The sequence below is a fragment of the Microtus pennsylvanicus genome, chromosome 3, assembly GCF_037038515.1.
Source record: "Microtus pennsylvanicus isolate mMicPen1 chromosome 3, mMicPen1.hap1, whole genome shotgun sequence".
NCBI classification, from domain to species: domain Eukaryota; kingdom Metazoa; phylum Chordata; class Mammalia; order Rodentia; family Cricetidae; genus Microtus; species Microtus pennsylvanicus.
Window position 1 is genome coordinate 32,899,320 of NC_134581.1, and position 72,089 is coordinate 32,971,408.

General features: G+C 42.3%; 1 protein-coding gene across 3 annotated transcripts; it reads left to right on the top strand.

Moving 5' to 3' along the window:
• The first annotated feature begins 3,752 nt into the window (after window positions 1–3,752).
• Minar1 (membrane integral NOTCH2 associated receptor 1) lies at window positions 3,753–38,248 on the top strand. 3 transcript variants are annotated; one of them, XR_012909970.1, is made up of 5 exons: window positions 3,800–4,701; window positions 22,010–24,358; window positions 29,060–29,314; window positions 29,669–29,734; window positions 34,022–34,150. XR_012909970.1 is itself a non-coding variant. In XM_075965027.1 (5 exons), exons 2-5 carry the CDS (start codon window positions 22,058–22,060, stop codon window positions 34,920–34,922), a joined length of 2,676 nt encoding a protein of 891 aa, XP_075821142.1. In that variant the 5' UTR covers window positions 3,800–4,701; window positions 22,010–22,057; the 3' UTR covers window positions 34,923–38,248. The 3 variants fall into 3 exon arrangements, 2 of the variants coding, with proteins under 2 accessions (XP_075821141.1, XP_075821142.1); XM_075965027.1 differs by lacking the exon at window positions 29,669–29,734 and adding an exon at window positions 34,914–38,248 and having other exon boundaries at window positions 34,022–34,132; XM_075965026.1 differs by lacking the exon at window positions 29,669–29,734 and having other exon boundaries at window positions 3,753–4,701; window positions 34,022–38,248.
• Window positions 38,249–72,089: the final 33,841 nt, after the last annotated feature.

The following is a 72,089-nucleotide window of genomic DNA, read 5'->3' on the forward strand; positions in this document are numbered from 1 at the left end:
AAGACAATAATATTTGGTGTGCTGAATTAAGATCTAATTCATTTTGAAGCGCAGCCTGTTGGAGAAAATGTCAGATCAGCGTTTGACAATCCCCCCTTTTCCAAACGACCTTGGCGAAGTCCTTTCAGTCTGTGTGACGACCCATCTGTCACGTCGTGATAAGGAAACAGACAGAACTTCTTTCTCTTCGGGGGCTTATTGTGAGGTTAATGCTAGGTTCCTGGGGATAGAATGCCATGGAAATACAGGGATGAGTCTGCAAACACCTGCAGAGACCCTCTTACACCTTGGGCCTTGTACTTTATTTTAGGGACTTACAAGTACATGAGATTTGTTTGAAAGAAGTTCTACAAGGGCATCTAAGTCATGAGGTAAATATTTACAGAGTGTCTATGCTTCAGGCACGGTTTTCTTGCTTTGTATATATTGACCTAATCCACACAAAGTTGTTGTTTTGGCTTCCCAAATCCCTTGGACATTCTTGAATATTTGGGTGCTGTTGAGAATAAATAGAAGAAACTCCTAGCTACTTCTTTCAAAGATTTAAGTTTCAACATAACAAAAACTTTATCTGTGACTGATATGCCAATGAAAGGAGGAACTGTGGTTTCCCCTTAGTGTGGTATATGGCTACGGTCCATTTGGGTGTGGCAAATTAACCGGTAATGAGAATGGCTTGCTCCCCAAAGTACATTACCTGAGTCTCCCCCATATATACTGTATCAGAACAGTAAATCTCTCTCTCCTTTCTCACATGATGAGATTAAGTAAGGCATGGGAATACCTTCTCCCTTTCCTGCTTCCCTCCCTCCTTTATCTCTCATCATGATAACTCATCAAGAGGCCTTACTTATTTGAATGTAAAATGCTAGAATTTGGGATGTTTGGGGACTCTCCTCTGTAAATCCCAGGATTCTTAAACCTCAGAGCATCATAGGTGTCTAGGAACATCTAGTGCCAACCTCTTCATGGAACAAGTGAAACAGAAGTCCAAAGACTGTAGCACCTGGCCCAAGGAGTCAGAGATAATAGAGCTGGGACTGGAAACCAAGCCTCCCGCCTCTCTACAGTGGTCCACACTGTGGTGCATGAGTCATCTGGCAGAGTTCTGTATCTGTGGAGAAGGAAGCAGTGGGCGCTGTTGTGGACCTATGAATACAGTTCCAACACTGCCTTCTATTACGTACAGCTCAGAGCCCCCATCTGGGAATTCCAGAGGATGAGTTTCCAAGTATGCAAAGCCAATCTTCCCTATACTAGGCAGTCAGGACTCTGAGTTACTACCAACAGACACTGGTTCTGCCTGCTTGGGCAACAAAGGAACTTACTGGAAGGAGTTAAAAGCCTGGTAGTCGGGCTTGAGAAGCAGCTTAAAAAATGCACAGAGACTGAGGAACCTGGAGGGAGAGGAAGGAGGGCTGAAATCCCATGCAATGCCATGCCACAAAAAGGGCCTGTTAAGACCCTGTCACTCCACAACTCCCCAGGTCACGGTTCCACACACACCACATGGGTGTAAATATCTAAACTTAGACAGTGTTGCTGGCTTCAAATCCACAACCTCAAGCAAGAGAATGAGAATGGCCAACCGAGGCCACCTGCCCACACTCTGGCTGCCAAGGTTCAGAAGTGCAAACATCAACACTCCGCAATATCAGCTTCTTCCAAAATAAGGTAACAACAAATCTGGACAGTCTTAAATAGCAAAAACAGTAATAATAAAAACGAATATCCCCTGTCCTTTCAAACATACTACCAGTCTCTAGTTGGATTTGGAGAAGCTGGACAGTGTGGAGGTGCCCTGGATGTGCACCCGAACTCAGTTGAGGAAATTCAGGGAGGAGTTCACTGTGAACCCCGTGTTGCCCTGGAAAGAACTCCGTTCTATTTTCAGACCTGCGGAGTCTGGTTCAGAAGTTTATAGCTCCTTCTGGGCTTCATTTGCATGATCAGCAATCTGCTAATACCAGTCTCTACCCACTGGACACACAGCCAAGGATACAGAGCTGGGAAGCCACTCTGTTCACTGAATCCAAGACTTATGTTTCATAAGACCTGATGCTGTTCATTCCCAACAGTGTCGAAGGTCCTCTGAAAACAGGCATTATAAACACGGTCAGCAGGAGGTTAAGTTACAGGGTAGAAGCTGCTTTTCTATTATTTGAAACCAGCATCTAAATCTCTGAGTTTTCTTTCTGCTTAATACGTATCCTTTCAAGTCCTTAGACATTCGACAAGACTAGTGAGGTTTCCTGGGATGGGAGCTAGAAAGCTCCAGGTAAGCACTGTACTGACGGGTGACAATCCTGGAGCTCATGGGAGCTTTGAGGACTCAGGATTCTTGGGCCGCCCAGAAGAGCAATAAAGGATGCTGTTGATCACTGACCTTTATGCTGAGCCCACCTTTTAAGTCAGCAAGGCAATATCTCTCAGGAGGCAGAAGGAAGCTACACTTTACTCTTGCAGCCTAGAGGAGGAAACCTTGTTCATTGGAACAGTCAAGCTTTTGCCTAGATCCCCAAGATACAAGGGCTTGTTTTCCTTCCTTCTCCAATCTCTACTTCTCGCTTGTGTCTCCAGTCCTTTCTCCGCCATTTTTCCTTTCTTTCCTTTTATTCCTTCCTCCCTCCCACCCCACCCTTTCTCATCCTCCCTCCCTCTCCTCTCTCTTCTGCCCTCACTTTCTCTTCCTTCCTTCGTCTCTCCTGCCACACACATTGACTGTCTGTGATGAAACTTACACATACGGGCTTTTTTGTCCCATCTTCTGAGCAATCCTATGAGACTTGTAGTTTCACTTCTATAGTTGGGGGAACCAAAGCTCAATAGAGATTAAGTCAGAAATAGTTTCAAGTACTTATATAGTTTTCAGGTAAGGAGAGAAAACATCTTTGCTTAATGATACTACAACCTTTCTAACTCTGAGATATGTTTTAGCGCACCCAAGGGAGATTTCATGATGGACAAAAAGTATCCATGTGTGAACTATGGTCTGTCCCTAAAGAGAATTCTGATCTTCCTCATTTTCTCCATCCTCATCTTTCCTCTGCAGTAAACAGAGAAAGTATGGATGGATGGATTATGTATGTGGTATATATAATATATGTATACACACACACACACACACACACACACACACACACACACACACACACACACTTTTAGCCTTGCCTGGCCCTGGAGGTAATAAGGGCAGAATTCTGGGAAAATCTGGATGGCAACTCATTACCCCATGAGGCTTATTTAAAGTATCCATGTATTAGCAGGTTCACTTTTAGAATGCAGTTGCTTCCAGTCATAGCAGGAAACTCACCAGGGAAGCTGCCATGGAGACTTGCATCCCGCCAGCCTCCACCAACTCCCAAGGCCAGAATAAGGACCAAAGCTCCCAAAACTAGCCAGGAGCCAGCATTTGACTGAACTTTTGGAAAAGCCGCCTACTGTGACCCTAGGAGATGGCGCTATCCCTAGCAATTTGTTTCCCCAATGCGTAGGGGTTTTCTTTTTCTATGAGTTTGAAACTGTGACTCTGATTTCGTGTTGTAAAGCGCCGTTGGTGTGACTTCCTCAGCTGAGGGAGAAGATCTCTTTAGATGGTATCACCACAGGCAGGCTGCCGGCGTTTCAGTCCCACTGCAGCGTATAGGGTGACTTGTGAGAGGCCTCCAGTCCTGAACGATGTAGATATATCCAATTGGACTTTGGGAAATCTATTCGGTTGTGTGTGTGTGCACGCGTGTTTGGGGAGGGCTGGTCACGTGGCCGCCAGGCTCTCCAATCTGGATACCAATAAAGCAGACACCGGCCAAGAGGGAAAAATCAATGAGCGAAGCGGCCGGCCACTTTGCCCTGGCCTCGCGGAGCACTGCAGTCTGAGGCTCCGGAAGGGCGAGCAGAGTGCCCGGGGAGAAAAGGAGAGCGGCGGACACCGTTAGCTTCTGCTTCGCCACTGGGGGCCGCAGTCACCTTCAGCATCAGGAACTAGGGAGAAACGAACCCCGAGGGTGGATCTGGCCGCTAGGCTCCCTCAAGCTCCAGTTTCTGCTTGCTTTTGCCCCGGCGCAGCAGGCACGACCCTGGGAAGAACAGGGGCCTTCTCAGGGTTCTGAGGGTGCGGGCACCCACTCTCTAGGCGACTGCAGCCTCTGGCAGGGCACGCCCTCGGTGGTATTGCCGCGCCCCTCCCGGGTCCGCCCCTCCCGCCCCAGGGAGCGCGCACTCGCTGCTGGAGAGTCCTGCCCGCCTCACCTTCCCAGGCGGGAGAAGATGGAGAAGACAAACTGGGTCTCCGGCCATTGGATTCCCGGCCCGAACTGCCCACGGTATCCATGCCCGTGAAGTGGTGGCACTGACCGAACCTCAGAAACCGAGATTGGGGCAGATCGGGACGCAGAGGCCGCATCCCCCAACCACTGAGAGTCCCAGCATCATGCATGAGGGTACTGCCTGCCGGCTGCCCAGGGAAGTCCGGGCGCGACCTTAGCCTGGGCTTCAGATCCCAACCCCGCGCTCTAAGGGCTGAAGTCGCCCTATCCAGGGGTGTCGCCCCAAGTGCAGAGCTTGGGCTGCTCTGGAGCCTAGGGCTTTTTTGGTTAGGGAACCTTCGAGAAGCACGCGTTGGAAGCTGTGTGGACCACTACCTTAGGGAGCCACGGAAGACGTGCGGAGGGCCAGGAGACCAGGGCCCGAGAAGCTTCAGAGGTAACTTCGGAGAGCTGGAGCCCCGACCGGTGGGGACCTGAGCGCACGTGTGTGCAAGTGTGTGTATGTGTGTGTGTGTGTGTGTGTGTGTACAAGGTGTAATCACTGTGTGCCGGCTGCTAGATTCACAGGAGCACTGTGTAAAGTCCTGAGCTGCTGGAGCTTTTCCCAGGCTCCACTGGGTTCCCGACTGCGAGCCACCTGGGAGCGGGGGTGGGGAGGAGTGGGCTTTTCGCTGATCTAGGTACTCTAGTGGGAAAGGGGTGTGCGTGTGCGCGCGCATGTGGTGTGTATGTGTACGCGTGAGTGTGTGGTATGCATGTGTGTGCGTGCCTGTGGCAGGCGCTAGGCTTGGCCATATCTGGTGGAGGGAAAAGAAGGAAGAGACACAAGGCCAAAGACTATGTAGTTTGGGGCAAGTTTTCCTGGTTGAGAATTTGTTTCCTGATTGAGAATTCGTTTCAGACAATGGTGCTTTGGGGGTTAAGTAGGTGAGCTGGCTGTGAAAAACCCCGACATATGAGAGGTGCAGAGTAAGGAAGAAAACTGAACAAATCCTAGAAAAACCGACCCGTGTATCCCATTCTTAAATTGAGATTTCCAGTCACGTTGATAGGGAAAAGGGGCTTCTTTCCTCCCAGAGATGGTCAGCTTTACCTGCCAGAAAGCACGAACGCCAGGCCTGGCTGGCAGCAGGGCTTCAGTTCATTCACACACTAGCTCACCGGTCTGCAGCCTTTCCCACCTGCTCTGTCGCCATCCCTGCCAAGTCCAGTACTCTCTGGGGCCACCGAACCAGCAAAGTAATCATTGGTCCTCTCTGCAGGAGTGCAGGGGGAAGGTATTTGAGTAGCTTGCTCAAACAGCGTTCAAGACAGCATTGTTTGTGTGAAGTAGTGGCTGTATTCAAAGGTTGTACACACGGCGGCGACGGGGGGGGGGGTGTTGTGGTCGGATTGTCTTTTCAGTGGGAAATAAGTAAATGTTTGCCAAGATCCAAAGGAGGAGAGATGTCATCTGTGCTATTAACGGGTCTGTTTTGTAGAACTTACATTTTCTTTTGTGCATGGGGTGATTTAGTTGGGAGCTGGTGGGACCATGGCAGCTGCCCTTGTGACTACGATTGGGGGTTTGACTATTTGGCTCTACTATGATGTTATGCAGCATGACCCAAAAGAATTTCCAGGAGTAGTCGAGAGGCAGTGCACTTGACTGGTCTGCCTCACCATCTCCCTGCAAACAAGCTTCCATTACCACTTCCCCTGATGAAGTCTTCCTGCAGGTAGAAGCTAGCCACTTGCTCTGGGTATAGGAGCCTTCTGAGATGAGTTTCAAGCTCATTGACAGCCTGGGGAGGGGGCCCTTTCAGAGACTGCTCAAAACAGTGGGAGAGAGTTGGGTGACTCATGTCCAACCCCTTTGGATAAGCTTTCCTTTTGTGTGTCAAAGGATAAGGTAGAATGGGAAAAGCCGACATGTCTGCGAATCAGCCAGTTTGAAGATTTTCCTAGGTACTGGAGCCTGCAGGGAAAGCCTTAAATGTCTGGCTCAGGAAAGCCTGGTTCTTATTGCATGGGTTAGTGATTTGTATAGATCTGCAACTATGTAAAAATAAATGTCACTTGCCAGGGAAAGAGCAGCTCAAACAGCTCATTTGCATTTCTGACGAATTTGGTGTGTGAAAGTGTTGCATAGCACTTAATAGTTGGAAGAGAGACAAAGGTTTCATTGTCAGTGCTGTAGTCCTTTGGAATTTTGGATATATAATGTCATTATTTTCTTGGCCAATACTAGAGGCAAAAATTAATATGTCTTTCCAACATTTAAAATGGCTAATGTTCCCTTTAAATGTTTGTGCCTTTGGCAAGTTGTCTGTTCTGTCTTTTTGCAAAGCACACAGAGTGAGTATGAGATTCTTTTCTTTGCTGTTTTCTCAAGCAAGCTCTTTGGAAACCTTGGACAACAGGATGCAAAAAGCAGGCCTGTGACCATGGCCTGTGCCTGGGGGTGGGGGATGTGTGATGGGAAGGCCAGGAGCAGGAAGGGGAAGGCCCTGCTTGCTGCACCAGTCAAGTGGCAATGCATGCCTTCTTAGTCTAGCTGGGAAAAGGTTCCAGATTCCTCCGTGAATATGGTGCTAATGCTCCCTGATTAGCTTTTCCCGCTGACATTCAAATGTTTGTTTTTGGAGCTTACCCTGCAGGCACAGTGTAAATTAAAAGGAAAAGAAAAAAAGAGGGATATTGAATGTAAGGCAAGCAGAGACAGCTGTATGCTTTTAATTCATTGTGTGATCTTGGTTAATGCTTAACTTTTTGCATGCTTTTGGGCATATATATATATATATATATATATATATATATATATATATATAATGTGTATATAGATAGAGTATCAAACCAGATTCTTGAACCATGTCTTTTTTTTTTATCTTTCTTAGAATAGAACCCTTTATGTTAAGCTTACAAAAAATTTAAGTGGATGAAACTGATTAAAAATCGGGGGAGGTCCACGGAAGCCTATTCATTCTCAGTGTGGTGTCTGGCTCCCTCTGGAGCACTGAAGGGCTCCTCGGAACTGGAAGGCTTCTCTCAGGAATGTGGCACACCATCTCCTGTGAGCTTTCCAAATGGAATGTTGTGGTCTTTAATTCAGGGTTGTCAGTGTGCCTGCCCTGAGTCGTCCTTAACCCAACGACAAGCACACACCTCGATGTGGTATTCATTCTCCACCCCTGGCTCCCGTGAAATCCTTTCTCATTAAGTATTATGGGAGTGGGATGAATTCATAGGGTGAATGGGCCATGCAATATAGCTATGGCAGAATGACCTTCAGAATAGACTGTGGGTTGCGTGTGTGTGTGTGTGTGTGTGTATGTGTGTGTGTGTGTGATTTGACACCATCATTTCAGCATGACTTATTGAACATGACCACTGTGTGGTTTTTCTGGTGCCCTGAGTATTATTCCATGGCCTCTATTATGAGAGCTTCCATAGCAGACTTTTCTATTGTCTTGGCAAGGCTTCGCCAGTGAGTGATGCACTGTGCTCTGACTCGAGAGTCTTCTCAGTGATGCCCATTCTCTGTAGCAGGGAAAAGAAACCAACACAAAAGGTCAACAAACTTAGAGGGACTGGAGAACTTCAGAATGTCATGGAAGTTTATGTGACCAGTAGCATGAGAGGCCACCATCAGAAATGAGGGAAAGGTTGTTGGAGGATTCGTCAGAGCTGTAGAAACTGAACTCTTTTGACTATGTGTGTGTGTGGGAGGGAGTATGGATAGGTAGGAGGGGTAGAGGAGTACCCCATGCATGTGTGAGCAGTGTGGGTCCAGAGTATGGGTAGGTAATGCCTAGGGGATGGGTAGACAGTGGGTCTGAGGGGATGGGTAGATGGTGTGTGGGTTGTTGGTAGGCAGTGAGTGTGGAGTGAAGGTGGAGGGTTGGGAGAAGTGTAGGGTATAGAATATGGGGAGGTTAGATGTGTAGGATGTGGGTAGGTAGTATTTGTTGTGTTTGTATAGGTAGTATGTTTGGGGGAGAAGTAGTAGTATGCATGAATTGTGGGATGTGTGTAGGTAGTGTGGGTGTGGAGTGTGGGTAGGTGGTATGTGTTCGTATGGTAAGTGGTATGTGTTGGGTATGCGTAGATGATGTGTATGAGGTGTGGGTAGATGGTAGTGTTTGGTTTTGGGCTGGTACTGTGTGCTGGATATGGGTAGTTGGTATATATGGGCTTTGAGTAGTAGTATATGTGCAGTGTGGGGCTATGGCTGGTGACCAAGTCTTCAACACAAGGTTATGTGGGGAAACCTACCTGAATTATATCAGGAGCTAAACACCTCACTTGGTGCTTTTCCACTTCAGAATGAAAATATTTTTAGGCTCCTTATGTTTATTAATAATAAAATGATCAAACTAATTGCTGCTCTTTTCTGCTTTATTTGTTATGATAACATATGTTTTCCCTTTGCCTTCCTTCCTTTGTAAACCGGCCATTTTTGTTTTGGGCTATTTATTCCTTATTAATTTTTAAGAGCTGTCAATAAGATACAAGAAGCTTCTGCTCCCTGTCTTTTCCAAATTTTATAATGTCTAGAGACATGGTGACCAAGCACTTTTCATTATCTAAATGAATCTGCCCTTTTCTCACGGATTTGAGCATTTGGGATCTTGTAGAATATCCTTCCAGAATCCCACATTACCTAACCCTTGACTCAGGCTTTTGTATTTTTGTTTCAGCTTTGATGTGCAGACCAGGAGTAAAGGTGAACTCATTTGTTTAACCAATAGTTTACTGACTATCCCAGTAATACTTAGCCAATTTATTTTTATTGAACAAACCACGGTCTTGGAATTGCCTTGAAATGCTGCCTCTGTCATATGCTGTATCCTGACCTATGCCTTCATCTACTTCATCCTGTTCCACTGATTTATTGAAGTTTTAATATATAGCCACCCAAACTGTTTTTTACTTTGGCCAGAATTCTTCTGTATTTATAGTTTACTTTTATTTGTGTGTTTTATCTGTGTGAATGGATGCAGCACACTCCAGGAGGCCAGAAGAGGATGTCAGAGCATCTGGACCTGGGATTACAGACAGACATGAGTCCTCAGCGTGGGTGCTGGGAAAGGAATCGGGTCCTCCTCTTAGCCAGTGAGCTTCCTCTCCAGCTCTACTGACCAGGATTCTGTTAATTAATCAATTAATTAGTTAGTTATTTTTAAAATGATGTTTTCTCATTTTCCATACCTATCCCAGTTCTCACCTTGTCCCTTCCTCCTGCTTCCCCTACCTTCCTCTCACTCCCCTCCCATCCACTCCTCAGAGAAGGTAAGGCTTCCCATGGGGAGTCAGCAATGTCTGACACATCACTTTGAGGCAGAACCAAGGCCCTCCCCCTTTATATCTAGGCTGAACAAAGTATCACTCCAAAATGAATGGGCTCCAAAAAGCCAGTTCAAGTACTAGGGATAAATCCTGGTCCCACTGCCAGTGTTCCTAGAGACTGCCCAATCCACACAACTGTCACCCACATTCAGAGGGCCTAGTTTGCTGACCAGGATTCTTAATTAGTTACCTTGAGCAAATCATTCTTTCCTGTTCCCTCTAACATAAAGAGTTTTCCTCATAAAATAAAGCTAGGAAACTAAACTGGCAAAGCACAAACGGTAGCAAACAAATAAACAATACTTGCGGTCGGTTTTCTTAGTGTATCTTGCCTTGGTCAAGCCATCTATGTAAATTAGCACCACGTTTAACATGTCTCAGCCAGAAGGGAGTACGTGGGAACTTATCCTTCTAGCGGTATATCTTATCTATCTATCTATCTATCTATCTATCTATCTATCTATCTATCTATCTATCTATTCATTTATTTATTTATTGGCAGGGGCATTATGTAAAGCAGGCTGTTCTGTAACTCACTTAAGCCCACATTGGCCTTGAACTCCTAACCATGTTGCTTTAGTGTCCCAAGTGCACCACCATGCCTGACTTTACTTTTTTTTAATTTGTACATATTTTCTAAAAATTAAGATGAGTACAGAAGGCAAGTGTAACAGATGCCCATGCGCAGCTGAGATTTCAAAGGTGGTAATGGTTGTCAGCTTTCCTTCAGCGCCTGGCTTTTGTTTGTTTAAGGAAAGGGCTCTTATAGTTTATTTCCTTTTTGTTGTAGTCACCTGCTATTCTTCCCCTTGGTGAGGGAAGAATGGCCATCCCAGATTAGCTGAATACGTGTCATGTGACCCTGGGACTGACCATCACCTACTAAGGAGCCTGGTTCAGGTTTATTCTCAAATTTATTAAAAATATATGGGTTTATATTTTGAGTAATCCCAAGCCAACCCCTCCACTGCACTAGTCTCTATTAAAAGAATATTTGGCAACAGTTTTATTTACTTGTGAGCCCATGTTAGTGCTTAAATTAAATAGATTATCTTAAAAGAAATACCTCTTGTTCTTTAGAGCCCTACTACAAAATGATTTATTTTAAATTAAGAGCTTTATTCTTAGGTTCAGAGTCTGTTTGTAACATCCTTCTTTTATTTTACTAAGAGTCTAATTTTCTTTCTTTAAGATCTCTCTCTCTCTCTCTCTCTCTCTCTCTCTCTCTCTCTCTCTCTCCACGTTTGTGTGTGTGAATGATAATAGAAGTCTCAAGATGAGATCGTGAGTTTGGCATATTTCCTATAATTTTGTAAATTTTACTGCATCAATTTATATGGTTATATTGTTCTGGTGAGTTGTTTCATAATTTTTTTGTAGCTTTCTGAATCCCAAATTCCTTTTCCAATTTAAAGTCTTCCCTTCTATGTTAATATAATAAAAATAGTTGTAGTGCCTACTTAATATTTGCCAAGTACTGCTACAAAAATAACTCAGTCATTTGAGGTAGGTGCTGTGTCACTCACATTGTTAAAGCTAAGGAGACATGTACAGGGAGACTTGTCAGAGTCACATAGCTAGAGGACAGAATAGCTTAGATGAGAACTTGGGCAGCTTTTTCTAGAGTCTGTGATATTTACCTGCAGTGAATATGAACCACATTTTGATACTTTTGGACTGATATATCTGATTTTCTTTATATTTTTACTATCTATGTGATTGCATTTATGGCTATATCTCTTTGGCTGCTTTATTTCACTTCTTACAAATACAACTTCAGTCACTGTCTTTTAACAGGTTCATACTCTTTACATTTGTTGTGATATGTATTTAGAAATAATTCTAGCTAGGCAATGGTGGAGAAGGTGCTCAAACTGGCACTGCCATTATTCAGATTGAAGATTATCTTAAATATCACCATAGAACCTATGTCCAGCAACAGATGGAAACAGAGGTAGAGACCCACATCAGAGCACTGGACTGAGCTCCCAGGTTTAGTTGAAGAGTAGAAAGAATGAGAATATGAGCAAAGAGGTCAAGACCATGAGGGGTTCATCCACTGAAGCAGTTTACCTGAGCTAATGGGAGCTCACCAACTCCAGCCAGACTGGGAAAGAACAAGCATAGGACCAAACTAATCCTTCTGAATTGTTGTATGGCCGGGGCAGACTGAGGGGCCACTGGCAGTGGCACTGGGATTTGTCTCATGTACTGGCTTTATGGGATCCTATTCTCTTTGGATGTATACCTTGCTTAGCCTAGATGTAGTGGGGAGGGTCTTGGACCTTCCACAGAGTAAGGGTGCCTTGCCTTCTTTTAGGATTGGAGTGGGGGCTGGGTAGGAGGGTGTACGGAGGGAATGGGAGGAGGGGAGAGAGTGGGAATTTGAATTGGTATTCTTTTTTAAAATCTAATAAAAAATAAATTAAAAGAAAGAAAGAAATAATTCTATCTTTGGTGACGACCCTAGTTATCATCATAGAACCTTCATCCAGATGGAAGCAGATGCAGAGATCCACAGCTAAGCACTGGGCCAAGCTCCGGAAGTCCAGTCGAAGAGAGGCAGGAGAGATTATATGAGCAAGTGGATTCAAGATCTTGACAGGGAAACCCACAGAGACAGCTGACCTGAGTTTTTGGGAGCTCATGAACTCTAGACAAACAGCTAGGGCCCCTGCATGGAGCTGACCTAGACCCTCTGCATGTGGGTCACAGTTGTGTAGCTTGCTCTTTTTGTGGGGCCCCTAGCAGTGGGACCAGGACCTGTTCCTGGCACATGAGATGGCTTTTTGGAACACATTCCCTATGCTGGGATGCCTTGCTCAGTCTTGATGCAAGAAAGAGGCGCTTGGTCCTGCTTCAACTTGATATGTCAGGCTTTGTTGACTCCCTGTAGGAGGCCTTACCCTTTCTGAGGGGTGGATGGTGGTGGGGGCAAGTGGGGTGGAGTAGTGTTAAGAAAGGAGGTAGCGGGGGGGGGGGCGGGGAGAGAAGAGGAGAGTAGAGAGGGGGAACTGTGGTTGGTATGTAAAATAAATTTAAAAATTAAAAAATAGAAATATTCATATGGGACAGAAAAAAAAGAAATAATTTTGTCATCTGGATCAGAAGCCCTATATTAAATAGTTTATTTCTGCTTTGTAAATGACTACCTGTAATGTTTTCTAATAGATTTTAGCTTATTATCCAGACTACCTTGGCTTATCTTTCCTACTCCGAATAACATAAAGAAAGTCCCAAGAAATTTAAACTCTCACCCAGCACTTTTCCATTTTGCCTGTAAAGTTAGCCATCCATTGTTTTGTACATTTGTACAGTATTACAATATGTTTGTTTTATTTATCTGAATTCAGTTTCTTTCTGAGGAATGTGAAGGATAAATTATGAGATTTTTAAAATTTTTCATTCCTAAATAATAGTTTCTTCTAATAGAATTATAAACATTTTAATTTTTATTTAGCATCTTAAGCATTTTATTTTAGCTTGTTGCTCTTTATTTTTATTCTTAAAAACTAAGAACTTTAGAATTCAATTTCTTAAGTTAAGGTTTTCTTTTTGTGTCTGACATACTTGAGTTTCAATATGATGTGTTTGGGTATCTAAGCATAAACACCTTTTGATGTCTTCTTCCCTCCTTGAAAGCTTGTGCTGTAAATTCTGGAACTTATCTAGACATTATAATTTTTCTGCTATTCTCTTACTTTTTTTCCTGGATTTTCTATTAGACCATCTGAAACTTCCCCTTCTCTGAGTAGGTCTTAAGCCCCAATTTCACACCTCTTATTTCTGTTTCTCCTTGTCCTGCCTCTGGTATATGCTCCTAGATCATTCAGGTCACTACTTTTCACTTCACTTAAGTGGCATTTTACTGAATTTGTTCATTGTTTTGTAAGGAGTGATTGTGTTTCTACATGTAGTATTGAGATAGTATAATGTTCTCAGTGTTGTAGTTAGACTACCTATTCTATATATGTATGTATAAATACACTGGTGGTGTATTTATATTTATACCTTTTAAAACTGTGCTTCCCCTTTGTGAAATTCTTGGACTTAAAATATTGCTAGCTGTTTTATGTCTTTTGACTCATTGTTGAACCCCCCTTTTCGTTTTGCTTTTTGAGACAGGGTTTTTTTTTTGTAGCTTTGAAGCCTGTCCTGGAACTAGCTATTGTAGACCAGGTCTTGAACTAACAGAGATCTGCCTACCCCTGCCTTCAAAGTGCTGGAATTAAAGGTGTGTGTCACCACCGCCTGGCCTAACCATTTTTTTCTTTTGTGTTTAATTTGTAAAATTATGACTCTTATTTCTTCTCTAAGACAGTGATCCTGCACACAAACCCATAACTGTCCAAGGCAGTCTTATACATGTTCCCACTACTATTAGGAAGACTGTCAACATAAAAAAGGTTTTGATTTCTTAGATTAAGAATTTTTGTACGCTGGAGCATCAACTTTAGATGTAAAAGTCTTTAAAATGTTTACATTGTTATATATACACACATATATAAAACATATATGTAAGGTATATACCACATATCTCTCTCTATATATATACATATATATTTTAGAAACATAAAACAAAGTCTACATCTTAAAGACTTTTGAGTCTGGCTACAGAACCTAGGCAGAGGGTGACAAATGTCTTTATTTCCTGTTTTGGCTAACAGATACCTTCACCCCCTTTCTTTCTGTAATTTGGGTTAGATAGAAAACAGTACAATGCATACTCCAAGTTCCTACTCTCTGCCCTCCACTTCTCCCAGTAAGACTTCCTTGCCCTCCAGGACAGCCTAAGTATTTCCCTGCCTCCTGTGATTTCCAGCTTTATCTCTGGTTTTCTGAGCATTTGTCTTGCCCTCTTGCAAGTTTAGCATTGCATGTTAAAATCAAAAGAGAATGCTTTCCAGAATCTCTAGGATATCAGATACCATGTTAAGAATGCACCTTCCCTTCAGATCTGGGGATAGGTTTATCACTTTGAATTCTAAACCAAGGGCTTGAAGCCTAGGCCAGGCTTCTCAGGGACACACTAGACCAATGGAACCACAGTTCCCTTCCCATTTCCTTAATACCCTCTTCATCATATCTGTATGGAAAAACCCAGGCTCTCTTTCCTTTGATTTGAAATTTAAATCAAGGGAAACATGAAGAATGAAGAAGCTCCAGATCACAAATTTTAGATCTCTAGACTGAGACTTTTCTTTTATAGTCCTGAGCCCACATTTTCATTAAATCACTAGAACAATGATCAACCTGGAAAAAAGAAAGAAACAAGCAAACAAGATGCCAGGATTTCCAGCAATGCTGCTGCTGAAGTCTCCCGAGGTGAGCTTTTTATGCCTGTGAGTGAAGTGAGAACATTGTGGCTAGTTCATTTTGTATTTTGAAAAGTATATGGGAGTGCTTTAATAGAAATACTTTACAGCTGACTTTTGCTAATCCAGTTCAAGGCTTATGCTAGCCACTCGTATCAGATTTCTGAGTTGCTAGTGACAGAGGGGTGATTAAGCCTTTAGGAGTGAGTCAGAATGATATATCCAGAGATCTCACACAGCACTCCCAAGACTGTTAGAGCAATCTCTCTTCTGCTCTATTTTGATTAAGATCCAATGTCAGCAGTGTGAACACTTATGTCTTGGGTGGAGAAGGGCAGACATTCTCTTTAGCTTTGTAGGCTTCACACTGGCCTTTATCACTGTTAGACTGCGGCTTGAGAAGTAACAAGACGCCACAGTGTAATGGAGGTGGGCTGGGAGAAAAGTCAGGCATCTTGTTCCTGCCCTTTCCAAAGTCACAGACTCTTCTATAGTGAGAATAGCCATGGATCAGGATTCAGAAGAGTCTGGAATTCTCCCCTTGTCCAGAAACATCAGAGCTCTGAACGTTAGAAAAGAATATACATCTGAGTATGTGGATCCCAATCTGGGCATCCCGTATGTGGGGTGGTCAGCTTCACCCCACTGCTGCCCCCACACCAACTACCTATGACCCCATTCCAACTCTTGTTTCCTGTGACCTCCTTCGCTGCAGTCAGTATTCTGCCTGTCTTAGGGAACTGTTCTCCTGTCACAGAGTACCTAAAACTGGGTAACTTAGAGAGAAAGTTAATTTATCATTTATGGCCCTGGAAGCTAGGTGGTCCATAGAAAGGCAGCAGCTTCTAATGTCTGGTGAACGCTTTCTTGCCACATCCTCAGCCTAGCAAAAGGTGGAAGAGCAAGCATGTGCCAGGCTGTATGAAATGTCTTTCTAAAGGACCCTAATCCAATGTATTAGGCATTGTATGACTTAATCATTTCTTAAAAGTCAAACTCTTGATTGTACCTGAATTTTGGAGGCATCTTTCCAAAGCACAGAGTACCCTAACTAATTCCCATCTGTTTGTCTGTTCCTCCCTTCTCTCCTCATCCTGACCAAACCTATAGACTCCACTCTGTTGTCCTGCACCTTTTGGCTATCTGACCTTTGCCTGGAGCACTTTTTGTCCCTTCCCCCCTAAACTCAAAACACTCATCTCTAGTTTTCACCCGAAATAATTACACGGAAACTGTATTCATTTAAACACTGCCTGGCCCATTAGTTCTAGCCTCTTATTGGCTAATTCTCACATCTTGATCAACCCATTTCTAATAATCTGTGTAGCACTTACCCGGAAAGATCCTAACCTACATCCATCTCAGGTCAGAGAATCATGACGTCTGCCTAACTCTGCTTTCTTCCTCTCAGAATTCTGTCCTGTCTATTCCACCCACCTGAGGGCTGGCCTATCAAAAGGCCAAGGCGGTTTCTTTATTAACCAATGAAAGTAACACATAGACAGATGACCCTCCTACACCATTTTAGGCCACTGGAGATAGTATCTCCTCTACAAAATTGTCTTCCCTTCACCCCCTTGGCTGTATTCCATCTTGCCACTGACTGAGACACCTTGATTAAGCTCCCCTGACCCTTGGCATTAACCACTGGCATGTTGTATGGAAAAATAGGATAGGTGTCAAGAGTATTGGCTATCAGGACCAGATTTCCCACTACTTCCACATGTGGCTTTGAACGGTTTAGCTCACCATCTGGGCTCCAAATTCCATATCTGTAAAATGAGGAACTTTGTTGGTGATCACTGTAGTCCCAACCAGCACTGATCCCAAAGACCATTTTCCTCATGGAGACCATGGGCACCAGAAAGAGATGGTGTTAGCTTTTCCACCTGATCCTTGCCTAGTGTTGTACACATGCTGGGCACTACAGAAATAGTTTTGTGGTTTTGTGTGTAATATACATTCATGTGGAGACCCAGGAGCTACAAAAATTGTCGACTGCTCTCTATCTTACTTTTTGAAATAGGGACTCTCAGTGAACTTGGAGCTCACATCTTTGGTGAGACAGACTGGCCAGCCCCAGGAATCTACTTGTCTCTGCTTCCTCAGCAGTGGGATGATGGACACATAACTCTGTGCCTGTCACTGAAAAACTGTGGGTTCTGGAGATTGAACCTGGCTCTGCATGTTTATGCTATAAGTGCTTTATCAATTGTGCCATTCTCCAGCCCCAGAAAAACGGACTATAGGGATGAATGATTGCAGATGAGAGACCGGTGCATGGGGTGGGTACAGAGTAGCAATGGTCAGGGAGAAGTCTGGCTTGGGAGTCACATGGCTTGAGAATTGAGAAGACATTTCCATTGACTCTGAGTGGAAACTTCACCTTTGGTTTTCAGAACTTCCCTAAGGAATGAGTTTATGATCTTCCTTCCTATTTAATAAGAGTTGAATAATGAGTCCCACAGCCAGCTTGTTATTTTCTCTCTGAGGAGAAGTGTAATCTAGGCAGAGGCAGTAACTCATGGGACTAATGAAGGCCCCTGGAAGTGTGTGATTGAGGATGTAGTTTTCTACAGTGGGAAATTAGAAGACTTTAAAGAACTTGGAAATGAAAAAAAAGAGAGGCCCAAATTGTGCTTCAGGCAAGCTGTCTTGCTCTTTATATAGAATGGAATCAATTTTCAAACTTGATGCCACATGCTAGCTACATCAGTCTACTCGGGAGAGTCCTCTTCTCTCTACTTCATTGCACATGGACATATTTGCTCCCTTTAATACAAGGTTGAGTCTGGCACAGTGGCAAAAGGCTTTGGGCCACTTGTTCAATATTGGACATCAGGCAACTTGGGTATTTTCTCTGGTTAGCATGAAACTTGTCAATCAGTTCCTTTGTTTCCTTCTCTGTAACTGAGGATGCTCTTCCTACTCTGTAGAGTTGTTTGTGTGGTACATAGCCTGTCTGAGGCTTCATAGTGCACATTGGCTCCTGTTATTACCCAAAGAGCCTGGGAGTTCATGGTCAGCACATTCCCACTTTACTCCTGTTGCTCTCTGGGTATCTGGGAGTTACGTAGCCAATCTTACAGCTTCTCTAATGTTGGATCACACCTAAATCTGTGCACCTGTTTCCATCCCTAGGCTTCTAGTGCCAGTTGTGTATGTATGTGTTCATGTGGGTACATGCACATGGGTTCTACTTTGCTTTCTGTTGCTGTGATAAAATATCACAACCAAAAGCAACTCAGTGAGGAAAAGCTTTATTTCCTCTTACAGCATAGTCCAGCATGAGAGGGAGTCAGGGAAGTAGTTTGAGGAGGGAACCTGGAGTTGGGAACTGAAGCAGAGGTCATGGAGGAATGTTGTTTACTGTCTTGCTTTCCATGGCTCACTCAACTTGCTTTTCCTACAACACAGAGCCACCTGCCTAGGGGTGACACCATCCACAGTGGCCTGAGCCCTCTCATATTAATCATTAACTAAGAAATGCCCCCAGAGACTTGGCTAAAGCCCAGTCCGATGGAGGCATTTTCTCAATGAATGTTCTCTCTTCCCAAATGACTCTAGTTTGTGTCAAGGTGACATAAAACTAACCACAAAAGACGTAGATACACATTGTTGGCATCGGGTGATCTCTATTATCTCTTCACCTTATTTTTTGAGACAGGGTCTCTCCCTGAACCTTGAGCTCATTGACTAGGCTAGGTTGGCTGGCTAATGAGCTCCGGGGATCTGTTCATCTCCTACTTTCTAACTCCAGTGCTTGGGATGCAGTTGTATACTACAGTACCTGACTTTTTTGTGTGGATGTTAGAGATCCAAACTCAGATGGTTATGTTTTCTCAGCAAACAGTTTACTACTGAGATATCTCCCTAGCCCACTCTGGTTTTAGTTCTAATGATAATAATGATAATGATAATAATATAATTAAAGGATGCAGCTTTATCCATAGCATTTATCCTTCCATCAGGAGACAATGAGTCTTAGTTTTGTAAACAGATTTTTGCAAATAGATATTTCAGGGATATATTTCCACCAAGTAAAGCAACAGTGAGGACTGAGAAGGCCTCTCTGGGTAGTCATATCTTGGGGCTTTCCTGGGAGGCACATGGTAGACATGGAGTAAGCTCAGCTCAGCAGTCCTGGATTTGGGTCTTATCGCTCTCAGTTGCCTTTAAGTTCCCTGGTCCCATTTCCTCATCTGTCAGAGAGCAATTGTGAAAGCAAAAGAGGTTTTTTAAGGTGGTTACAGGGATTAAAGTTAAAAATTGCTATGAATGTGATTTGTGCCACCAAATCCATAAAATACGACATGCATTTGCTGCACGCTATTCTCTAAATTACATTCATTTGTCCTAGGCTCTGATAGCTACACCCATTTATTTACTTCAAGACCAAGCGTGACAGGTTGTCCTCGCCTCTAGCAAGCTAGAACATCCTGACACAGAATGTTTTCATCCAAGGGAAGTGAGGGCTGGGGCAGGGCAGAGGCACTGTGTGGGCGAAGTCTGTCTCCTGGTGGCTTGTTCCTTCCCAGCAGGAACAGAACCTGCTAAACTTTATTTCCTTTTACTATGAGAAGTAAGGGCTAGCCACAAGTCTCCAGACATTTATGGCAGGGACCATACTAAGATTTAGAAAAGCCTATTAGGACCAGCTGCCCTCAGGATGGAAAAAGAGCCCACAGCCTTCCACTATTGAAATATTGTCGGAGGAAATTAATTGGTTTTGTGGAGAATGAGCTAGACCTTCCAGGACTGTGCCAATTTAAAAATCAATGGCAATTAAAATATGTCTAGTGTTCAGGAGACAGAGTTAGGCTGGACTGGAGCTCACTATGTAGACCAGGATGGCCTGGAAATAGCAACAATCCTCCTGCTTCTGCCTGGTGGGTGTTGCGATCACACAGGGCAGTAGGTGGTGTAGAAAGGGCTTCAGTGGGCCCCTTCTAAGCAGCATCTGCTCAGGAGAACACACAGTGGGTGTCACTGATGTATTTTAAATTTCAGAAGCGATGCCTACGCTAATCCATGCGAAGTTTTCTTATAGAAAACCTATTTGATTTTTAATTTTTTTTTATTTCAGTTTAGTTCCTGCTGGGATTCTCTTCCATATCGCCTCCCTCCCCAGTTGAATTTAGTGCAGTGATGGCAGGCATCCACGGGGTGGCTGCATCTGGTGAGGAGGATCTCCATCTGAGAGTGGACCCTTGGGTGGGAAGGCTGGAACTTTCTCTTCCCCTCTCGGGAAACCACTGATGTGGCCTATGGCTGGTGTGGGAAGCCCGGTTCGCTCAGGACCCACTCAAGGTCTCTACAGGGCAGCTATGAGGGTGGGGAGAAAAAAAGGGGACAGTCCACACTAATGCAACCATTACAAACACAGCAGAAACAACAGATAATAAGCAAAGAATATGCTCAACAAAATGGCAGCAAAGAATGCCTTGTCCTGCAAACTGTCTAGGATGGCCTCCCTGGCCTCCCTGGCCTCCCTGGCCTCCCTAGTAACTGACATCAGATGCTGAGGCTCAGGGGTGGCTTTTCCCTCAGGGGAAGTTTGCAGGCCATTTTTGCTTGGCATTCAGGGCTAGAGACAAGCTCCAGCGTGTGGCTGGCTGAAAGATGCTCTCCTCGCACAGCCTGCAGAGGGACTGCATCGGCTCCTGTCCAGGGAGTCCTCTGCAGGCTTGGCTGGCCAAAGCCAGATTTATTGTTATTATTGTTTGATGATTGCATAGTATTTGCTCATTGTAGGAACTTTGGAAAAGATGAAAAATTATTAAGAAAAATAAAAGTTGTCTATAAAATAAAAACAGTATTAGGGACTTTATAGGAGAAGTAAGGGGAAACATTCTAAATTTTTATATAGGCATTGGTTATATAGTTACATGGTTTATATAGACATTGGTTACTACATAGGCATACATATTTGCCAAAACCAGAGAAGGTACTGTTAATGTTTGTGTCCTTCATTGTATGTAAAGTTTATATAAAAATCAAAATCAAAATAACCATTGGACTTGCAAAAGTGATGTGCATTATAAATTACTTTAGGGGTAAGTGCATGGATTCCTGCAAGTTACTTTAAAGTGTATAAAAAATCAGGTGGCTTGATTATGGATAGATATGTTAGCAACCAAATATAGTAAACCATTAATGGTAAGATCCAGATGGTGGATACATGAGTGTTTGTGATAATATTCCTTCAACTTTGCTGTAGCTCTGAAAATTTGCATGAGAAGATATGGAGCTAAAGAGAGTACTGTTTCAGAGAGCAATCCATATTTAAAGCTCAAACTTAACTACTATTTACATTTGAGTACACATCATCTTCTTTCATTTTGGTTTTTAGGAATACATGATTGCACATCATGAAGGTCTTACTTTATGCAGATTTCATTTCACATTTTTTACTCAGTAGTGTATCTTACTTTTATCATAAAAGTTTCGGATAATTTTTAAGTTAGAGCATCCTTTATATGCAGTAAGATTCACACTTTCAAGTGTATAATTCCATGCACTTGATGGATGTATTTTGCAAACACAACTACCAAGATACAGACTATTGATCTAGATTATTTTCCCATGCTCCCCACTACTGGTCTATATTGTAGAGTGGAAATAAAATAGAATCATATAGAACAATGTATGGTCTTTTGGCTCTGCCTTCTTTTTCTCATGCTTTATTCGCATTGCATACCCTAGCAGTTTGATCTTTTTCTAAACTGATAAAGTTGCATTATAAGAATGTACATTTATGAAATTTTATGTCCAGAAAAGCTCATTGTGTATTATAACATGTTTTATTTATGTATTTCTTATGACTTCTTTGCTATTATGAATATCTTGTAGTGAAGATCGTTGTGTCTAATTTTCATTGGTTCTTTGAGGTAGAGTCCTAGAAAAGGAATTGCTAAATCAAATGTACGATTTTAAAGCCCTGAGACATTTTTAGTCATTAAAATATTTTTATTGTTTTTTTTAATTTTTGTTTGTTTGTTTGTTTTTGTTTTTTTAATGGCGCAGAAAAGTCTGGACTCAGAACTCTCCCACTGTTTCTAACTGTCTCTCCTGCTTTCTCTTCTGCTGTCGTTACTATAGAACTGACTGATATTCCAGTGTAGTCAGTGAGCTTGCAAATTCTAAATCATGGAGACCAATCAGGAAGTGTCTCTCTTTTTGGTGAAGATCTTAGAAGAACTGGACAGTAAGCAAAATACTGTTTCCTATCAAGACCTGTGCAAGTCACTATGTGCTCAGTTTGATCTGTCACAGCTTGCCAAACTGAGAAGCGTGCTTTTCTACACAGCGTGTCTCGACCCCAACTTTCCAGCCACCTTATTCAAAGACAAGATGAAATGTTCTGTAAACAATCAGCAGTCAAAGAAGATAATGGTGGCAGCAGATATTGTGACAATCTTCAACCTGATCCAAATGAATGGCGGCACCGCCAAGGAGAAGCTACCCACAAGTTGCCCCAAGGTACGCAAGAAGGAGGCATCCTTTGAATCTTGCAGATCGGACACCGAGGTGTGCAATCCGACAGTCTGTGAGCCTATGAACTGTGAGCTAGGTGAGAGGCCCTTCAGCCGAGGCTACCCCACCAGGCAATCGTCCAAATGCCGGAAGAGGGACTGTAAGGAATGTCCCCAGTTTGTCCCTGCCTCTGAGCCCAACTTCCTCTTGGGTGTCAGCAAAGAGGTGAAAACCCGGGCAGCATCTCTGGACAGGCTACAAGCCCTCTCCCCGTATTCTGTGGCCAGCCCCCAGCCCTGTGAGATGCAGAGGACCTATTTCCCCATGAATATCGAGAATGAGTCCATTTCAGATCAGGACTCACTGTCCATCAGCCAAGGTATCAAGGAGACCTTCATCTCCAGCGAGGAACCATTTGTGGTTCAGTCTTGTGTTCAGAAAAGGAACATCTTCAAAGAAGAATTCCACAATCTCATGACTGTATCCCCCAGTTTTGTGGGTCCCACTAACAAAGCTGAGGGGGACCGTGGGGAGACCCAGAGTCAGAAGGAGCTCCACAAGCCACCCTTCTTTAACCACAGCTTTGAGATGCCTTACCACAATCAGTACCTGAATCCAGTGTACTCCCCAATTCCTGACAAAAGGCGGGCAAAGCACGAAAGCTTAGATGACCTTCAAGCCTCTACCTATTTTGGACCCACCCCAGTAATGGGAACACAAGATGCTAGGCGCTGTCCAGGAAGGTCCAGTAAACAGACTCCATGGCCCGCCAAAAGCTGGAGCCTAAACACGGAGGAAGTGCCTGACTTTGAACGGTCCTTTTTCAATAGAAATCCCTCTGAGGAGAAGCTACGCTATCCAAATTCTGGCAGCCAGACCCCCAACTTCTCAGGCCCAGATAGGCATCCAACTTACCTGGTGCCAAAGGATCAACAGAAAGTTCTCCCTGCTGGCTATGCAGTGAAACCGAATGGACTCAAATCTAAAGAGATCTCATCCCCCGTTGACCTGGAAAAGCACGAAGCAGCCAAAAAGTTTAAAGAGAAGAGCATCAGCTGCACCAGTGGGCAGCACAGCTCAGACACCAGCAGTGTGGGTACCCAGACAGAGCAGCATGTGCTGGAGGCCCCAAAATGTAAGGACTTGTGTACTCTGGGCCAGGCCAAATACAGTGACAGACATGCCATGAAGCACTCGGATGACGACTCGGAAATTGTCAGCGACGACATCAGTGACATTTTCCGGTTTCTTGATGACATGAGCATCAATGGCTCCACAGGAGTGATACAGTCATCCTGCTACAATAGCACCGGCTCCTTGTCTCAGCTTCACAAATCAGACTGTGACAGTTCTCCAGAGCATAACCTCGCCAAAATCACCAATGGAGCCTCCAGCAGCAAGGGAGACAAGTGTAACCGGCCCGAAAATGTCCACCATTCTGAAGAAGAGTTGAAGACCAGCGTTTGCAAACTGGTTCTCAGGATCGGTGAGATCGAGCGGAAGCTGGAATCTCTGTCAGGGGTCCGTGAGGAAATCTCCCAGGTCCTTGGAAAGCTCAATAAACTGGATCAGAAAATACAGCAGCCGGAGAAAGTGAACGTGCAGATTGACTTGAATTCCTTGACCAGTGAGGCACCTTCTGATGACAGTGCCTCTCCGAGGGTCTTCCGTGCACACAGTGGCTCCCATGGGCCCAAACTGGAGAACAGCCCCGACTGGTGCTGCTCCGACGCCAGCGGAAGCAACAGTGAAAGCCTGCGAGTCAAGGCCTTAAAGAAAAGCCTCTTTACCAGGCCATCTTCCAGGTCCCTGACTGAGGAGAACAGTGCCACAGAGTCCAAAATTGCCAGCATCTCCAACTCTCCCAGAGACTGGCGAACCATCACTTATACCAACCGCATGAGCCTCAACGAAGAGGAGATCAAAGATGCGGGCCCGAGCGATAACAAAGACTGGCATCGGAAATCTAAGGAGGTAATGGAAATTTAAGTTCTCGTGATTGGTCTCAGCATTGCCACAGCCTCCGACATTCCATGCTGGTACCTGTGCATTGCTGGTTCCCCTTCCAGAATTGGCAGGCTCTGCGCACTAGAACAGAGAGGGCAACACGGTCAGGCTGTTTGTCCTGCCAAGGTGCCAGTCAGTTGGGTGGAGCTCACGCTGTGCTCCTGCCGACAGTAAACAGGGCGGTTGGGATCTTGGACAGGTGGTGTGAGAAGGATTTCACGAAAGGGGGAGTGCATCAAGGCAGGCAAACCTCCCCAAGGTTATCTTCCCGTCCTTGCTGAAGTAGTGGGATCTGCACCAGGCAAGCAAGGGAAGAGGCTTGCCAGTGTCCTTGTTGCTGGGTCTCTTGTATGAATTTGGTTGCATACATGATGCTACTTTTGAAAACATGAGTCTTTTCACTGTAAGATAAATAGTTGGCTACTAAGAATAAGGAAACAACATCATTGTTCCACCATGGAAAAACAGCCAATCAGAAAGTCTTTTTCTCCTCTTTAGTTGTCTCTTCTTCATATGTAATAGGTGTTCCACACTTCTCATGTGAGTGTTATTTTTGACCATTTGTCACAGTCCTCCCCCCACCAGCACTGGAATCCATGTAGGCATGTGTCCAAATGCTTCCCTTTTCTCTATTGCAGTGAAGGGACCTGTCCCAGGAGGCGTGCGTTTGATCCCTCACTCTAGATGGGTTCCAGTGTCTATGCCAGACTGAGGTACTCTCAGTCTGCAGCTTGTCTTCATGACATTCTCTGCTTCTTTGAGGCCATGACCTTCCCTCCCGGGGACTCTGAGGGCTGGACTTTCAGGGGAGGGAGTAGTAGGAAGGGCTTCAATGGTGCTGAGCCAAAGAAGAGGTGAGGTATAATTTTCCCAAGTGATGTCAAGAAAAACAAATTTGCAAAAAATGGCTTTGAATTCAAGATCCAGAATGAGAGGAAAGAAAATTGAAGAGACTTTTTTTTTCTAATCCCAAAAGAGCCCCTTGTGTCCCATGGTGCTCTTTTTCCTAAACTGCTTGCTATGGACACAAGGTTAAGGCTAGATTTCTGGAGCCCAGGGTCCTATATAACATTAAAAAAAATGATGACCATTAGAGGACTCACATGGTTAGGTCTTTTGTACTATTACCAAACCAAAGTGAACAGCCTGACCACCAATCTGTGAAGTGCCAATACTTTACCAAACCACCAGGACTAGCTGCAACCTTAGATACAATCTACTTGGAAAGCCCCACATTAAACTGCTACTGTTTGAAGTAAGCCCTCTGAACTGTGTGGCTATTTTCACTGTGACTTTTCTTCTTGGCATTTGTCACTTCTTGCTAATGATCCTTGTTGGGCTAACCAGCTTTGGTCACTGTTGCAGCTTTGGTCCAGTGTCAGAAATTGCTGAAAGCCAGATCCCCCAAATGTCTTGTCACCATGCCTAGGTCAAAATCCTCTTGTCTCAGATTAGATGTTCTATTCTTTTGTAGCTAGTGTTTCTTCTTTGTTACTGCTGTGGGGAATAGCCACCACCCCAGCAGTTTTCCCAGCTGATGAGCTCCCCAGGAGCTATGGCTATCACATGCCCAGTTTAGCTTCAGCTTCCACATATTTACTTTTTGTGATGTCTCTTTCATCTTTGCCTTGTTTGCCCTTTGGTATCCTTTATTCCAGGTTTCACATCCTACCTGGGACCTGGGGACCCACCCCTCCACTTCCTACCTTATCTCATGGGCTACTTCTGTGTTTGTTGCCCTAAAATTGCCATCTACAGGTGTGCAGTGTCTCTTGTTTCAAAATCCCCTGCAGATCTTCGCTTCAGCAAAAAGTCTCCAAGTTCTTACCCAGGCTTTTGTATTTTTTGCTTAGGTGTGTGTGTGTGTGTGTTCATGCACATGTGGAGGTCACAGGACAACATGTAAGAGTTGATTCTTTTTGTCTACCATGTTAGGTCCTAGGGATCGAACTTCGGACACCAGGCTTGGTTGGCAAATGCCTTTACCCACTGAGCCTGAATTTCACATACTTCTTTCTAATCAAACTTCTGTATTTTATCCCAAAGCCTGTTCTGCCTTGATGAGTACACTTGTATTTCCTCAAGAATCCTATGGTTATCCACTCAGTCACCTAATTAGCAAATACTTCAGTAATTCTTTCTTTCTTTATTTTTGATTTTTTGAGCTCTACATTTTTCTCTGCTACCTTCCCTGCTTCTCACCTTCCCTTCAACCCTTTCCCAAGGTCCCCATGCTCCCATGCTCAGGAGATCTTGTCTTTTTCTACTTCCCATGTAGATTAGATCTATGCCAGACCTTGTTATATGATCAAACATAATTCATTCATCAAGATTGTCCAACATGCTTTGTCTGTGCTTAGAATAAGGTGAGAATGACCGATGCTGGTCTGTGCATCCTCAGGCTTCTGGGTTCTGCACACCCCTCAAGGCCTCCTTGCTCACACCTCTCTTGACATGTCTACAGGGATTGTTACCCATTTCTTACCTCTAGCTTTCAGTTCTTTTTGTTCAGATGTACTGGGCAAAAACATTTACTGAAATATAGATTATGTATATACATACTGACCACTGTTGTCAGGGTTTCTGTCTTGCCCCGTTCTCGCAATCATTATGTCCCAAAGAAATCACCCGGAGGTATATATTAGTTATAAACCGATTGGTCCATTAGTTCAGGCTTCTTATTAACTCTCATAATTTATATTAGCCCATCATTCTTGTCTGTGTTAGCCACGTGGCTCGATACCTTATCTGGCAGGGCAGTCACATCTTGCTTCTTCTGTGGATGGTTCACAATGACTGTGGACCAAGCTTTCTTCTTCCCAGAATTCTCTGTTCTCATTGGTCCGCCTCTACTTCCTGTCTGGTTGTCCTGCCTATACTTCCTGCCTGGCTACTGGCCAATCAGCATTTATTTAAAATATAATTGACAGAATATAGATCATTGTCCCACACCAGACTACCATCTTAGAGTATAAACTCATCTGTAGTAAGAACAAGCCTGAGCCTCAATGCGATGTTCTTAGAAGTGTGAAATGGTTCAAACCCTAGGTCTGTGCAGCATATAGTCTCCCTCTTAGCCTCTCTCACCTGATCTTGTGCATCCACAGTGGGGAGAATTGTAGTTGTGATGCTGAAATGTTAATGAGAAGATGCTATGAAGTGCTGCAGCCTAGCACCAGGCAGAGAGGTGGGTAGATGGCCAGCCCAATGGCTACCACAAGGTTATCGTCATGGGGATTTCTGTCATCCCCAGCTTTGTGCAAAATCTGCTTACATTAGGATTGGGGAATGAGACATGAGCAGAATAGATAAAGCCAATGGAGCCTGTTAGAAAATCCGTGGCTTTGAAGAGTTAGAAAATAAGAAGGAAGCCCATGTTGCCTGGCTTACTGTTCCTCTGTCGGTAGCCCCCATGGTTTTGAATACATCACTTCTGGGCATGAGCCAGTGGATCGGGGCTGGTATGTGTTTTTAGCCCACATTCAGGTGTATGATACGCACACTCACAGCCACACACATGTGCTCATCATGTGTTCACTTGTCACATGACCTCCCCTCACGCTCTTCTTTTCCTTTTTCTGTTATTTCATATTGAATGCTTTGCTTTTTTTCTCATACCTTAGGGCCATATCATTGGTTTCTATCCTTTAGACAAATCCTGATGCAGTGTCCTATTTATTAGTACCATTTTTGCTGGGACCACAATTAAAGGACAAACAAACTATTCCCTGCCTTGGAGAAACTCAGTTCAGTGGAGAAGGCAGGCTGGCAGATAAGCAGTTACAGTTTGGTGTGGCGAGCTCTAGCCAAAGGGTCTGTATGCAACCCTCCGAGATCACAGAGATCCACCCCATCCCATCTGTGAGGGAGTACTAGCTGGAGGGTCATCCTTGTGAAAAACCGGTGGCCTACAGGTAGATGTTAGAAAGATCAGAGGCCCTGCTCTTACAGGCTCACTGGGAATAGAATAGCCTGTGATATGTCTCATGGCCTATGGACATAATTGACATCAGGCCCCTTCAGACACTCCCACCTCCACGCTGCTGCCCAAGCTGCTCCTTTATCTTTAGTGCTGTACTGATTCCTTTGAAAGGGCCGTGTGCCACCACGGACAGTCACTAGAGACTCTCTGTGTGGGATTTCCAGCTTGGCTTCTGTCTGTCAAGGCAGGCTCTCAGCAGAACTTTCAAGCAATTCCCTGCGGAATGGCCTGTGTCTTTCACTCATTGAGTCTCAGTATGAAGAGGGACAGAAAAGAAGGGTCAGTAACATACAAGAGCCAATCAAAGACTCGAAAACTAGTTGGTTAGGTTTAAAACCGTGCTTTGCTGTGTGCTCCCATACAAATAATTGAGTCTTTCTGAGCTCCATTATCTGACTGTACAAGAGGAGCCAATTGTGGTGAGGATGATGTAAGGACCAGGTCATAGGAACTTCTCTAGATGTGGGAGCATCTGCTCTTCCTAGCACTGTCAGGATCAGAAGCTCTCTTTAGAGAATCTCTCCCCAAACAGGCAGACTTTGTATGGGTTCACAAGTAAACTCATGTTCCTGTCTTGGGTGTCTACTAGGATCTCATTGATAAAAAGTTGACTGGCTGCTCAAAGGTACTGTGAGACCTCACGGCATCTCTGTGGCTTTTCTGGATGTTTCTGTGCTTCCCTACAGGCAGACCGGCAGTATGACATTCCCCCACAGCACCGACTGCCCAAGCAGCCCAAAGATGGCTTCCTGGTAGAGCAAGTATTCAGTCCACATCCTTATCCCACCTCCCTCAAGGCCCACATGAAGAGCAACCCCCTGTACACAGACATGCGGCTGACTGAGCTGGCTGAGGTTAAGCGGGGCCAGCCTTCTTGGACCATAGAGGAGTATGCTCGGAACTCTGGTGACAAGGGCAAGTTGACAGCCCTGGACCTGCAGGTGAGACTCATTGTTTCTGGGTGGGAGGAGCCCTGTCGTGGGCTGTGTGGATGACTTAAATCTGGCCGCTCCCTCAACTTTCAAACACTCCTTGGGTCCTTGCTGTAGCATTCTGAAAGTTAATAAATCAGAGAGGAGAGTGGTCTTTTTCGTTGTTGTTTTAAACAAGGGGGTTTACACCTTGCGGATTTGTTTCTAAGTATTTAACAATGAGGGTGCTTGCTTTATAGATATGTTGGCCATCTGATTTGCTAATGATGCATTTAAAATCAAGTGCAAATTCTAATCTTTGCTCACAAGACCTGAGCCAAACTGTTTAATGATACACAAGCTGATTTCTCCTTCCATATGTAGCACGTGGGATAAGCATGTTTGTGGGAGCCAAGCTATGGATTATGTTTCCATATGGAGCCACCCCAGGTAAGAGCCATTCCTGGAAGGTCTATGAATGCCGTTATGGCTAGAGGGCATGCTTTTTTGTTCACCCACCACAGGGCTGGGTTTTGGTTGCACTTTTATTTTGGTGGGCAGCTCAATTCCATTCACAGCACGTCTGTCTATGTTTCCACACCCTTGCAAAGGAATCCTTGTGGCCACCCGTGAGCTAAACTGTGTGGAGAAAGAGGCCATAGCACCAAAGGAATGTGCTGTCTCCAGACAGCCTGTGCACTTGAAGCATGGATGGTGAGAGCTGTCTGGAGGCCCATGATGGCAAAGCTCTTATGCCATGGCCTTTCTCTAAACAAGGGTGGTGTGGGAGGTACAGCATGCAACAGAGAAAAGGCAACGGGTTTGAACAGCACCAGGACTTAATCCAAAGCTTCTTAACAACACATTGTGACGTGGAGCACTTATTTCACCTGCTTTAGCTGCGATCCTCTCACCTGTGAAACGGGCATAAAAAAATCCACCTTAATATGGCATTGTTGTGAGAACTGAAAATAATATACATAAAGAACCTGGCACTGATTGGCGTTGAGAGGGTGGCACTCAGGAGCTGGTTGAGGATGCTGCAGTCAGGCAGTGTACATGGTACCTTTCACATCCATCTCTTAGTTCCAGGCACAGTTGCCTGTGAGACAGGCATTGCTCTGACCATCTCCAGTTTATAAACCAGGAAACAATAGAAGCAGGAAGCCCAGTGAGTTGGCCCAGGTCAGACAGGTCTGGATCTATACTGGACCATTGGACAATAAGTCTCCTCCTGTTCTTCCTCTTCTCTTTTCTATGTAGCATTTCCCTTTGCTATTGCTGGGAGTTTAACAGAACTTAATCTCAGACAAAAGGAATATAATCACACTTGTATATCTGGGAACTTAAATGGTAGCAATTCAAGCAAGTTCAGGAACACTCTAAACTCTCCCCAGCCCCTCCTACACTTGTAATAATATTCCCATGCATACCACATGCCACTTATCACTTTGGGCTTCTCTCTTCCCTGTCATCTTGCTGATGATAAGTAGGCTAGATCATGACTCGAGTCTCCCACAAGCAGACCTCTGTGCAACTTTGCTATACGTGGTCCCCCTTGATCAGCGTGCCTAGGTTATGATAACCTACCAGCCAGAAAACGCTCAGAATTAGAAACAGCTCAATAGGTTGTAATAATCAATATTTCACCATGCCCTGGAAGTGACCTTGAAAACAGATTTTGCAAGTTTAGGGAGAGACAGCATGTAGTTTGAATGTGCCAGGGTTTTAAAGAATATCCATAAGATTAGCATAAAATAGCAACAGACATTTGGGTTACAGAGCTTTGGGTAACTCTGCTTAACAACGGAAGGTCAGAGTATCCAACAGCACATACTGAAGGGATAGAGCTCACTGCCTGCTGATGCGTTGGCAGAACAGCAGGGCAGACACCGGGGCAGGTGGAGCAGAGTCGCCAGCTTATCTGTTTGCATTGCTTTGCAGAGATTGGAGTGCTGTTCCAGGTTAGCTTTGGAACAGGTTTCTTGGGGCCCGTTTTTGTTCATATATAAATGCATTAATGATACCCACCGAGGGGGTAGGCACTGGTGTAGGCCTGGCTTTATTTTCATCATTTGGCAGGCCTAATTACAAGTGAGTCTGTGTGCGGTGTCCCTGGGAATCTGGGTATTACCTCTTTGTGCTGTGGTGCCATTACAGCTTGACGTTATTGAAAACAAAACTAATTAAAATAGTTTATTTCTGAGGCAGACTCTTAGCCCATAACAAAGTGTAGATAGCTGTGAGAGGAGGCTGATTGCCTTGTTCTGAGATGGAGGGACCAAAGCCCCCAATCTCTGCTCCCTGTGTGTGTTGCTTCTCTCCTGCACCAGCCCTGGGAAATCGGGGGAAAGAGCAGCTTATTTTGGACATAATGACCAGAGTTTGTCTTCAAGGCTATAGGGCATGGAAGGCTGTTAGTTTTGCCTTCCACCCAAACCTAATCTTCGTGGGCACATCATTCACGTGACAGGTCAGTATTCCAGCAAAACAGGTCCATCTTTGGATCCCTCTCTTCCTTATTGAATGCGCATTCATCTGCAGAAGGATTTTCATGTCAGGGAGAGCAAGTGGGGCCCAACTGTGTCTATGGAGAGCAGAGCTCTCTCTCTCTCTCTCTGTGTGTGTGTGTGTGTGTATGTGTGTGTGTGTGTGCATGAGAGTCTGTGTGTGCATATGTGTTGATATATATACACTTGCATATGAATTGTGTGTGCATGTTGCACATATGCATGAATATCTGAAAGCCTGTGTTTGTACATGCGTGTATTTGCCTGCATGTGTGTGTGTGGGGGGGGGGGCTATAGTTCTAAGTAGTGGTGTTTAGATCAGTTCCAGGGAGAGGCTGCTCAACTCCAGCAGTAGACACTAGGTTCTAGGCGTTTCTTACAAGGATATTTACAGGCTTTCCCCACATCAAGAACATAAATATCTGGTTTATATTAGGGATAACATGGGTGGCCAGCACTGCCTTCTGCCCTTCTATACGGCTTGCAAACTTTATAAGCTGTGTTGAAGCCAGGCATGCTAAGTTCGTTTCTCCAGCCATTGCCCATTGTTGTCCATCCCGCCCCTCCTACCCACTGCAGCACCAGAGTGGCTCCAGATGATTTGTGAATGATTCTGCTAATCTTACTTTGGGCCATCAAAGTTAGCATTTCACACAGTCTTCACATGCCACCAAATATTGTCTTCATTTGATTTACTTAAATTATTTCAAGATAGAAAAATCATTCAGAATTGGAGAACTGTACAGATCCCGATGGCCAACCAGAACTGGCCTGCAGGCCACAGTCTGTCAACCCCTCCCTCAAATATAAGGTAGTTATCAACAGGAAGGATGAACTCTTGCTATTGAATGGCAGTGAGTTGTCAGCACTCTGCAGGAAGCAGATGGCATGCCCAAAGGGATGATGGGAAGAGCTGCTGGGAAAGAGGAGTGTTCGCTGTGCTGTGAGCAGGTTAAGGGCCAGCAATGGTCAGTGAAACACCCCGAGAGAGCAGACTGAAGGGAGAAAGGAGCTGTTGCCTTTCTTGGGACTGACGGTCCAAGGGCAGAAAGCTGTGCAAGTTAGAATCTGGTGGGCGCCTAGCTGTTGGCAGGCTAAACCTGCAGGAAGAAGCCTGGGAGAAACATTGCTCTACCGTCTCTCCTCTTGTTTTTTTTTTTTTTTTTTTTTTTGACTGATCACACACTGTGGTGCAGAGCAAGGGGCAGAAGGAACTATCTCTAGATAGGGCGGGTGGGAAACACTGAGCATGTTTTAGAGGCATGGCTACTCCAGCAACAGTGTGCCACAGTTGAGGTTTCTCAGTTCTGTAGGCACGGGATTTGCTTTTGTTTTTAATCCTTTGTGTGTAAATTTAATGTGCTCGTGTTTATAAAACATAAACAGTCTAAAAACCCTTGTCACAATAGGTGTTGGGTTGTGATTTAGAGATTTAGGTGGCCTCGCTTGGGACTGTAATGTGCTGTTACTTTTTTGATGTCACATTATTAAATGCTTATCATAAAACAAGACCATAGCTCTGCTTCATGGAAATAGATTTTAGCCATTGATGTGCAATGGAAATGTAGGTTAAATATGATACTTCCTCTTCAGACAGTGCATTAATCTTAAGTAGGCATTTGTTGTAGGAGCTGATTTTGGGGGAAAGTGTCACTTAGTCTAGAATTATCAGCAACACAGGCCCAGGGTGGACAGTCGGCCATGGGTCTGAAGTCCTTTACTTTGAACAGTGTTCTAACCTATTTATGCAAATGCTTGAAATGAAAATATTTTACATTTTGATTGAGCTAGAGGTGCCTTTGATTTTTAGTAAAAGCTCTGAGAAATGAGATGACTAGAAATAAGACAATCTTGCTTACAGAAGGTTCTGGTAGAGATTATTTTTCAATGACTTTTCTTGCTTCCCTTACAGTGGAGCTAACCCACTCTTGGTCACATGCCCTTAAAGTTGAGTCTTGTCTCGGCCATTTTGCTGGTTTATACAGAGATGACCTATGAGTTTTGTGCCAGTTTTAGTGAGGGAGGAGTCAGTGCAGTCCATGATGTATGGATGGGTCCCTAGAAGTCATTCTCTGGCATAGGCCTGGTGGGAAAGCATCTTATGATGCTGGCATTGCTAGCTACCAACTGCAGATAACTTTTAAATATTCCAGGAGTGGAAGTTGTCAGGATGTCTTGGACCTGGTCTCAAGTATTAACTGTATTTCTGACATCTCTTTACTTTTAGACTCAAGAATCTTTAAACCCAAACAACTTAGAATACTGGATGGAAGATATTTATACTCCAGGCTATGATTCATTGCTAAAACGAAAAGAAGCTGAATTCCGACGAGCCAAGGTCTGCAAGATTGCTGCTCTCATCACTGCGGCTGCATGCACGGTCATTCTTGTCATTGTTGTGCCCATCTGCACGATGAAGTCCTGAACCTGTGGACCCAACATTACATGCAGCTCACAGCTTCCACTGTTTTCTTCTGGATTTCTAAAGCTCACCTCAGTGTGGATGTTTGTTGAAATAGAGAAAAAAAAGTCTCAGATGCTTTTCTACAGGGCTGAAGATTTTCTTCAGAGAGTATATCCTCTAGAAAGAAGTCTACCTAGCTGTTAAGCTTAGCTGTAGTTAGACTCTGATATATTTTCAAAAGTACAGTACCTTTTTCCACATAATGAAGGCCATGAATTATCCGTAAAAAAAAAATGAATATTCCAAGCAAAAGGAAAAAAAGGAAGACTAATTAATTGTCTTCTTTCATTTTGATGATGATTCATAGTGGGCATTAAGTTATGCAGAACAGATCCAATATTTGCTCTTTGGAGGAGCTGATGGTGTCACAAAGATGAAAAGGCAACAGGGGTGGGATCAGTTTCTTTAACAGCCTAAGACTGTTGCTGGTGAAATAACTGGATGTGTCCACCAAGAATGTGGCTTCTATTCAGTTATCAAGGGCTACTGACTTCCTCCTTGCCCTTCTGCCATTGCCAGTGTAGATCTTCTGAATTCCTGCACTTCTTCATAGTGATATTCTGAACCCTCTTCTTGGGCCCAGGTAGCAAGCAGCCATACATCCACACCGAGCATGATATACAGTGTTCTTTTTTTTTTTTTTTTTTTTTTGCAGAATGAGTAGGCCACATATCTATTGTCCCCATCATGATGGGAGGCTTTCCTGCTGGGGTATGTTCAACATCTGACGGTCACTGACAGCCCAAAGGATGTCCTGTTCTTGCTCTGGCATGTGGCTCTGTTCCTTGATTTTCAAACTCTTGGTGGTACCCGACACTCTACTTTGAAGAGTTTGGAACTTGTCCTTGTGCCTTGAAGAGCAGAGACAATGGTGACACTTTGACATTCTAATGTTAAACCATGGTTTCCGTCCATCACTGGTACCAACCATTTTCAATGACTTTTAAAAGAATGTTTATTTGATAATCTGATAAAGGCACTAAGGTCTCCTCAACTACAACATCTGCTCCAGAGTTTTGAATATTTGTCAGCAGCGCAAAAAATAGAATCTACTTAATCATCTATCATCTTATCTATCTATCTATCTATCTATCTATCTATCTATCTATCTATCTATCTATCTATCATCTATCTACATGTCTAAGTATCTGATTTTTGTTTGTTGTCTTCTCTGCTAAGTAAATTGAGAGCAAGACTTTTCCAAGTGTACAAGAAGCTGTTGCAATTTTATTAGAATTTGATCTCTGTTTCCTCCTGATTGGTGCTTTGACAATAATTGGCGAAAAGACTCCTTATCAACATCTATGTCTAATGTCTTACAACAAACTAAAGAAAAATGATTGACAGAGTCTAAAAACCTTAAATTGATTTGATAACAAACTGGCATACACACATTGTGGTGGTAAGTATAATCACTTTGGAAAGTATGTACACTTTCTGCAAGGGGAATCTGAGACACCTTCTAATTTCTAAAGCAATAGGAGTCCAGCATCCATTCTAAATAATTCCAAACGATGCTGAGCTTGCTGCACTGGATCCTGTTGTCACTAGTGAAGAGTAGACAATGCACTTTAGGATGCTAACAGATGACAACAGAGGTCTTCATGATATCTATTTCTATTGATATGTTATGTTTACTAGTGGATCTTCAATGAGGTGAATGAAACTTAAGCCTTAGAATGAAATAGGACTCGGCAATGAAAATGAATACATACACACACACACATACATACATACATACATACATATATGCATGCATAAATACATGTCTGTTGTGAGAATTTTAGTCTTTTGGTGCCCTGTTTTGGATTGGGCACTTCAAATAAGATTGTCTCTTTCTCTCCAAAGAGGATATACTATATTACATCCTTTGGAGTCCCTTTTCCACCTCCTTATTGTGAACAATGACTCTGTACTACATTCTGATGTCACCATTCTGCCCCACAACACAAACTAAACTGTCAGAGAGTCAGAGATAGCAGCTTCAGCCTTCAACTTCTTGATCTGTGACTTTAGAACAGCAGAGATGTACTCTCCTAGATAATAAAAATTTTGTTGAACTTGGCATTAGCACACACCTTTATTCCCAACACTTGGGAGGCAAAGGCATGTGGGTCTCTGTGAGTTCAAGACCAGCCTGGTCTACAGAGTGAGTTCCAGTATGACAGTCTCCAAAGCTACACAGAGAAACCCTCCCTCAATTTTTTTTATGTTAAATCCCAACCCAAATCCTCCATTTGACAGGTGGGATTATGAAGGCCAGATATCACTCCCTCTATAAAACCACTGATATAATGAAGCCAGTCACACTTCATCCACTAGGACAAATCTATTTCTAATGGGCCCTATGTGGATCATGTACCTAGATACCTAGGGAGGGCATGACTATAAACATAATTCAAGCATAGAGGTGAAAGAACTCTATAGAATTTTCTAATACCTTTTTCATTTCTGGGGAGGTAACCAAAGAAATCCAATCTTGTTCTAAGTCCAGTATAAGTCCGACTCAATGTTGTCACATAATGAAAGCATCTAGACCTGATAATAAACCAGGAGTCAGATCATGAAGGGGAAAGTAAGGAAGGAGGTTTTCTCTGGAAAGTGGCCATCCTCAGGCAGATGGTACTGAGGCTGCTGTTGAAGGACCACACCTTTGCCATATCTATGAGCTCATGAATGCCTGGAGTCTTAGAATTCATAAAAGATTATGTTTATAGTTATATCTCTTTCTCTTTGACTCCAAACTCGCTTTTCTTAGATCCCAGACTCACCCTAGCTCCCCCAACCACTCAATTTTCATAATGAAGTAAGATAGATTACTTGACAGAAAAGTATGCATCCCCTTTGTATAATATGTTCCCCTCCTCTCCTGTTGCAATGTCCCCTCCCAAAGTGAAGGTAACTGACTGACCTTCTGTACTGAGTGTCATAATTTCGCTCTATAATTTTTTATAGAAAGTACATATTTTGTACCCAAAGCTTAAGTCACTTCATGTTACAAATTCATTTCATTGTTGTTGGTTTTTTCTTTTGCTTTTTTATTTATAACATTAATCAGATAACTTTACCATTGAAGGGATTATTTTGCAATCAAATGTCTCTATACAGTGATGGAATTTAGAATAATGTCATCCTTTTTACTAGTCTGAATTTGTTTTGAACACAGCCTTGCAGAAAAGCAATCACTATCAAAAGAACTTTTCAACTCTCTGCTATCAGGCATTTTATTCTAGCATTTCCTTGTTTAAACTACTGATAAAATGAAGCCAATCACACATCATCTGCTGTCAGCTAATCATAAATTACATGTTACTTTAGGGCATGCAGCCATGTGAATAATACATTGCAAGGCTAGCTTAATAGATATGATAAAAACAATCAGTGTTCTGAATATCTGTACTATTGTTGCCATTGTCTTAATTCCTTGTGACACTTTATTTGTTTATATTATTGCACAAAACCCCTCTGCTAATGGTTTAATGGTATGAAAATTTATAGATGTTGGAATTCAACATGCTTCCTATTATTAATATAACCAACCTACAAGAATATTGTGATCAATTGTGTGAATACCAAATCATTATATACTGTATATTGTACTACAGAAATTTGTATTTTAAGGTAAAGATTTGAGTAACTGTTGGTATAACTGAAGAGTATGAGATATTTATTAAGTAATAGTGAGAAATGCAACAACCTTCCTTATTTATGCCTTATGAACAACAGAGTGTGAAATGTAAGGCACAGTTTTATGTGAAGCCCCTAAAGAGATGGGTTTCCTTGAAGGCAGGGATGGTGTCTTTCTATGTTTGTTCTGTACAGCTCTCAGCACACTCTTGGTGCTTGATAAATGTTATATAATACCAATAACTAAGCACATTTTTAGATCTTTTTTCAAATGGCTTGTGTAAAATTTGGTTAATGTTGGTTTGAAGCTATCATGTAAAATCTGCCTCTCCAAATGTAATCCAAATAAATGGAAAATATGCAGTGACTTGTAATGAGATTTTATTTTATCCATAAAGTATAGGGTTCAGGTTTATGAACATGTTACAAACTGTCCATCTTAATTCTTTTTCCCAAATTGAATGATTCCAAAGTTGTTGAAAGGAGCGGCGGCGGGCTGCATCCCACCACCCGGCTAGCTTTACACCAGAAATAATTACACGGAAACTGTATTCTTTTAATCACTGCCTGGCCCATTAGCTCTAGCCTCTTACTGGCTAGCTCTCACATCTAGATTAACCCATTTCTAATAATCTGTGTACCACCACGAAGTGGTAGCTTACCAGGAAAGATCTTAACCTGCGTCTGTGTCCGGTGGGAGAATCATGGCGACTGACTGACTCGGCTTCTTTCTCCCAACATTCTGTTCTGTTTTCTCCACCTACCTAATTTTCTGTTCTATCAAAGGGCCAAGGCAGTTTCTTTATTTAACCAATGAAAGTAACACAAAACAGAAGACTTTCCCCATCACAAAGTAAAAAATATGTGAGCAAACTAGTCCACCTCCTGCTCCAAGTTCCACTAAAACCTTGCAGAAATATCATCATTAATCACTCAATTATGTTATATGTTCAGAATATCTCCACTGTTTCCTGCTGTTTCACAAACCTGCGAATACATCACCATTTATCTATTCTTTCTGCTAATGAATGGCTATTCAGGTCCAACCTACAAGGGTACTGTGGTCAATGAGACTACCAAGTCAGTCCATGCTGTCTGTTATACTGCAGAAACTTTTGTTTCAAGGCAGAGAGATGCAGATTGGTGCTCCTGGAGGAAGGACTTGGGGTTATGAATATTCTTTATGCACCCTTTCTGTATCATGTATGACTGATGGGTCATGAGAGATGCTTAAAGGTTAGGACAGAGTGCTGAAGACTTTCTAGATACTGTTCTGCAGATATGTCCTGTTCCTTGGATTGTATGTGGAGACTCAATGTCCATATCTTCCTAATAAGGTCTAGAGTCTATTTCATTCCATTGAGTGGCATATCACTGTTTTGAAAATATCATTTCCAGTCCAGAGAGATGATTCAGTGGGTAAAATACTTGCTGTGTCATTGTTTTTAATTTTTTTTCTGGAAAATGTTTGGAACTGGAGATTATTGTGTTAATCGAATGAAGCCAGACTGAGACAATTATCACATTTTCTCTCATATGTGGATTCTTGACTTAAAATCGTGTGTATGTGTGTGTGTGTGTGTGTGTGAGAGAGAGAGAGAGAGAGAGAGAGAGAGAGAGAGAGAGAGAGAGAGAGAGAGAAGGGGGGATGGAGGAAGAGAGAGAGAGAGAGGAAATTAGAAAGGTGATCAAGAGAGGAGGAAAACACATTATGGAAGGGGGAAGAGGAATTAATAGAATACTTGTGACATGGAAGTAGACACGGAAGCCTGAGGCCATGAACTCAGATTCCCAGAACTGATGGAAAACTGCACATGGTAGAAAACTTATGCAATCAGTCCCACTTCCCCTATAGTGAGATGGGAGATAGAGACAGGTGAATCTGAATCCCTGAACCTTCACAGATGCCCTAGCCTGGTGTATACAGCACAGTGTAAACAAAGACCCATACCTCACACAAGGTAGATTACATATTCCTCTACCCTTTTCATAGGATGTAACCTGTCACATCCTATGTAGAATTCCAAAGATCTTCCTCTCTTTGCAGTAGAGTTTTTTTTTTTTCTTTCTTAGTCTGATCCTTTCCTTCACTGGCTCACGTGAAGAGAGCTTCTGGTTTTCCATTTGCCCAGAAGTCTTTTTTTTCTTTTTCTTTTTCTTTTTTTTTTTTTTTTTTTTTTTGGTTTTTTCAAGACAGGGTTTCTCTGTGGTTTTGGAGCCTGTCCTGGAACTAGCTATTGTAGACCAGGCTGGTCTCGAAATCACAGAGATGGCTTACTTACTCTTTCCCCATATAAACACAACTTCAACATAATTTTGTTATCCCAGAGGTTTGAAGGCATTCCTTAACTCTGAAGGAAGTGAGTGACCCCTGACTTGGTCAGAAGCCTCGGCACATATTTCCCTTGTCAAATTATGTCTTGGGAGATGCTGAGGAAATGTTACTGGCTTCCCTGCCTGAGTCTTTAAAAAAGAGTGATTACTTTAACTATGAGTCCAGCACACTTGAAGAAGTAATTAATACTTTGACATCTAAGCAGAAATCTCATAGACAAGCTTGGAAAAATGGTAGGGTAGATATACAATGGTGGGTAAAGAATACATTTTAGTTTTACAATAAATTATTAAATAAAATATTAAATCAAATGCATCAATCCAAAGTTCTCATTTAGTTGGACTGCATCTGGGTTGATATTCTTCCAAGTGCTCTGAAAAAGTGAATTAAATAATATGTATGGGATCTTGTAGGAAAATAAATGTCTGTCTTCTCTAAGAGATAAATCAATATGCAATATGCGCCTGTAAGGCATTTTAATCTATCATTAATTTAGCTTCCTCCATCCAAGTACAAGCAAAAGTCAATACTCGGTTAACTTACTTTACATTATTGAATGTGCTTTTTGGAAAAGCACATATCACTTCCTAGTTCTCTAGAATTCAGACTTTGTAATCTCCAACTATTTTTTTTTCTAACATGAACATGAATCATTGAGATCTTGCTGTACGTGACTTTATTTATATATTCGTTAGTCCTTGTGATGTCTAGGAAGGGAGCAAGGAACGTGTTGTATGACACAGTAGCACATGCATAAAACGCAACCATTTAGAATGCTGAGCAGTATGACTTTCATGAGTCTGGGGGCACTGCCCTATATACTGAGTGCCAAGTCAGCCAGGATTGAGACCCTGTCTCAACCCCAAACCAAACCAAATCCCCAAACAAAATAACATTACAACATCATCAACCTCCCCTCAAAAATGATAAGAAAGAAAGCAACATAATAGTGTTGAAAAATAAATTGAATCCAGAAAAGAGGAAGACTGTTAGTTTCTGGGAAGAACAGAGCCCTGCATTCAGCTTATGGAAGGATGTTCCTGATAAACAGCCTCTGAATCTCAACACGGACTCCAGTTCATTGTGGTTTAATTAAAATTCCTAAAAGATTCATCAACTCCTGCACATAAAATTATTGTTAGAAGCAGCAGTGCAAGTGTGGTTATTACAAATACAGTCTCCTTTCATTGATCATGGAAAGCACTTAATAAATTATGCCTATATGCCTGAGTGGTCACCATGCTAATAAAAAAGTAGATATGGCATTTTCATGCTGCCTACTCAGAGTCGTGTTCTACATTTCAAAGATTCTTGTATAATTTCAAAAGTCTTAAGAAGGAGGTGTTCCTAACTCATTTTCTCTACCGTGTTTAATGTATGTGTCTCTATGAGTTTAATTAACATTTTGCTATTTTCTTATTACAGTTCAGTTTCATCATTAACAATGGACATTGGCCCTACATACTTCTTTCTGGTTCAACTCTTTCCTCTGCCATTTGACTTGTTCATTTGTGTACTTCATCAGTTGCTTTTATTGAGCAATTAGCATATTCAAAACAATGGTTTGTTGATGAAATTCGGATCCATCAGCCTTGTGTATATGCCTTATACATGTTTACGAAGTATACAAGTGATATAAGGGATGGATTCTTTCATCTCTCCTCTCATAACTTCAGTGTTCATGTGTATTCAGATAACAATCAATCAATGAATAAATAATTCCAATCATCAATAGGTACAATGAAATGGAGGAAATGGAATGATAGGAGAAAAGTCAATTTGGAAAGGCCAGTGAAAGTCTCTGGGAGGCAAGATTGTGTCAACAATTAAAAAAGAACATTTTCAATGCAAATATCCTTCAATAAGAATGAAGACTGGGGTAGCTCAGGGTAGCTTGAATGTAGCAAATTAAACTAAGGAGTGTGGGGTTTATATTGTGTAACAATCATATCAGGGTGATTAACATATCTACCCATTCTGATTTTGTATGGCGAGTACATTCAAACCATCCTTTCGCTCTATTTTAGGATACACAGTACATTTACTGTCAACTCCATCCACCCCTTAAGACAGTGATTCTTTCCTGACAACCTCTTCCACACTCTATATTTTGTGTTTTTGATGCACGGATCATACTATATACAGTCATGTGTATACCCAGTATTTACCATTGAGAATCTCCTTGGCATCAGCATCATTTCCCTTGAGAAGTCTTGGATGTCAAAGTCATTCCATCTTGCTCACATCATAGTCACCAAATCTTAGTTGCTTATAACAACCAAGATCTATTTATGTCTTGCCTGGTATAGTTAGACTTTTCTTTGTGCTGCCAGTTCACAAATAAAGACACAGAGACTTATTATTAATTATGAAAGCTTGGCCTTAACTTAAAATGATCCCAGTTCTATTGATCTTTACTCTGTCACATACTGCCCATCCTGCTTCGTCTGTGTTCCTGGTGTTTCCTATGCATCAAGATTCATTTTTTTCTTCCATTCTTTCTCTGCCCAGAAGTCCTGCCTACACCTTCTACCACTAATGGATGTCTAGCTTTTTATTAAGCCAATCATAGTAATGCACCACCATACAGTGTACAAATATCCCACAAATTTCTCCTTTTTGTCCAAATAAAAAGGAAAAATTTTAACTCTAGCGTAGTAAAACTATATACAATAAGAACAATTATCAAGTAAGAAATATATCACAATGCCCAGTCCATTAATTCACTTGGCAATTCAGAGAAGATATTCTATTATCTATCACATCTTGGTGAGTCCAAAGTTTTGAACCTAATTTATTTGTATCCTAACTTGTATTAGCAATTCAAAACTATCTTTTTATACCTCCGAATATTTTCTTAGATAAACAACTTAAACTTTTATTCACCTATATATTTTATGCTTCTTTTGTGAGTTTTTTTAAAAATTTGGTAACAAGGAAAACTGTAACTATCTAGCCTCCAATCCGCATCAGAGATCCAAGAAGAATATAGTATTTCCTAAGTAAGCAGGAAGTGCAGAGTAAGCAACTTTCAAAACTAAGAAATGACAAAGATATCTGGCTGCCTGGACAGTCACCTAAGGTTCCTTTGCAATGTTGGAGCATCCATCTTTGGCCTACAGGCCTAGAATATATGACAGACTTTTCTATAAGGCAAGATTTTGAAGGACTATCCTACTTTGTCTTGGCAAAGTTTGACAGTTGCCTTCGTTTGTGTTCTGCTTTCCAGTTTGGACAGCATATTGGCAGCACTCATGGCTTGACCAAATGGTTAGCTTTGCAACATTGAAAGCAAACTCCATGTGGAGGTTCTTCAATGCCTATCATCCTTTTTTTTTTTGAAGTATTTTGGTGCTTCCAGGAGCAGATGTGTCTCATTGTCATAAAAATCTTTATTTTATTAAAAATTTTAAATGCCATATTCAATAGATCTCTGAAGTGTTTGAAGATCATCTATATATTTAGAACATAATCTGTGCTTGACCTTGAAAACATATCTAACATGACTTTAAGTTTGATTGTTATAGGTGACTGTTAACCTTTCTTTCTTTATTATCCTAAATATCCTTCAAGGACTAAATCTTTACATCACATTTTTAAACGAGCTGCATATATAAACTACCTTAAATAAGGACAGAAATATATATATGTATACAATATACAAAAATGTCTTAAACAAGAGTAGAAACATATATACAGTATAATAAAAATAACCTTAAATTTGTATCAACATTTAAAATTCATACCAATATAAACTATATGAAGCTGGTAGTTGCTTTTTGTTTAAGTAGATTCAATAATCTACCCTTTTATCCTATCGTTCCCATGTTTCCCCTTTTCTTTACAAAATGGGATCCCTAAACCTAATCTTTTTTGTTCAACTTTCTCCCTAACCATGACTAACAACAATTTGTAACCAACCCCCCTAAATGATGAAAAACATCCATAACCCACTGAATGACAAAAATCTACCCACCCACCTCTCGGAAATGTGAATGTTATGTTTTGTAGACTACGTCCTGTTGTCTGGGGGTTATGGAATCTTTAGGGGATCCTGAGAATAATGATCAAGTCCTGGGAGAGCTAGTTGTTGTAGGACTTACATGAAGTTTGGCTGGAGCATCATATGAGGTTGGGCCATCTCAGCTAGCAGCTTTGAAGTTGTTCTAGATGCAGAATTTTGAGAAAACTGCAACAAGAGGCATTCTGAGAGGCTGGATCACCTGGGTTACTAGTCATTAATGGTGTCTGTTTTTTTTCCCTTAAAACTCATAAACTTTTAAAGGTAACATAAATATCTGTATTAACACAAGTATGTAATGTGCAGTATGTCCAAGTCAGTTAAAGATGACTTTTTTGCTTTATGTTTGAGAAGGTAGAATCTGCTAACTTTTTAAGTCTGTTTGGATTGTATAACCAAACCTTTATCCCTGTCATATAAAAGGATCTTATGTAATAATATGTCATGAGATTTGTGTAGCCAACAAGATTTACCTTGTCTCATCCAGTTTCAGAGCTATTCCCATAGTAGAGGGATCAGCATATATGTTACCTGTCCTGTAATTATTCTTGGTTTATATCTTCATGTCAGTAGCCCAGATTTTCAGGAGGTCTCCCCCAATCAAATCTGATCTTTATCAATTTTGAAGAGAACCAAACAGAAGAATAACCTCTCCCCAAATTCAATACATTTTCTCACTTTCATTCCAATGCTGAAACCTTCCTAAAGCATAGAGTCTGATTTAATTCATCAGTCTCTTCCACAATTCCGTATCTCCAAATGCAGTTGCCATTTTCTGTTATGTTAGTTAGCATTCAAAAAGTCAAAATTAGCAAATACCATATAGGGTCCAAACTCCCTGTGTTATAATATTTCCCATCTTTATGCCACTTTTCTTTTTTATGCTACATTACTCTTTCTTTAAAGATGTATTATTTTAACTATTATTTTTATTATTATTAAACTATTTATTTATTTTCCTATGACAGCCTACCCATTTTCTCTTCTTCCTTCAGCATCTATGCACATTTTTAAGCACGCCATATCTGTTTAGAGGTTTTCTTGGTCTGGACCTGACTTTTGGTATGTCTGTAGTCTTCTCTTACTACATGAGTCAAACCTAAACTCCGCCATGTGACTTCATTTATCACATGTCCTGGTAGCTGGCTGATCCCCTTAGGGTCAGTGAGAGCAGAGCCTCAGGCCTGGTCTATCTTCCCCAGCTCCAATAGGTGCTTCTCTATCTTGTCTCCCTCATCAGAGTAGTGTGCCACCCGCTCCTCACAAACCCCATTCAAGTGCTTGGTAGCAGGTTCGCTTAAAAAATCTACACCTCTATCTCCATCCATCGCCAGATGAAGGTTCTATGGTGATATGCAAGATATTCATCAGTATGGCTATAGGATAGGGCCATTTTAGGTTCCCTATCCTCAGCAGCCCAAGGAACTAACTGGGGACATTGCCCTGGGCACCTGGGAGCCCCTCTAGGTTCAAGTCTCTTGCCAACCTTTCATCTGGCGATGGATGGGGATAGAGACAAAGACCCACATTGGAGCACCGGAATGAGCTCCCAACGTCCAAATGAGGAGCAGAAGGAGGGAGAACATGAGCAAGGAAGTCAGGACCGCGAGGGGTGCACCCACCCACTGAGACAGGGGGGCTGATCTATTGGGAGCTCACCAAGGCCAGCTGGACTGGGACTGAAAAAGCATGGGATAAAACCGGACTCTCTGAATATGGCGGACAATGAGGGCTGAGGGCTGATGAGAAGCCAAGGACAATGGCACTGGGTTTTGATCCTACTTCATGTTCTGGCTTTGTGGGAGCCTAGCCAGTTTGGATGCTCACCTTCCTAGACGTGGATGGAGGGGGGAGGACCTTGGACTTTCCACAGGGCAGGGAACCCTGACTGCTCTTCAGACTGGAGAGGGAGGGAGAGAGGAGTGGGGAGAGGGGGAGAGGAGTGGGAGGAGGGGGAAGGAAATGGGAGGCTGGGAGGAGGTGTAAATTTTTTTCAATAAAAAAAAAAAGAAAAAAAATCTAGGTTCAGTTTCTATCACCAGAAAGTATTACACTACTGCATGTAACTCTAGCTCCCAGGATCCAATGCTTTCTCATGTATTCAGGCACTGAGAGCAGATGTTGCACAGAAGCAACAAATAAACAAAAAACAAAATAAAGAAACACTTAAGTAGGTATAGAAATAAAATACACTAATCATAAAAAAATCTTAAGTGTCAAACTAGTATTTTTCAGCCACAGTATGTTCACTCTAAGATACGTAGTCTTCTTCACAACATGTTTTTAATATTCTCACACTCAAATTTTAGACAAAGCAATTTTAATACTAGGTGCATCCCACATGCCCTTGCTTTCTGCAAACTACTCTTCTTGACAAGTTATGAAGTAGTTCAAGAAGGTATGGTTAAGGCTGTATTACTGAATGGTGCTGGTAAATACTACACAATTTTTTTTGTCATGTTGCAACCTTTGTTTCCAATTTAGTGACTGTTGCTATGGAATCAGATAGCAACAATGACAATATTATTAGGTTGGTTTTGTTTTTAAACTATGATTTAGTAGCAACCGAAGTTCAAAACCCTTCAACTTTGAAGCTGAAGAAGGTAAATCTCTCCATTGTCACAGTGCATTGACTGTCTAGTTATTTATCAGCCTATTTCTACTGATAGATGACTTCAGGTGGGGGAGGGAACTGTTTCTATTTGCCTGACTCAAGTGTCTGAGTAACAAATCTTGTTCTTCTAGGCTGCAACAGAAAAACTTAACAGGGTTTTGACATTTCCTTTTCTTTATAAAACATACTTAGCAAACTGCACCAGTTAACTACAGATAGGTAAATTGTTATGTTAACAATTATGACATCCACAATGCTTTATAAAGCAACTAATTTAATAAAATCACTATCGTGGGGGAAAATATCTGTATCTTGGTACGCCAAACCTACCCAAGAGACTGCTTTCTCAGGCCCTATGTGGAAATAGAGGCCCCCACACTGGATGCCAATCTGGCATGTACTTCATGATCAGTTACAGTTTAATTTCATCTCTTCATTACTGGATCCAAACTGAACGAGCAGCCTGTGTCTAGGACATGCTGGCCTCATTACAGCAGAGAGGAAAAGATGGCAGAAGTACTTGCTGGTTCTTGGCACACAGTCCATGTATTCACCTCTCCTGGCAAAGCCAAATCATTGAGCCAAGTCTGATGTCTACAGTGTGGAAACAAATTCTCCATTCAAGGAACACAACAAGGGGAATGAACCTGGTAAAGAAGGGAAGCAGTTTGCTTTTGGGAGAAAGAGAGAAGGGTACGGTGCTGGTGGATTTGTGTCTCACCCTAGAATGCTAAATAAGAAAATCTCTAGAAGTAAACTTGGAGGCCCACTAATATGTTTTAGGCAGCACAATTCAGATTGTTTTAATTTTAATATTTTAACAAATCAGTGTCTTAAACAATTAAGTCTGCGCTCTTGTAATCTGTTTCTGGAAATGCTCTCATAGACATATAGGGCATTGTGCTTCACCGATCTCTTATGTGTCTCTTAAATCTACTCAACCTGATGGTGAAGGTTAATCATTGTATTTGCAATGGTGTTTTAAGTGCAAGCTATTTAGTACAGCTCTGCTTCCAGCTCCTAGGCCTGGCAAATAGCTACTGCTTGTTTCTCTTGGACAAATTTATAATTCAGAATCCCAGGGCTGTTAATTTGCGTTTGGGTCAATGTAAAAATGTAGAATGATTAATAAAATCCCAGAGACAGATACTGGGGTTCGATCTGAAGGTCAGAAAATCAAAACAACTAGTCATTGACTCTTACCACTACCTCAGTCCAAAATGATGATCCTGCCTCCAGGAATCCTCAGAATGAGACTGTGTCTGGGAGCTGTCTCCTTCCATCTTCTGTTTCTCTCTAGCACTGGGATTAAAAGCATGTACCACTATGTAAGGGGTTGCTTGTTTGTTCCAGGCTGCTCAGACCTGAAATAATCACACAGAAATTATATTATTTAAAACACGGTTTGGCCAATCACTTAAACATATTGCTAACTAGCTCTTTTATCTTTAGTTAGCCCATTTCTATTATTTTATATTTTACCACAAAGTTTGTGGTCTACCGGCAAGGTTTCATCTGCCAGCTTGTGCATCTTTCCCCTCTTGCAGCTAAATGGCATCTCACTGACTCCACTTTCTCTCTCTCTCTCTCTCTCTCTCTCTCTATATATATATATATATATATATATATATATATATATATATTCCAGCCTGGCTATGTTCTGTTAAGCCATTGACCAAAATCAGCTTCTTTATTCTTTAACCAATAAAAGCAATACATAGCCAGAAGGACTTCCCACACCATACCACTACTGCCTGATTTCTTTGGCAAACTAGTGTGGCTACTGGGATTAAAGGTGTGTGTCACTATTGCTTTTTCTGTAAGACTGACCAGTGGGGCTGTTTTACTCTCTGATCTTCACACAAGTTTTCTTTATTAAGATACAAATGAAATATCACTACATAAAAATGCACAAAGAAGGGAGTTGTCACTGATTGTCGTTGTTCAAGTGAAGATTGTTTTCTGTCCACCATGTTTGTGCATTACACAGCAGTGGAAACTTAACAAACACAGATTCTCAGCAGTGCCCATTACACCAGCAGTTAGCCTTTCAACACTTAGCATACATCAGGAAATCTATTTCTTACTCTTTGTAATCAATCTAAGTAGAATAACACCACACTTACTGTTTCAGTAAACAAAGGCTCAAAAACGTGTCTAAGATTATATAAATGGTAACTTGGATCTTGGATTCATATCCTATCTTAATGTGTTCTAGGGAGTCTGAACCATAAGGCCAACAGACAAGAAGGTGATTGTCACTGAGAAAACAGTGTTCAAGAGAAAGAACTTGAGGGGAGGGAAGTCATGTGACGAAGCCCTGAAGTTGGCTTCACACAAAGGAAGAGAAAGGGAGCCTTAGTCAAGAGGTTTTTACCATGATTGTAAGGCAAGCAATGGCAAGGAAGTGTAGGAAGGCTTAGGACTGGCCAGTTCAAAAGGCTCCACAGTATGGTCCTTAGCTGTATGCATGTGTAGAATAGCCAAGAATGTGAGAAACTGATAAACGATTGGTTGGCATTTGGGCCCTGGATGAGTTGGTTCGCTTTTGAAACATACACTCATAGATAAATTGTTTACTATACCTAGAAACTGACTATCTCTGGGAGGATTAGAAATACCCTGGGTAGATAAACTTCAGAAAAAATAAAATGAGAAATGGACAAGCCAGGTAGCCAGACTCCAGGGTAGTTCTGCTCTTTGCAGTCTCAGTGGGTTCGAGGCTGTCTGGGATAGCTGAATGAACAATGAACAACTAGCATTTGTCAATAGCTACCAGGAAACCAAATCCTGCATTCATAGGAAGATACAGAGGTTTATAGTGCTTAGAATCAGACAGATTCAAGGTTGATTACTGCCACCTGCCATTTTCTATTTAAATATGAGCAAGTCTTATCCTCTCTGGGTTTCGCTAGATGAAAATAACTCAGTCCTCAGAAGATTTTGAGAGGATTAAATACAAAGTCCCATGGAAAGCCTCTGACTCTAATTAATCAACCAATGTTGATGCCTTTCTCTAATTTGAAGGGTTGAAATGTGCAGAAAGAAGACTGAGAGCTCAGTTGTGGGGCTTACGGGTGGAATTAGAAGACAATGATGACAACCACCAGATAACATGATCTTTAAGACTGAAAGACCATGAACTGATATACATTATGTTTGAAAGTATACCTTCAGAATGCACAAAACCTCATGGTCCACAGAGGAGGCAGAGAGCAGAATACTAAAAAATAAGTGGAGAGTTACTGGGGGCACTTGAGTTAGCTTTCCAGGAATCCAGCACAAGGGTCAGGGATTCCACAAGGATAGGTTCTAATATTGGGATCACAGTATCAGGAATCCAAAAAGAATATAAGGAACTAGGCCATGGGGGAAAACATCTTTTCTTGGGTATTCTCGCCAAGGGCATAATGGAATGCTGAATTTGCTGAACCATTCATTCAGTCTTGCATCTGGTCAACCATTCATTTTCCTGTTCATTCATTCAGTACAAGTGTTAAGCAGTGGGATCAGAAAAAAAAACACAATGGAATCAAAAGACTTAGCTCCAGGAAGTTTAAAGTCATCCACAGGAGAAAGACTCATAAATAGATAATTACAGTCCAATGAGACATGAACACAAGCCATTGGGAGAGAAGAGTCTATGAATCTGGGGAACCCAAAAAGCAACTAAGAGGAAATGATGTTGGTATCTATGTCTTGAAGGATGAACAAAAGTTTGCCAAAAGGTCAAGATAAGAACATTATCCCAAGCTGAGTATTATTGTTTTGGTAAGTATCCCCCAAAGTTTTAGTCACTATTGGGAGGTGGTAGAACATTTGAGAAATAGCACCCAATGGGAGGAAGTTAGGTTAGCTGGCCATTGCCCTTGGAGGAGATAATGGGTTATTGATCTCTTCATCTCTCTTTCACATCCTGGTCATGAGGTGATGAGTACTGGCAAGTACCCGGGCCTTCACTCCTGCCTCATGTTCACAATAGCCACACATGGTGACAAATTAATCACAGACTTAAACTTTTGAAACTATAACCTAAAATAAACGGTTCCTCTATCAAACTTGATTATCTCAAGGAGTTTGCTCTAGCTAAAGAAAACTGACTAAAACACAAAGGGAACTTGCCAGTACATGGACAGCTAGAAAAGAAATCCAAGTACAAAGAAGGTCAGACACCCTAGAGTAGAGTTTTAAGGATACATAGAAAATGGTGAAATGTCACTCTCTCCATTTTACTACCAAAGACACCAAGGCTGGGAGTTGAATGACATGTGCTGTCTTCAGTTCCTTACCTCCAAATCCCATACCATTTCTATTTGAGTACACCTGCTTTAATGATTAGTTTGAAAGTCAGTATTTGGGGACTTAGGGTAATTTTCCTATACTAGACAATTTATTTGAACAAAACTGAGTCAAGATATAGGTGTAATTACATGTAAACTTAGGTATATAAAGTAGGCTTTTATGCCCCAGGAATGGTTGGATTATCTAGTAAATTCTTCGCACAATTGGCTAGCCGCCTGTGAAAACTAGAATAATGCCTTACCAGTAACACTAAAATGAATTTTAGACAGGCTAAAGAATTCAGTGCTAAAATATAGGAAATGTTTAAGGCGCTGGAAAGAAAATCTAATCAAATAAAAGGGACTTTCCTAAGCATGACACCAAGGAGAGTATAAATAAAGATTTGTTATACCTTACAACATAATATAAAAGAGTCAATATCTGCTTACAGCCAGGAAGAGAAAGCAGCACCAAACTTGCTATTTCACAGTGAAAATCTAAAATCTTCCTTCTGAATTGCTGCAACCACCTCTCTAGTGTCTCTGCTTCTCCATTACCCCTTCAGTTCATCTTCCACCCAGAAATCAGGGTTGATCCTACTCTGATGACACCTAATGACCTCTCCCTACATCACAACATATGCCTTACCCTCAGAACTCCCATAGTCAGTATCGGACATAACACCCATGTTCTTCTCCTTAAATGCTGCCACCATCATGCCACCTCCTCAAGGACATTCCTGGATATCAAAACCAGTTCAGGCCCAGGCATCACCTAACATTCCATCACCTGCATTGGTCAATTTTTAGAACCTTTGATACAAACTCTCTTGCTTGTTTGTTTTTGTAAATGTGAGACTCCAACGTAAATATGGTTTATGTCTTCATCACACAGCCTACAATTAAGCCTAGAGACTGTCAATGAATGTCTATAGAAAGGGAGGTAATTTCTGTTACTTAATTTTTGTTTTAAAGGTAAAAATGAATCTTGCTGTTGGAAAGAAGTGCTGCTCACTAGGAGAGAATGTCCATGCGAGATGAGAATGCTCAGTGGCCTTATGCACAAGCTTCTGCGTAGTATCTGGAGCCTTCGTGTGCCGTAAAAACGACACAAACATGATTTAAAATGATCCTCTACATGAATAACAACAGTAAATCTAAAATCCACCTTTACATGGCTGTTTACAAGGCTCTCTATGAATTTTCAGGGGCGGATATTTAAATTTGAGAGCATATCTTGAGCTAGGTTCTCAAGAAAACAAAAGAATGGATCAACATTTGCTTACAGGATTTTATTGAGGCATTCTTGGGATATACAACCTACAGAGGCAAAGAAGTGAGACCGAGCAGGAAGTGGAGTTGAACCAAGGTAATTCACAGCCACATTTCACCCTATTCCAAGTGGCCTTGTCCCACTTTGAAGCAAGGTATGTGGGCCTTCAGGCCTCTGTAGGGAATGACTTCAGAAGCAGTTTGTCCTCAGGAGGGCTGTGACTTTGAAAGAGAATGCTGCCCTTGACTCTGGGCACTTCCTAGGGAGAGCATCTCACCTCTTCAGTCCCCAGTGCTCCTAGCACCTGACTACTGACAAGGCTAATACTGCATGAGCATCACCTGGGAATGTGTTTGAAATACAGATTATTAAGCTTTGTCCTGGTCTGTTCTGGGCGTATGCTCTTGCACATATCTGTATTTTCAAGACCCTCCCTGCCAATTTGCTGATGCAGGCACAGGATTCAAAGCCAACAGAATAGAGGCTTGAAAGAGGGCTCTGGGTACCACAGAAGATGTTGGGGCTTGCTGATTCTGTGTATGATAATGCTTGAAAAAAAATGATGCGTCTTCCTTTACTAGATCCATATATGAAGCTAGGATTGCATTCTTAGGGCAAATTTGTTATGGAAATTAAAATGTTGGGTGAGAAGAGATAGATTGTTATTTTTTTTTCTCTAAGGCTCAATTGCTATCAAATACAAAAAGAAAATAAACAAGGGGATCAAAAGAAGAGTCAGGCAAGTATATAAGAATGGGTGTGTATCCTGGCATCGAGGGGAAAACATGGCCCTGCTCAGCACCATCATGGACTGAACAGTACAAAGAGATCCACACACAGGCTACCCTGGGCACCCGAGGAGAGAACACAGGCCTGGCCATGGCACTGAGCAGTTGGGCACTATCATGGTGAGCAAATGTATGATGTGGTATAGACGAGAGAGAGAGAGACAGAGACAGAGAGAGAGAGACAGAGAGAGAGAGACAGAGAGAGAGACAGAGAGAGAGACAGAGAGAGAGAGAGAGAGAGAGAGGCAAAGAGAATGTCCTGTGGATAGAAGCATATCTGAAGTAATGAAAGTGGTGAGGAGCGAGCCAAGGTGGGTGTCTTGATTACTACTAGGGCCATGGTGATGCCTGGGCCTGGGCTACTGCCAGAGCCCATGTCTGGGTTCATGACCCTGCTGCAGCAGCTGTCTGTGTGGATGTGCATGCTTCCTGCTACTACCAAAGACTGAGAGGATACGGCTGTGCAAAGCACCTCACTGGCTACAACACTAGGGAGAGCTTGTCCTGCCCATCAGTTGCAGCACTCAGGAGAGCAGCTGACCTGTTTGCAGAGACTTGGGCGAGCTAGCCACGAGGGTATAAGAATGGGAGAGTGGTCCTACACCCCCATCTGCCCTGTGGTGGAGTGCGTGAAGGAAAGATGTCCTTCTGCCTTGCTCCTGGACACCTATGGTAGGGGGCCTTGACCCAGGCCCTCACCAGTTGCATCCCTTGGGAGAACATTACCTGTGTCTCAGCTGGACAGCACTGTAGAGCTGAGCCATGACAGAGGCATGGGTGAGTCAGTCCAGAGGGCTTGAGAGTGGGATAGTTGGTACCACTCCCTTCTCTACTGTGCGGTAATGAGGGCCAGGGCAATGCCCTAACCCTTGTTCCTGCTACCTGTGGCAGGAGAGGAAGCTATTCCTCCCCTTTATCAGCTGCAGCACTCAGGAGAGCAGGCCCTGTACCTCATCTGAGCAACACAGTAGAGCTGACCCCTGGCAGGGGTAGGGGTACAGGTGTGCCTGTGCTGAGAATGTGAGCATGGGAGATCTGGCCCTGCTCTTCATCTGCTGTATGGTGGCAGGGGCAAGGGAGAGATGCCCCTACCCCTTGCTGCCTGTGGTGGGTGGGAAAGCAGTCCTGAGGCCGTAAGAGCAGACAATCTGTCTGTACCCCTCAGCTGCAGCACTCAGGAGAGCAGGCCCTGAACCTTGCCTGGGCAGCACAGTAGACCTGTTGGTGGGGGAGCCGCTGAGCTGACCAAAGGGTGTAAGGGTAGGGGAATTGGTTCCACTACTTTCTGTCAAGCAGCAGCATGGGCAAGGAACAGATATCACCCCAAACCGCCTGCAGTAGATGAAGGTGTTCACCCTCCTCTTTAACCACTGCAGAACGAAGGAAAGCAGGAGAAGCAGCCCTGCTCTTCATCGTTCACCCCATTTATGATCTCTTGGAGCATGTGAAGGGGCCAGTCCTGCAGATTCGAAGCTGCAGGATCTCCGTGACACAGGGCAACAATAGGATATCCAAGAGGAACCCCAGAAAAGGCCCAGTATTGATGGTGTAGCAGAAACCAAAGGCCTTGAACCAGACCAATCACTCTTTGCAATTAACACTCACAAGTAAAAATATATAGACAAAGGGATATATTGTGTGACTCACTGTGTTATACTACAGTTTCCAAGATGAGACCTTTTTTCTCTTTCTTTCATCCTTCCTTCCTTCCTTTCCTTTCCCTTTCTTTTTTCTTTATTTTCTTTCAAATTTTATTTTATTTTATTTGTGGGAGAGGTTGTAAGGGCAGAGGGTGGATATGAAGGGATGGGGAGATAAAGGGGATTGAGATGCATGATGTAAAAATAATAAATTAGAATAAAAAAGAATAAATTAAAAGAAAGTTTTTTTGTTTGTTTGTTTGTTTAGAAAAAAGAATGTGTGTGTAGTTCCAGAGACATGGGGGAATTCAAGAAAGCTTTGCTCTGCTGAAGTGAGAGTGAAAAGTAGCCTGTGCTTATAAATCGTATTCACTAATTAGTTATTCATAATTTAAGGATTATATAGCATTTTTGTTAAAGCAACTAAAGTGTAGTCTATCAAAGTCTTTCCTCTTCTTGTAAATCCTAAGAAAAATATATTTAATTGTCATTATTACCATTTTACAATATTGAAACATTTTAGTAGTAGAATAGCTTCTCCCATTTGTGCACCACTTGATGGCTTTAGCAGTGTTATTGCTAAAAAAGCCAAGTACAGAAATCATTGCTTTGTATGCTACAGTTTATATGAAAACAAAGGAGTGGAAGATGTTGACATATTATTGCTTCATTATCTGAAGACATAACACATCCCTCAAAGAACAATCCAGAGAGATTAATCTTCATGGAAAGGCGGGGATTATAAGTGGAAAATAAGGGGGCAAGAAATGTTTTCACTATATATAATTTCATACATTTTTAAAGTTTGAACTATGTGAATGCATGAAGTAGTCCTTCCAAAAACGTTATCAGAAAAAAAAAGAGTTTTAATGTGTCCTCAGGAGCCATGTAAAATTATTGCCACTGTTATTTTGCAAAGGATTGTCCACTTGGCGTGTGCAAAAGACCTTGAATTTGAGGCTGTTTTTTCTGGGATAGCACTTTTTTTCTCAACCAGCTGTTGCCAACTTACCCGACTCTGATGCTTCCGGGTGCAATGTCATATGCTGAAAGTCACTCACCCTGACCTGAAGGGAACCTGAGCCCCTGAAGAGAACCTGGGCCCCCCCACATTATCTGTTGCATCATTTCTCTCTTCCTATGGAAGCAGGGGCCTTTTCTCAGAGGAAGCCACCAGTATGTGGCTCGTAAACAAAGAACAGTTTTCAGAACCTATCTTTTATGATCTATGGTGGAGACACTTCACTCTAGCTTATGAAACTGGGAACTGCCTTGGGACGGAAGAGCTCTTGGAATAGGCCTAAAAATGATGTAGCCTGAAAATCCAGTTTTCTCATGGAGGCATAGTGTTAAATGTGTCTCTTGTGGACTTAGTTTCCCAGGAGGGCTAGTGAGAGGAGATTATCCCTGACAAGAAAACAGGCTCATTAGGAATTAGATATTAGGCGTTTGTAGGAAATGTGTCAGGTACAAAGGGAGGACGGAAGGAAGCAGAGTGGGCTTGGCTGTCAGACAAGGTAGTATATGTCATCTATTGAACTGAATCAAAGTTAGCCACACGTTGGGAAACTCACAAGATCAGTTTACTTACCTGTAAAGTGGGAATGGCTCCAGGCTAAGATCACTAGGAAGATTAATATGGTGAGGAAATTGGCAGTGCCTTCAGGGAAGCATATCGAGAAGAGGCTCTACCTCAGGAGTCATGGTGAGGTGGACTGAGTTCCTAGAGGCAGGTTACTCTCCATCCCTTCTGTTGGGCACAAGGCTCACACCTTACATAATGACCTTTAGCCATAACAATACGTGCTCAAAGATAGCTCCCCTCTCCTTTGCTGTACTGGCTGGTGTCTCCTCATCAATGCCTGGCTCGCCGCCTTTGCCTCCTCCTCTTACTGGAGAACACCTGGGTTATTCAACTCCTCTGCTCAAAGATGGGAATTCTTGCCCACAGGGAAATGCTCTGAAGTCCTGCCACAATATAAACGAAGAACTTGGGGGAAACTCTGGGGAAGGGGCATGGAGGTGTGGGTGTCCTAAACAAGAGGCTGCTGTGCTTGGGAACATCTGTAAAGCGCGAGGACAGGGTTTTGGAGAAGCACCAGGAAGCTTAGGAAAGAATGTTGGGTGCTCAGGATTAGAGATGGGAGAAGACTGTATGGACGGAAACAAGATGTCATGGTTTTAAAAGCCCAGCACTCATGAAAATGCTTATTGTGTATTATCTCACTCAGTCCCTACATTGCCCAGGGAAGGGAGAACTCTTCCTACTCCCATCTTATCGATGGAACAACTGAGATCTGGAGAGTGGGTGAGGTGCCAACCGTTGCCTAGCTGAGAGCAGCTGAGTCCTTAAGGATCTCTACTTTGGCCCCGCACCCTGTGCTCCATCCCATGCCCGAGTATGAGTATGTAACCCAAGTGGTCATGAAGACCACACACAAGTCAGGAGAGAATGCAGTTCTCAGTGTTGGAGGTTTGGGACATGGAAGTCTGATTGCAGAGGACAGAAGAGGAGGAGCTAGGGAGAGGATGCGAACGAAGGTCACCACTGTAAACACTGTGAATATTGTAAATGAAAGAGAGATGGTGAATAGCCAAGAGGAGTGTTGTCAGGAGAGACTTTGCTTAAAAAGTAAAGTTTTAGTACAGCCAAATTTTAAGTCAAGGGGTGCAAACCTGTTGAGAGAAAGTCGGTGCCTTGAAAGGGAGGTTGATGGACAGATGAGAGGGAGCCAGGTTCAGGAGTGGGCTGCCTGGGGGGAAGGCTTACCAAGGCTGAAGAAGGAAAGGAGAGGGTGCTCTCAGAGCTGATGGAGTCCAAGGTCTTGGCATTGGCATTCCTCCATCCCTTAGCTCATTGTTTACTTACCTCAGATGGGAATGAGCTCATTTTACAGGTGAAGAAATTTGGAAGCAGAAAAAGTGGAGAGGCTGGCTCAAATCTCAAAGCCAGGAGGGTAGGAGGGAATCAGACTGGTATCCACTGATCCCAATGCCTGTCCACTCTGGGCCCTTGGGACTTGCTGCTCACTTACTGCGGGTACTGGAGGGGAGGTAAAGGAGAGAGTGATGATGACTCTGCCAAGACTTGGAAGGTGGAAGGGAGTGGGAAGCCATGAGCTCATCATTGGTTGAGAGGCAGAACATGAAGAAGCACAGAAGCAGTTAGGGATAGGGGATTCAGAAGCAGGGAGGGAGAAAATCTGCCTACTAGCTGGGCTAGCTGGGCCCATTCAGCCCAAAATTTTACCACAGAAGGGCTCAGTGCCCCAACCAGAGAAGTGAAGAGAGGGTAGAGGGAGGGGTCAGGAAGTGTCCTTTCTGGGGAGTTAGGAAGTCAAGTGTTTCTCTTCTTCCTCTATGGTCAGTGATTCTACCCATGAATTTGTAAAATGTGAGTTGAAACTGCACAAGCCTGTATAAGATATTTGTGAGTAGTTTGGCTGTATGTAAATGTGTGTTCATGTACATGTATCAGGGCATATTTCTGTTTAAGTATCTTTACCACGTATAAGTGTGTGTGTGTGTGTGTGTGTGTGTGTGTGTGTGTGTGTGTGTGTGTATGGCTGTCAGGACATGGAAGGTATGCATGAATGTATGAGCAAATACGTGTGTATAAATGTGTCTATACATCTGTGTGTGGGATACACATGTGCTTCCTAGAACACGCAGCTGCAATGAAAGCACATTCCATTGACATACATCATTGTCATGAACAACCTGGTTACCAATGATAGACAGCTATGCAGAGGCTCCTGAAGTCTGGTTGTTCACGGTGTGACTCCAGATCTTTGAACACAAGGGCAGTTCTGTGCAGCTTCGAGAGGTATCTTCCTGTGACTGACAGGAAAGAGAGGAAAAAGCACGCTGGGAATTTTATAACGAACTCTGAATCAGACAAGGATTTACGCAACACGGAAGAGCTCAGAGGAGGTAAAAGACATCATTGTGCTTTACTCACTGAGGGTGATACACTGGTCCTTTTAAGGAAGCCACACATACAGGAAATACAGAATTGGTATTTTATTAAAAAATGATTGAATGAATGGATAATAAATGGGTACAGAGAAACCCTCTCCAGACTAGACACAGCATCATTCTTGAGAGTTTTTTTAGAGATTCATGCATGGCTTTTTAAAATGTGAAGAAAACTTTGTCCTGGCTTCTCAGGTATCAAGATGGGATTAAATTTGAATGGCCATATAGCAAGCAGAGTTGACAAGAACAAGGCTCTAGATTCCTGAAGGCTTGGTAGAAACCCCAGATGTCTGCAATCTCACACCATGTGAGTTCTGCCTCTGCTTCCTCACCTGTAAAATAGGCTGACAAAAATGGCAGTATTTCAGAGGGCAGTGCTGAATACAGGCCTAGAACGTTATCTTGCTGAGTGCAGCAGGGAGTTGCTGCTATGATTTGGTGATCGAAACAGTTGGTTGTCAAGAGGATGGGACATAATGGAGCAGGAGTCAAGGACCAGGAGTGTTGAATGACAGCGCCAGGTCACAATCTAGACCACAGATAGACAGTGAAGTATTATTTTATTTATTTTCCCCCTCCTCTCTGTTCTTCCTGTCATCCTGCTTTAAGAGAAGGTAGACTTATGAGGCTGAAGACAGAGAAACTCTGAGGCTACCCTGACCAATCCTCTCTCATTATGGCAAGACTATCCTCACACTCAGACCCAAACTGAAATCATTCCTCTCCATTCTCTCAAGGAGAACACCCTGCTGAACGAAAACTTAAGAGAGGTCCCTTCTCACACAGGAGCTTCTTGGTTTATTTCCTCTTGTGCTGACAAATGCAAAGATAAACTGTGACAACAGAAAGAAGGCCAAACCATTCGTCACTGCAATCTTCTCTCTCCTGGCCTTCATAATGGATCACAGTGGTTTGAGCTAATCCATCACTCCCACAGGCAGTCTTGGGATGCCTTTCTTTTAAAGATCCCTAAGCAGTACCCTCAGCCTTCCCCAGACTGCACAAGAGCGTGTGTGCAGAGTGCTCCCTAGGGGGAAGAAAATCTCATTTCCTGAGGTGTGTCAGGTGCTCTGTAGATTGCCAGATGCACAATCTTGTCTCTTCCAGTGTCCTTGAGTGGTAGATGTGGCGTATTCTTATTTACAGCTTGTTTGACTGGGATGCAGTAAGGTGAAGTCTGTAGCCTGAGGTGACACAGCTCGTAAGGAAAAGAGACACGATGTCATCTTAAGTTTGTGTCTCCAGCACTTCAACATGAATTTCCCATGTCCTAACCAATATGATAAACATGGTTTCAATAGATTCAATCCTTGACCTTACCAGATGTTGACAAGTTTAGTTTTGAGGGCATAAGATGTGCTGGTGTTCTCTGAATACTCAAAGCCTAATTCATGTCTTTGACTTTGTCCTGATGGAGAGTAATAGAAAGAGTGCCCTTGTCATGTGGTTATTTAAAACACAAACTTTGTAAGTTCACAGAGATTTCCAGGCTAAAGAGCCCCAGGGCTAAAGAGTCTCACTTATCCCTGAAGAGGAGGTGTCTTATTTAGGGTTTCTATTGCTATGAAGAGACACCATAACCATGGCAACTCTTATAAATGAAACTTTTAATTGGTGTGGCTCACTTACAGTTCAGAGGTTCAGTCCATTCTCATCATGGTGGTGAGTATGATGGCGTGCAGTCAGATGTGGGGGTGGAGTAGCTGAGAGTCCTACATCTCACAGGCAACAAGAAGTTGACCGAGACACTGGGTTGGTGTGGGATCATGGTCTATATTCTGTCAATTTTATTTTAAATAAACGCCGATTGGCCAGTAGCAGGGCAGGAAGTATAGGTGGGACAACCAGACAGGAAGTAGAGGTGGGTCAATGAGAACAGGAGAATTCTGGAAAGAGGATGCACACAGTTCTGGCCCAGCCACAGAAGAAGCAAGATGTGACTGTCTCGCTGAAGAAGGTACTGAGTCATGTGGCTAACATAGACAAGAATAATGGGTTAATATAAGTTATAGGAGTTAATACGAAGCCTGAGCTAATGGGCAAATTAGTTTATAGTTAATGTAGACCCTCTGTGTGATTTCTTTGGGACTTAACGATTGTGGGAACTGGGCAGGACAGAAAACCTCAGACAATACTGAATGGTATCCTGAGCATAGGAAACTTCAAAGCCCACCTCAACAGTGACACATTTCCTCCAACAAGGCCATACTCACTCCAACAAAGCCACACCTCCTGCCACTCCCTATGAGATTAAGGGGGCCAAATTATGTTCAAACTGCCATAGGAGGTAATAAAAGAATAATTTCTGCCATTTGAAAATTCAACCACACCACATATGATAATCTACGGTGCTGCCTCTGCTGTTGGGGACAAGATATTGAGCAGTAGTACAGAAACTAATGAATGTTTTAAAAATTGATGATAGTCAATGCATTTAGACTGTTTTTAACTTATTCTCAACAGTATAGTGACCAAAGTGGTTTGAAAGAGCTTTTAGCATATTCATAGTCAATGCGTTAAATGTTTACCTTTTATCTGTTACCAGTTTGCATGGTTGCTCAATCCAACGGAACATGGAAGAATTGTCATATGCACCCAGTTAAAGTAGTCTTAATGCTAAGATTAGTCTTAATGCTAAGATTAAAACCACACTGACTTTCAACAAATTATCTACAATCAGTTATTAGTACTGGTGTGTGAAGGATACAATTATAGACTAGAGGATTGTTTGTCAGGCAAAAGTTCCAGTTTTCATAATGTTTACTAAAGCAAGGTGGGACCTGTGTGTCACATTATCTGTACTAGTAGAGAATGGTACAATGACAGTAGACGTGCCAGCATCACAACTGAATATCCACTTCCTTCAAATGTATAGCTTTTAAATCTCCAACTCTACCGCATCTAAATATGAATTTAGAAATCATCTTTTTACCTGTGTTGTTTCTCTCTGTAAAAGTACCTGTCTGCTAGTTCTTGTCTCTTCAAAATCAATTGTAACAGTATTGTGAAAGGAAATAAAGCAGTAAGTAAGGGATTAGACTCTTTGACCTAAAGAGATTTTTTTATTTGTTTGTTCCTAAACAATGATGATGTCTGACACTTCAGTGGCCTGATTAGATGGGAAGAACAGACCCAATTATTAGCACAATCAGCAGTCATGCTCTATTCTCTTGCTCAGAGATAAGCAACACTGGAGAGGCCCTTTTCCCCAGTAGCCTTCTGTCCAGCGATGATTAAGATGACTCTAGTGGAGTTTATCACCCCCTCTCCTCTCTGAATTGCCATCTAGACTACAAGCTTGCTAAAAGGCAAGATTCTGTAATATTCCCAGATCTATGTCCGAAAGTGTAGGGCTTGGTACTATGAAACATTCTGTGGCAGTTAAATGGACAAGTGAGTGGATTAAAGCACTGTGCAGATGGAATTAAAGGCCTGCAGGAACCCAGAGTAGAAGATTGTGAATGGAAGGAGCATCGTAGTCAGTATGTGAGCTCGGTGCATTACCATGTACAAGGAACTAAGTTCAGTATGTAGGCACAGTTGCCAAATGGCAGGAACTTGGAGGCAGGAAGTGAAGCAGGGACCACAGAAGAAAGCTGCTTACTGTCATCTCCTGGCTTGCTCAATTACCTTTCTTATATAGCCCAGGGAACCTGACTAAGGATGGCACTACTTACAATGGGTGTCTTACGGTTTCTATTGCTGTGAAGAGACATCAAACCATGGCAACTCTTATAAAGGAAAATATTTAATTGGGTGGCTTACAGTTCAGAGGTTCAGTCCACTATCATCATGATAGTGGCATGCAGCAGATGTGTTGCTGGAGAGGTAGCTGAGAGTTCTCCATCTTGCAGGCCCAGGAAATTAACTGTCTCACTGGGTGTGGCTTGAGTATATAGAGATCTCAAGGTACCACCTCCACATTGACACACTTTGTCTAATAAGGTCACACCTACTCCAGCAAAGCCACATCTCTTAATAGGACCACTCCCTTTGGGAGCCATTTTCTTTCAAATCACCACAGTGGGCTAGACCCTCTCACTTCAGTTAGCAATTAAGAAAATGCCTCAAGGACACCCACAGAAGCCAATCTGATTACACCTAAGGATCATAGGGCATTTCTCATCAAAGTGACCACACTATAGTATAGATTCACTATTTCCCATTTAAATGCCTATGTTTTAGATTTCCAGTTTTGCCAGGGTGTGGGTTAAAATTTGCTATCTCCTTGATTTAATTTATATTCTGTTATTATAAATTAGTTGATTATTTATTCATGTATATTTTCCTCTTATTTGTTGCATGCATGATGTGATTTTTTTTCATTTGGGTTACCTTTTCCTCAGTGCTGTTTTTGGGAACAAGAAACCTTTCTATAATATTTGTTTCAGATACTTTCTTGCAGGTTCCAGGCCCCTACCCTTGAGCCCTTAGTACTTCAAAGTACATTTCATAAGGATAACAATGAGATTCTATGCAACTCTAGCAATTTCAAGAAAGCAACATTTTATGTGTGCACTGCCACAACACACATAAGTTAATCTTGAAATCCCTAAACCAAATCACTAGGGAACTATACACATATAAAATGTGTGTTTGTGTATGTGTGTGTGTGTGTGTGTGTGTGTGTGTGTGTGTGTGTGTGTGTGAACTATGCAGGTTCTGTGTATGTTCTAAAGTTTGTATAGACTGAGGCTATCCAAGCACAGAATCATATTAAAAGATACCTGCCCCCTCCCCAGTTATGTAGGGTTGAAACACACTTTCATTTCTCTGTGTTTTCTACTCATTGACAGAGGTGATAAAATCTTTTCAGTTACCTAATCGAGTGTGACTTTCCCCAGAAGGACAGCTGTATGTGGTGGTCCCTAAAACCTTGCACATCTGTGCCTGTCCTCGCCACCCTATCAGGCTGGCTGAGTCTAAAACACCCTCCATTCACCTGGCTTTCTGCAACTTCCCAGAGACTTCTCCACTTCTCCAAGGCTGCTTTGCTTTATTTCTGTACCCCTTACTCATTTAGTTTCCCCACCCTCATAAACAAGTTCTTCTTTCCGTCTTGATTCCCCAAGAATCTTCTCCTTTGTGTTTAAAGTCTAACTCTTCCACTAGTGCATATCCCGGAGTTGGCTGTTCTGGGCGAATCTTCCAAAGTGTGCTGACGCCCCACTTCCCTCGCAGGTTTGCTTTCTCCAATGCCTGTGAAGTTTCTTGGGTTGCAGTTTTGAGCAGTAATTCATTTTCACGGCCTTGTTTTCCTCCTAAGGCACTTAAGCCGTACGTCTATTCTATTGCCTTCCGTTCTAAGCACTGTCTGACCCCTTTTGACTTCTTTCTTTAACTCAATTTCATTTTCTTGGCTCTTTTCCTGCCTATCTTCAATATCCCTTATTAAAATTCCATTGGATTTTCTTTTGCCTTGGGCATGCTGGGACTTATTTTTTTTTTTGATGTGAGGTTATTTTGCTTTCTTATTTGCTTCCTATACCCTATTCTCCACTCTCCACCTCCCTCCCTTCCTCCCTCCTTCTCTCCCTCCTTTCCTTCCTCCCTCCCTCCCTCTTCCCTTCCCTTCTCTATCCCTCTTTCTCCCAGTCTTTGGATTTCTGTTTCTGAGTGTCCTTTTAGCCCCTTCAGGAGCTACTAGGAAGAGATTCAGTTCACTCTAAACTGAGCTTCACTACAGTCGCTTGTGGTTTTCTGATTCTTAGAGAATGCTCATCGGTTGTGAACGCAGGCTTCACAGTTTTGTTTTATTAACATAGGAATTCCATTTAGAACTAGTTTGGATTTTTTTTTAAATAATCAGACATCTTAAGGAAGAGATGCCCATCTCCTCAGCCTTCTCTGACAGAGGAGAAATCCAGTTCTTTAAAGAAGGCATTGGTGGAGTGAAGAGGGATGCTGAACAGTAATAGGAGTGTCTCTTCCTGCTAGAGGTTTTGATTTCTCTCTCTTCTTTCTTTCTGTGCATGATCACATCTCTAAGGAACTGTGCTCCTTCTTAGTACATCTTAGCATGGCTTCCCAATGTCTTTCTTGTTTGTTCCTGATTGCTTTAACCTCTCTCCTTCCAGGTGGTGTCATATACCAACACGTCCCAGAACCGTGCTTACTCAGGGAAGACACTGACCCTTAATAGACTTTCTCTCCCTAGGTGTGTGTCTGTGTGTGTGTGTGTGTGTGTGTGTGTGTGTGTGTGTTGCTGAGAATCAAAATCAGGAACTTGCATGTGGTAAATCAGTGGTCTACCATTGTGCCGTACTCCCAGCCTCTCTTAGGGCGTGTCCCCCACTCGCGTTGGCCCAGCCTGTTCTGCACACTCCTGGTTTACTATTGCATTTGAAACAGTCCAGAGACTCCATGTTTACCATTCTGCCTGAAGATCTCTAGGTACTCAAGGTACTCTTTGTTTTCCAGAAATGCTGAAGCCTTGGGTCACAGGTCTTTGTCACTAAACTTCTACTCCTAAATGTGTCTGTTTGTTCTGTTGATTTATCTGTTTATTCAGACACAAAGACTACATTGCCTTTACTTTCATGGCCGCATGATACATATTGAGATCTAGGGAGCTAATTCTTCTCCTTCTGTTCTTTCTTCAAGCTTGACATGACTGATGATTTAGATTTAATGTTCTATGTAAGTTTTGAAATTAGTTTTGTATATTAATTAAAAATCCTTCTGAGAGTGTCTGATACATAAGTGATTGATAAGTATAAGCAATAATTATTAATTGGGAATGACTTTAGAATATAGATTAATGGGAAGAAAATTTATATTCTGGGGTTTTGAAATCCATGGAATGCTAACTCTTCATTCTGATAGTTTGTACCTTTCAGTAAAGTTTTCCAGTTTTTAGGCTTCTTTTAGTATAGCACTCTTACATTTACAACTGCCATCACTAAAATTATGTTTTCTAGCTCATGATTAGTTTTGTTCATGTTTTTCTGTGAACTTGGTGCCTTGCTGCTTTCACAAACAGAGAAAATGGAGCATTTAAAAAACAAAAGTGCGGGCTGGAGAGATGGCTCAGTGGTTTAGAGCACTCGTTCTTCCAGAGAGCAGCGTTGTTTCCAGCTGCCACATGATAGCTCACAACCATCCATAACACCAGTTCCAGGAGATCTAATTGATGCCCTCTTCCGACTTCCTTGGGCACCAAACACTGCACACACACATCACACACGCACGTGCGCGCGTGCGCAAAACACCCGTATTCATAAAATACAATCATTAAAAAAAAGAAACAAAATTTTTTATGTTAAAAAAGGCAGCAAACTTTTGTGGGTGCCAAATGCTTCTTTACTCCTTGTTTCTATCTCCAGGCTCTTCTTGGCTCAAGTTATCCTGGCCAGGAAAGGAAGTAGAACAGCAGCCTCTCTGCCACTGCAAAATCTACAGGAAGGGGTTATGGTTGATTAGCAATGTCTGCCTTGGAAACAAAAGTATGCCCAGGATGGTATGCAGAGCATGTATGTCCTTACCTGTCTTGGCTTAGCATCATATTTCTATGCCATCCTTATACCTACTTTCTCATAGGAACTCCCTTTCAATTGTAATTGGAACTCCCAACTCCCTATCACTTTTTCTAGTAGTTTCTGTTTTTTTCAATGTATTGTCCAAGATGCTTTTGTAACCCATTACTATTGATTTTGCTGAATTATTCTGGCCCACTAAATTTTCTTGTTTTCTTTATTTTTTCTGGCCTTGATTGTTTTAGGCACTGTGAAGTAAGACTCTCTAGGAGTGCTGGATAAGAAACAGTGACTCTTCATGACAACCAAATCTATAGATTCTTTCTTCATAGATGTATCATCAAGAACGCAGCTCGAGAAATGGGATAACTAGATCGACGTGTATAGATAATATGTAGATGAAATAAAATGAGAGAGGGCGAAAGAGCTTAAAAAGGAGGGAGGTGATGGTAGATGGATAAATATACTTGATATAGATTATAGATAGATTGAGTCATTCAGTACAGGGAATCAGCTAATACAACTGGAGAGACACAGCCTACTGTCCTAAGGTGTCACAGATTGGGGTAGCTTACACAGCAGATATTTATTCCCCACAGCTCTGGAACATAGAGAAAAATCAGTGACGGAGGTGCTGACAGATTTAATTTGCCTTCTTCCTGACTTGTCAAGGGCCACTGTGTTTCCATGTGTAGACTTTCCTCTCTGAGTGTGTGTGGTGACTTGGGGGGAGGAGTTATAGAGGAATGAAGAAGAAGAGGAAAAAGAGGGGGAGGAGGGGAGGAGAAAAGAAGGGGAAGAGGAGGAGAGAAAAGAATAAAAGCTGTGTTTAGGAACTCTCAGGTATGTCTCTTAAAAGAACACATATGTATTAGATCAGGGCTTTACTTTTACAAACTCATTAATCCTTAATAACTGCTTTGAAGATACTACACCTGAATGCAGGCAACTTGTATTTAGAACTTCAGTATATAACTTTTTTGAGGAGGGAAACATTCATCTCATAACTAATACAGGAAGCTGGCTGAGCAATCCCTTAGCACTGAACATTCCTGCTGGAAACTCACAGGGTAGGCAATCACAAAGTAAGACCTAGAACAGACAGAATCAAAGACAAAACCAGGCCCATGAACACAGACCAGAGATGTCCCTGACTTTGGTTTCAGTAAAAATTAAACTCATAAATAAAATCAATTAATTCATTAAAGAATGAAGCTGCATAGAGAAGGAAGTCATTGAGACTCTGCCCAGGCTCCTATCTGCCTGATACAGTCTTTCTAACACCATTTTTCTCTATTCTGAATTACATCACTTAAGCAACTGATTTTCTTCCCTTTTTAAACTCTACCTCCACTCCAGGATCTGTCACACTGATGCCCCTTAAACAATATCCATGTTTCTCTGTCCTTTGTCTTTGACCTTTAGGTTCCTTTTGCCCCTGCTTTGTGGATCTCTTAGTAACTTTACCAGTTACTAATTTAAAGTTACTATAAAGCACAGACTTTGCTCTACAGTTTTCAGACCTGCCTTTTTCTCTTTGCAATAACTCCTGGACGTAGTCTGGACTCTGGGCTGGTTCTTGCCATCACTCTGCACCATCTTCTAAGTTATCTCTATGTTATCTTTCCCCTGCGTTTTCTGACTTCCCTATCTCCCTACTCCTTGCCATCCTGACCCTCTCCTCTCTCAATTAATGGCTACAATGTTTTCTCTGTTAATACCCGAGAATGGCAGTCTCCCTTTGACTGCAGTAGATGTTTTCTCTAGTTTTCTAATATTCTTCTTTTTCTTTGTTGTTACTAGTTTTTTTTAAAGTCTATTTCATGTTAGAATGTTTATCATGGTAGCTGGTATTTCCTGGTTTTCTGCTCCTATTTTCAAGTGGGACTATTAAAATCTGACCAAAATGTCAGGTGCTTTCCTGGAGTGAGTTTCTCCTAAATACTCTGGTTATTGGACTTGGCAGGATGACCCCACTGCCTAATCTTTTTGTGTCATTGTTGGGGACCATCCTCAACAAAAATACCTTTCTCCAGAGTAGAGGCATGGGGATTTAGAAATATAGTAAAGAATATGAAGACGAGAATGAAAATAATAAAATGGAGAAATATATGGGATAGTTTCGGGAGGGAATTTTTCAGTTGGTACTGAAAATTCTTCCGTGTTTAATATCCAACTGCTTAAAGTACCCTTGACCCCAAAGGGTAGGAATAAGACAAAAGATTGCATTAGCATGATGCAAGGAAATGAACAGACCAATTGAAAGTCATGGGCTACATTCATAGTTAAACATAGTTTAACTATTAAACATTCATAGTTAAAATAGTTGCTAGAACAGATTAAGTCACCAAGTCACACTCTTGCTCTAGGCCAAAACACTCTATAGGCAAACCACTCCCTGGGTGGAATCACAAGTTATCTCCATCAAGGGAGCTGGGACTTAGTTGGATCCTTAGACTCTTGTCTGAGGTAGGAACAGATCTACTTCTCTATTCCTGGAGCACTAGGTCTGGCAAATAGCCACACCTATTGACAATAACCTTGAGAGATCATGACTTCAAAGAATTGACATATAGCTGAGAACTTTGTTTGATGTAGAAGCGCAGTAACTTTCTGACCTTTAATCAACTTAGAAATAGGCTCATAATTTCGGGTCTCCACACGTCATTGTGCTTTGTCTGTCAGATCATTCGAGGAAGGTCTTCCAGCACCTGGCTAAATGATGAAACCCACGCTGGCAGCTCTTGGGAACTGAGAGTTTATATTTCATTGACTACCCCATCCCCTATCATGTTCTTCACTTCCGCTCACTTTCACTATGGTCCAAATAACTAGAAAATGGGCCTCCAGTCTTCTGCTGAGTCACCCTTTTACATATAATTTCAGCCCCTGAGATTTTCCTGCTGATTTCATTTCTCTTATCACTGTATATTTGTGCTTTTGAAAAAGTTTCTGCAGTTTTTTTTTTCATGAGGGAGCAATGGCTAATGTATGCATGTCCATGAGATAGATACAAGTAGAGCCCATTTCTCCTTCTCTAGGAAGAATCAGCCTCTCTAAGGAGAAGGCAGTCTAAGCAGAATGCTACTGACACTTGCCAACTAGCAGGAGGACAGGACTGCTCTCCCTTCAACTCTTTCCACACAGGGTTTTTGGAATAAGAGAGGAAATGTGGAAGCAAAGAACTTGATACATGTGACCCCCATGTTCCCAGTCTACAGATCACCCTGAGGTGAAGTTAATCAGGCTACATGTCACACCACCATGCCTTGTCAATTAATTTCCATGTTGCTTTGTAAAAATCAACATGAGTAGGGAGTGCCACTGCCAGAGCAATTGAGAGTGACATATGCCCATTCCAGCAGCTACCAGAACATGAGCTCTGCTCATTTGAACATCCATTGTGCCTCTTACTTTTGAAGCCCCAAGAACAAAATCTTATGCTGCTGTTTTCTGCAGGTCCTCACTGATTTCTACATTAGTTTCAAACACAAGCTCACTAATTGATTTCATTTCTCTTGACTAACCCTCCTACTTTCCTTTCCTCCAACACAACAGATTCACCTCCGATCAATACTATTTACTCAAGAATAAACACTCAATAATCTCTTACTGAGTGAAGGACCCTTGGGTCTATTAGCAGCTCATCACTTGTGTACCTTGTCTTTAGCTCTTGGGAAAGTCAGGTCAATTTTCTCTTTTCCACATAATAGATAATAAATTAGTTACGACCAAAGAGGTTGTCGAATTATGAAAATAAATAAACCTTAGGAGTAATAAGCCTTCAGTTACAGCACCACAATGCTTTATTCCAGTCATCTCTAAAGAGAAGCACTCACTCTGTCTACTGCGGTATGGTGGAAAAGCCACCACTGCTATGCAGCAGCAAGATTAGATGTACTGAAACCTAGTATACGTTCCTATGTTGGATGGATGTTCAGGTGCACTTGGGCTGCATGGTTTGGAGAATGACCTACATACAGTAGCTTTGCTTTCTTTTATGAATAAGTAAATTGATGAGTACATAGCAAGCAAAGAAGAAAGAATAAATAGCAAGTAGCCGACAAGAGAAGGACCAGGTAGACAGCCAAACATCATCAAATCAGGAGCTTACAACATCGATGCAATGACTGGAGTAGCCGGATTTCGATAACAAACAAAAGCAACATCATCAAATTGGGGAAATAAAAACATGCGGTTGAAATCGATTGAAGAAATAGCAGGAGTCATCTGAGTTGCCAGTTGAGCTTTTTTTTCCCATGCTAAGTTTCCTGTGGATGGACTTCCAGCTTCCTGTTTCCATTGTGGGCATTTTTGTACCATGGGATAAGCAGCAATATCTATTGGAAATGGTGTGCCTTCTAGTGATTCTGAAGGATGCAGTATTTTAAGTCATGGGCTGTTTGCTGCTCTTCCTTCCATGTCAGAGAGTCAGGAGCTGATCCTGTTCTGGTTAAAGATATTTTAGAGGACATTTAAAATAAACAAGCTGGAGTCTGGGGCAGGATGGTCTTCCTCATTCGTAGGATAACGTTTTTAAAGTGATCTTATTAATGATTTAAAAATTAAATACATCATATTTTGATGATACTCACCCTAGTACTATACCATGTATACCCACCCTCCCTTACTCATCCAACGTTGTCATCTCATTTTTTTCCAACCCATTAAATCCAATTTGTGCTACCCATATACTCTCAAGTCTGTGACCACCTGTATGGTTGTGATAACATGCTCAAGATCTGTGTAAGCTTAATCCTAGAGCCCACTTTCAACAAGTTTAAAAATCTCATGGCAATTTACCAATTATACACATACTCAGAGAAATTGAAGAACTCTCGTGAATATAATAATATCATTTCAAATTAATTTCTGTTCAATTTTCTGTGCCTTTATAATTTCTGTGTTCTTTGCAATGCTAATGGATTCAAATAACAAGCTGTCAATTGATGGCCGCAGAACACTTTGTCTTGAGGTACTGTGGTAGCTGGGAAAGTTTTCTGCAAGGGTATGTTTTTCAAAAGTGAGAAAAGGTGCTAGAGAGATGACTCAGCTGTCACGAGTTCCCAAAGGACCTGGTTAAATTCCTAGCACCCACATGGAAGAGTACAACTGTCTGTAAGTCAAGTTCCAGGGAATCTGAGGCATCGGCTTCTGCAGGCATAAAATTACATACTTGAAGGCAAAGCACTCATGCACTTAAAATTAAAACAATAAAAAAGTTTGGCATTTTCCTTAATGCTTGCGAGCATTTTCCTTGTTGCTAAAGGGCAACATGACATAATTTGCTTACTGCTCGTATTTCTGGATGTAGGGTTGAGAGTGGTCTCTGTGAACCCTTCATCTCTGCTACCATCCAAAACAAGTCTCCAGGCCTTTTGTTTCAAACACCTATTGAGGAACAACGAAAGGGGCCAAGGTCCTAGCACATTTACCGAGTGCTCAGAGTCTGAATCTCAGGCTGCACACCCCATGTTTGCTCCTAAGCCAGCCCAGTAATCCAGTGGCTCAAAATGAATATAATTGAGGATAGAGGTAAATATTCCAGATGGCGTGGCATCTATATACCTTCTGGCTCTAAGACTTTTCTATAGAGCCTGTGTTCTCACAGACAGACAGAAGGGAACTGCCCTAGAGAAGAGACCAATTATAGATTGCACGAGGCTTTGTTCTCTCAGCACATTTGGGTTTCCTTTTTTGTTCGTTCTGTGTACAAACCTCAGTCCTGGGAAGGTGGCTGATACTTGCTTCTCTCTAGCCTTGTGGAGTGAGCTGCAGTGTGCTTCTTCAACTACACCAT

Coding starts and splice junctions, on each gene's coding strand:
- Minar1 (XM_075965026.1), top strand. CDS start 22,058: ATGGAGACCAATCAGGAAGTGTCTCTCTTTTTGGTGAAGATCTTAGAA. Junction 24,359..29,059: donor GGCATCGGAAATCTAAGGAG/GTAATGGAAATT, acceptor GCTTCCCTACAG/GCAGACCGGCAGTATGACAT. Junction 29,315..34,021: donor TGACAGCCCTGGACCTGCAG/GTGAGACTCATT, acceptor CTTTACTTTTAG/ACTCAAGAATCTTTAAACCC.